This window comes from Ammospiza caudacuta, chromosome 16, assembly GCF_027887145.1.
Source record: "Ammospiza caudacuta isolate bAmmCau1 chromosome 16, bAmmCau1.pri, whole genome shotgun sequence".
Lineage (NCBI taxonomy): Eukaryota > Metazoa > Chordata > Aves > Passeriformes > Passerellidae > Ammospiza > Ammospiza caudacuta.
In genome coordinates this window covers 12,540,874-12,612,466 of record NC_080608.1, presented here as the reverse complement: position 1 = coordinate 12,612,466, position 71,593 = coordinate 12,540,874, and the positions used below count along the sequence as shown (strand labels likewise).

The 71,593-nt window shown below is 45.0% G+C and overlaps 2 protein-coding genes and 1 long non-coding RNA gene across 5 annotated transcripts in view; 1 reads left to right on the top strand and 2 right to left on the bottom strand.

Moving 5' to 3' along the window:
- Positions 1–20,350: 20,350 nt before the first annotated feature.
- GLRA1 (glycine receptor alpha 1) lies at positions 20,351–57,376 on the top strand. Of its 2 annotated transcripts, XM_058815277.1 has the most exons (9): positions 20,351–20,406; positions 35,203–35,333; positions 39,338–39,405; positions 48,136–48,359; positions 51,375–51,457; positions 52,100–52,237; positions 52,946–53,160; positions 53,746–53,892; positions 57,062–57,376. In XM_058815277.1, exons 1-9 carry the CDS (start codon positions 20,351–20,353, stop codon positions 57,374–57,376), a joined length of 1,377 nt encoding a protein of 458 aa, XP_058671260.1. The 2 variants fall into 2 exon arrangements, with proteins under 2 accessions (XP_058671260.1, XP_058671261.1); XM_058815278.1 differs by lacking the exon at positions 20,351–20,406 and having other exon boundaries at positions 35,207–35,333; positions 57,086–57,376.
- On the bottom strand, positions 36,608–43,618 carry LOC131564722 (uncharacterized). Its single transcript, XR_009275404.1, has 3 exons — positions 43,520–43,618; positions 43,324–43,392; positions 36,608–37,048 (listed from the first exon to the last, which is right to left on the bottom strand). It is a non-coding gene; the product is annotated as an uncharacterized LOC131564722 (long non-coding RNA).
- Positions 57,377–71,199: 13,823 nt separating the features above from the next.
- The window catches only part of G3BP1 (G3BP stress granule assembly factor 1), an 18,493-nt gene continuing 18,099 nt past the window's right edge, over positions 71,200–71,593 (bottom strand). For both annotated transcript variants that reach the window (XM_058815028.1, XM_058815027.1), the window contains exon 12: positions 71,200–71,593. This exon is cut by the window's right edge and continues 682 nt beyond it. The gene's annotated coding sequence lies outside the window, so the exon portion shown is untranslated.

Here is a 71,593-nt window from a genome sequence, read left to right as displayed (position 1 = left end):
GAATCAGAAAAGAGAAAATCCAGTTCTTTAAGTGGATTTTCTGATGCCTGCAGCCAGACACACAGATAGTTTATTCCATTCTGCCTCTATAGCTGGAACGGATTTGGTATTAAAACTGCCTAACAGGTTTTTTAAGTATAGGGAAAATGTCTTTTAAACCTAAATTATTTCATTTCCAGCAGTGAAGGCACATCTACTGAGCTGAGAACTAGGTGACATCAATGGGAAGAGATTTGACTGTAGGATCTACAGAGAGCAAATTGTGGCATAATTATTCTGAATTAACTTACAACAGTAATGTCAAGAGAGTTTGAATAGAGAGCCTCAAACTAAACTGGTATCAAACAGAGTAGTTCCACATCACTGCCATCACAGACACTATTTTCCATGCACATCTTCCTGCGTGTACTCCTTGCACATAAAACCTTGTATAAAGGGATCTCTGCAGAGTATCAGAGATATAAGGCATATTTGTCCTTCCATTCCCTGTTTTTTGATAACTAAATTCCTTTAGAGGAGAGAAAACATCACCTGCAGAAGAAGGAAAAGTAGAAATCTCATCATGCAATCAGTGAAAAAAGTTTGGGTCAATGCAGCAGAGCCCTAACAATTTCACAGAGTTAAATACTGCTCAGCATCTCAGCAAGAACTACATTTATTGGATGAGCATTTAATTAAAAAAGAATTAATGAAAGACAAGAGCTAACACAACAGTTAGGCATGGCTTAGCAGGTTATCAGTGATTTGAGCCACATCCTTTAGGTAGGCACAGAAACCCACAAACATCAGACAATAACAGCAAGGTTTTCTTTCATGCCCTGTGCTGCACTGGGATTCAATTCGCCCTTCTACCTAATGGCAGAATTTACATTTCAATTTACAATTTGAATCTGCATTTCTAGAGACCTCTCAAGCCACCAAATAAGCCACAATTCCCCAGGGTTCTTGCCCACCAGATGTGGAATTTTGGCTGCTCAGAAGATGCAGGACTGCTCGACATTTGGGTGAGGAGATGTTCTTTCCCTTGCTGAATATTGAATTACACATAAAGTACAACTACTGAAGCAGGAGTTCTGCCTTCATGCACACACACAAACCCCTGCCTACAACTTTATTACCAGATAAACGTTCTGTGAAACAATTAAAGCAGGTTTGAACCCAGTCAGACAGGGGAAAGGATTAAACTTAAGTCACTCAAAACATGGGGAGGAGGGAATTAACAGAAAACTGCTTTTTAAAGTCATCTCCTACAACCATGAAGATAAATCCTCACGTAATTACATAATGATGAAAGGTGCATCTCATTTTTTTACCCTTTTCTTACAATGGCAGTGAATAAAAAAGGATTTTTGTCAAAAGGGAAATTTTGTAAATTTGCATAAGCCTGAAGAGTACACAGCTCTTTGAGCACAAGGATTTGGCATTTGCTTCTACAGAACAGATGAAAGCTAGCTATGTCTGTATTCCCTTCCATGCACTTTATTTTCATTGTTTGCTGCTGATCAAAGGCAATTCCCCCATGACCTGCAGATTGTGTCTCTATGAGCATTTGGATGTTTGCAGCCCAGCAGCAAACAGGACAGGCTGGGAAATGCCAGGGAAGGGAGATTCACTCCAGCTGGGAGATGGATATCTCAGCCCATGATCCTGCCACACGATGGCCAGGTGCTTTCTGCTGCTCACCTTACTCGGGCTGGGAGCCCACAAAGGAGCTGAGCCAGTTTTAAGTCTCAGTAAACAACACAAAATGGGATTTTGAGAGGTACAAAGTGCATCTGTGGCTGCTCTGTTTGAATGCAGGGTACCTACACCCTTCATTTCCACCGTGACAGAGAGGGAAATGGAGTTCCTCCCTCCTTTACATGGGGAAATATAAAGCAGAAAATTACAGTTATTACAACTGCCTCTTGTTTGAAACAAAGTTCAAAGGCTTGTCTTCTTTAATCAATCTCCCAGCAGAATAACAGGGCTGCAAATTTCACTTTCATGGAGCTAAAGCACCCGGCCTGAATCAGTTTTTCCCCTTTGTTCCTCTTTCCCCAAGCAGAGCAGGAATGAAGGAGCTCAGATGGGGAAGTTGACTGAGCTGCCACAGCAGCCACACCACGTTCTCTGAGCAAAGCAAAAGGCAAGAAGGCAATAAAACATCCTGGCTCCAGCAGCATGTGCTGGCAAAGCACTTTGGGCAGTCAGATATAATGAATATTCAGCAATCTCTGGCTATTGTGGTATAGCAAAGTGTCTCTGTCGGGGGAGCCATTTCTGTGGCTGAGGTGAGAAAATAATAGATGTCCACTTGTCAGCTCAGAGCCCACAGATCTCCCTGGGTAGGTCTGGCTGGTGATTATGAATAAGTCCATTAATGAGCCTGTTTCCAGTGCAACACAATGGGGAGGGAGCTTTTAGCAAGTAACCCTTGAAATTAAGGTCTCAAGCAAAAAAAAAAGAAAAAAAATTTAAAAAGGAAGATAAAAAGGAAAGGAACTTTCACAAAAATCTGAGTGAGAGGAGATATCCAAATATATTGTGCTATTGAACAGCATCCACAAGCAGGCACAGAAATGCCTTTTGTCCCCCCAAAGATGCAGTCACAGACTCCAAAGAGCTGACAAATGCACAAACAAAAAGACAGATTCAGAAGCATTGCTGGAATGAAGGCATCAAAAATGTATCATTTCCTTCACCATCCTCACAATAGTCCAGACATAATTTAGGCTGGATTTCTTCCAGTTCAGATTCATTAATGATACCATGGACTTTAAATGACCCCTCAAACATCAAGAATAATGGATAGCACGAGACCCAGTCAAAAGGAACAGTTTGAAAACTGTGTCACATTTAAGGGCATGTTTATAATAATCTTGGTCATTTGCTGAAGTTTAAGAAATCACACAAGTGTAACAAAACACTAACAAAACCAAACACCTCCACAAATGTTAAGAACCAAATTTATTATTTTGGTTGTCATTATTTAATCCTCCACACTTATTTTATCCCTATTTTTATTAGATATACAAGTGCCACCCCACACACACCCAAAAAAAGTACTTTTGTAGCTGTGAATGCCCCAAAGCACACAGTGATGGCTCATACATGGATGGAGACTGAAGAGAATCTGTTTATCTGTCTCTGATGGGCTGCAGTAGGAACTTGATTAGAAAATTACAACTGACACAGCATTTGGCAAAAGTTTCTAGCTCAGGGTCGTGTCTCTAGCAGCCAAAGCAGACAAGATATATCTAATTCTACAGAAAATCAAAATGTTTAGAGCTCAGCCACCTTCTCCCCCTCTACACAATCACATCATCCATGCAGATTTCCTGTCTTCTCCCCCTGTCCCTGATTCCTTTGCATGGTCACCCCATGGCAGCCCTGCCTGTGCCACTGCAAGGCTCCTGGTGTTGGATCACCCTTTCTCATTTCTGGATTCCTGTCCTTGCGGGGGAAGGGTAGATATAAGTCCAATTGTGTCAGGAACCCACGTCTTAAAAAAGGAACCCACTTGCCGCGGCAAAACGTCCAAATATGGACAACATTGGAACCAGACCAGTGAAGAGATTTTTGCTTTTATTTCCAGCACATCAGTCTCAAAACAATCAAGACATGATGTTAACAGCTCACTGATCTACACAAAATGTCTCTCTAGGGTAGGGTGATACAGAAAGACATAAAATCATCTCAGTCTAGATTTCAGCCAATCATACACAGAAAACCACATATTGACAAGCATTCCATCCAATCCCACAAAGCACACGCAATGATAGTTAAAACAAAGACTAGTTCATAGGAGACAAAGAACAGAGTTCTATTCATGCTAACCTTCTAAAGATATACATTAAATAACCTTGTTGCCATCCTAAAGCCAATTCTACAGAGGCCTATTGTTATTTGTCACGTCTACTGCTTGGGAAACTTTTCTGCTTGCTTGGGAAACTTTTCTGCTGTAACAGAACTTCAGCCTGAGGCCTACATACTTTTTTTTAACCATTTTAACCATTTCCCAAAAACCCTCTAACTTTATGGGTTCCAACAGTCCTGAGCTACAAAACCTGTGTTTTCCAGAGGCTGACAAGCCCATTTGCTATGTGACATATCCTCTCTGGATGCTTGGCCCAGTAGGTGCAAGAAGAAAAATGAAAGTTGTCTGATAACATTCATTTCTACTGAAGTCCAGCACCCAATTTCTCTTCTAGTTTGTGAAACCATCTCATAACAGGAGAGTTTCTGCCTTGCTTGTTTTGCACTGAGGTTTTATTCTTGCTTTTCCTTTCTTTCTGTATAAATCAGCTCTTAACCCTGTTTTCCCTGAAGGAAATGTGAGAAAGCACCGAGTCATGCTGTGCTTTCCTAGAGAAAGACATTTTCTGCATTATTCTCCTGTCAGTTTTCAAGCTTTGCACAGGAACTGGACCAATATAAACGCTTCTTTCATCAGCTCAGGGCCATCCCCAGAGGCTGGGCTATTTGTAGAGTTAAAGATAGCTATTATCAATAAGAAACTAGCCTCCCTTCCCCCTCGCTGTGCTCTCAGAGCAGATCTGGAAACAGCTCAGTGCTGCAGAGAGACATGACTGAGAGTCAACTGACTCGAAGCAAAAGGAGTTTTGTGTTAAATCAGGACTGGAGAGGAGGGAAAGGGAGAGGGTGGAGGCAGCTCTGGGATTCTCCTGGGACCACACAGAGGGACATCTGAGCTGGTGCTGCACCCAGGCTGCAGCTGTGCCTCTGCAGAGTGCCAGGTGAGCTCCAGCATGCAGCAACCCACCCTGCCCAGCCCAGCAGCAGCTCCCCGGGGCACAGATGGCCTCAGACACAAAGATGTGTCCGCCACACACAAAGAGGCTCCCAGCAAGTCCTTCCCATGTTAAGTGGCTGAGACAGAAAGCTTTGGTTTGCTTTTACATTTGCTGAGCTGTGAGATATGCTGAGAAATGAGGACTGAATTGCCAGCCCAAGGTGCTGGACTAACACCAGTCCAACAATGCACTATGGAAGGAGGCCGGTCACAGACATATTTTCTGAAAAACTCCTTTTGCTAGGATTTTTTCTCCTGAGAAGCTGAGAAGCCTCAGAGGAAAAGAAAAACAATAACTCAAGAAGACTTAAGCTAACTATGATTATACTCTGATTAATAACTTATTTAAAAAAAATAAAAAGGTCACTTTTAAAGCCAGCTGTGGATCTCCACAGAGATGCTTACACTTTTGTGATGAAAGCATTTTGAGTTTGTGTTGTTTCCAAAGTCCAGGCCACATCCTGGCACGGAGAAGCCTCAAATCTCTGTGATGTTTCCTCTCTGCTCAGGGAGTTTGGGATTGCCAGCCCTGCAAACACGCTGCTCCGAGTGGAGCTGACCACCTGCAACTCCAGCACACATCTCCTGCCGCTTGAAAGCAGCGCACCAAAAAGCCTCTTTCAAAGAAACCCCTCAGGCTGCTGTGTTTGAAGAGGCAGAGACAAAAGCTTTTGCAACTAGTGCCTGCAGAGCCTCTCCTGGGCAGGCACTAAGCGGCAGATTTTCCTGGGGAAACCCTTTTTATTCCCCTTGTGCACCAATTTCTGCCATGGACAGCTCTGCTGGCAGCTCAGCCGGGGCAGGTGAAGCTGGAGCTCCTGTTCCCTGCCATGGGAGGCTCTGCCCCTCTCTTTGCTGCCAGAGCAGTCACTGCAGGGCACTGAGAACTCAAATCCAGCAGAGAAAATCTTCCCTGGAAAGCTTTGTGAGATCCAACAGCAGCTGTGAGGCTTGGGGTGGGGTGGTCACTTCCATACAAGGCTCTTTTTCCCTGAGGATGCCCAGCTCTGACCTCTGCCAGCCTGTGAATGGTGCCCAGAGCTACTGGGTCCATACTATCCAAGACAAATCTCCAATCCAAGACAAATATCCACTTCCCCAGGTGCAACCCTAAATACCAGTATACAAATGTGTCCAGGCATCCTGCCTCTCATCTGTCTCAGAGAAATCCCTTTAAACCATCTCCCTCACAGTGTTTCTGGTCTGCAGACAGCCTGCAAGCACAGCACAGCCTCCTCATGTGAGGAAATACCATTGTGATCTTATTCTCTCCTCGGTGTAAATGTCACAACTCGACTTGAGTAATTACAAATAATTGGCTTTGAACAGGCCGCATTTCCTCTCTCAGTCCCTGCTTGTACCACACTCCATCCTGTTTTGGCCCTAATTACAGAGAATAATAAATCCAGCTAGACAGTGCTTTTCTGAAGAGCAATTTGGTCTGCCTTGTCCCAGCACTAATGAGTTTGTTAATAGAGGGATTTTCCCTCTCCCTCCCCTGTTCTAATCTGTTCTAATCTAATCCCCTGGCACAGCAGGTGATGCCTCTGCCTGACCCACATTCTCCTCTGCTCCAAGGCAAAGAGGAGCTGAGCGTTGCACCTCCCAACCTTTTTCCTCTTTCAAAGGAGGCACAAAGCAAGCACAATTAATAACTGTTTGTTAAAGAGCATCAGGAGGATCACCCATTTCACAATGCTGGTCAGAAGCAGCACTGTGGCCTGGAAAACAGCTGGGAGCTGGAGAATCAGTTTAGCTGGTGGCCCAAATGGGGAAAAAACACAAAATCTGATCAAAATGTAACTTTTTTTTGTTCACCAAAATAACACTTTAAAGGATCTCATTTATGTGTCCAAATGGAACCTCTGAAGTGCCCTACAGGAAATATATTCTACATCAGTCTCTCCTGAGAGAAGCAAAGGACAGGAAGGGGTAGATGTTCTCAGAAGATCAACAGCTTCTGCCTGTTCTTCTTCAATAAAAGCCCTGCTAGAAAAGGGAAATGCAGATTTACTTTTCCCTCTATCTGGAGATAACGAGAGTTTATCTTCACTCCTAAGCAAACATTTCCTAACAAAAAGGACTTTGTCAGTGACTTTTTAGAAAATCTCATCCCCAGTTTTTGTCCTCAGCAAATTTAAACAGCATTTGCAGGGGCAGATGCCAAAGTTCAGTTCCTATTAATCCAAACCTAAGAAAAATCCCATTTCATGTATTGAAGGGAGATGTCTGCATGGGAGGCTTTGCCTACACCATCTCTGCAAAGTGAATACCAGACCCTGGAATTCCAAAACCCATTTTCTATCAAAGAAAAGGTACTTTGTATTTTTTATCTTACAGTTGGAAGTCTTGTCAGAAACAATTCCCTTAGTTCAACCCAAATTCATAGACAGTTCCAGTTCCCCTCAACACAGAACATTCCTAGAGTATTTTCATTCCTCCTCTGGATCTGGAGATGTGTCATAGTTCTGTAGGTGTTTCTGTTCTTGGATCATTTACAGTGTGAATTTAACCTAAAGCAGCAAGTCTGACACAAGGAGAGAAGGTCCCTGATTTGATGTGAGGGGTACAGAGAGGGACCAATGATTCTGAAGATTCCAGTTCTGACTTCAAGCTCTGCATTTTTCCCCCCCTAAATCCCTTATTTGACAAAACTATTTTCTCATATCTCTCTGCAGCCCATTTATTATCCTCTCTATTAATAAACCCTCCTTCCCTGATGAATCACTGCAATTTATCATTAAATTAGAAGATGAAATGGCTCTTTTGTCTTTAAACAAGGAGATTAACTACTATCAACAGGCTATTTCTCCATTATAAAACTCCATCTTCCTCACCAAATGCAGGAGTATCTTTGTTTGCAGCAGCCCTAAAGGTGATGCAAGGAGGGAGGTTCAATCAGAGGTGACATCCTGCAATATAAATATATAAATCAACCTAAAAATGGCTGTGGAAGACAATACATGATATTATGACTATGATTCACTGTGGAGTTTTCTAAAAGCACCGTGAAAAAAATGAAAACTATGAAAAAAATACCCAAAAATGTTTCACTTGGATGTAGATGAGACTGCCAGGAACTGATATGACAAAGCACAGTCTAGACAACAAAACCCATCAGTGCATGCATAGCCCAGGGATTAATCACACTCCAAAAGGTCACTCAGGAGAAGAATTCAGCTAAACATGAAGGAACCTTCTGCTGGGAGCCCATGCCTGCCTCTCACATCCTCTCTGTACCATGCAGCTCCTGGGAGCTGTCCCTCCCCAAACCGCTGAGGTTCAGAACCATCACAAACACAGAACAACCCCCAGCTCCCCTGGGGCCAGGAAAGCAGCTTTGAGTCTCCTGAGCTTCCCTGCATCATTTCACCCCCAGACACATCTATCTGTGAGATTTAAACTCCATTCACTGGGGTGGTTTGGGTGTGGACAGCTCTGTGAGGGGAGTGGCAAAGCCTGGGTGTTTGCTGAGGTCTCTTTCTGTCCCACAAGGGGCAGACCAAGATGTGAGAGGGATGGAGGCCCAGAACCCTCCAGGAAACCTTCACTGCAAGAGCTGCCCCTGGCTGCTGGCTTTGGCTGCTAAAGTCAGCCTTGGGAAGGTGTAACAAAAGTCACTCAGCACTAGGCACCACAGAAAACAAAAAAATCTAGTACCATTCCCTAACAATCCCCAGATCCAGCCCCTTCACACACCGAGTAATTTGATTTCTATCTCCAGAACTACAGAAGCTCTTTTCTTTTATTCTTAGATGCTAAGGACATAACCTGTCTCCTGCCCCCACAGGTCTGGCAGATGAGAGGAAATGGATTTAGGATTTTATGCCACTGTCACCATTTGTAATGAACTTTCTCCTATAAGGAACACAGCCTTATCAAGGCAGAGACAGCCCTGCCAGGCACCTCCCCCTGTGTCAGAGTGCTCCTCTCTCCAGATGTGATCTCTTCTGGAACAGCACTCTCTGCCTGGGCTATTCACAGGCCCCTGTCAGCTTCCTGCAGCAAAGGAATCTATTAATTCCAAGTGGGAGCTCATTCTCAAAGGAGCTGCTGATGAAATTGAACTGATAAAATGGAGGTAATTTAAAGGTCAGATGAAATCCAGCTCATGTTCATCCTGCTTGTAATGGAACATCACCAAGATGCTTCATCAGCAAAGGGACATTTATATGGGTTTTTTTTTTTTTTTGAGACATTGCTTGTCCGTAACAGAGACACATCTGATAAGGAAAACTTCCCACATTAATCTAACCAACAGCTGGCATCCTGCTGCCTGCCTGGGTGTCCCTTTTTGGAAATTAAATCTCCTATCATCTTTTTATCACACTTTGGAGGGAAGGAACGGGTGCCAAATGCAGAGCTGAGATGAGCAGCAGAAGCAGGAGCTGACACTGATAGGGCTGCATTAATTCAGGGTTGCAAGGCAAGTCCCTGCTGCCCTCAGGACATTCCTCCCCTTTGCTCTCTGCCCACAACACCCAGTTAGAAATTTTGGAGGTGGGCTCCTCAGAGAGGGGAAGGTCCCCTTCCTTGGCCAGGTTGAGGTGCTCCAGAGCCCAGGTGAGGAGGGATTTCTGTGCAATGAAATCCACTCCACACAATTTTCCTCATCTTACACAGACCCTGCCTGAGCTCAGCAATGTCCACTGAGTGCATTGGGGCACACAGAGGAGCAGGGTCTGTCTGCAGCACCTGAAACTTCTCTGCTGGGAGCAGAATCGAGCTGGATTGCTGCAGATAAAATTTCCTTCACTTCACTGATAGGAAAAACAGAGTTCATCTGGCTGCTCTGTTTCCTGGTAAAGCAAAAAGCTCTTGCAATGGGATCTCTCCTTCCCTCCAGTTTATTCTCTGCCTCCATCCTTCATGTGCTCCTCCCCCAGTCCCTATAATTAATATTAAACGTTACAGTTTTGTCCTATTAACACAAATTGGCCTTTCCAGAGGCAGATTAAAGAGTTTCCACTGGGGATTTCTTCCCTCCTTTACAATTTGCCTTCTCTGATCAGTGCTGTCTATGTCTCTCACTAGGCTCCTAAGGGGAAAGGAGGGGGAGGAAAAGAGAAGACAAACACTTATTAGCAACTCCTTTGAAGAGCTGGAGATTGTGAATTAAACTGATTATTAACTCCCATCATACCAAGTTCCCCTTTTCTCCCTCCTTCTGCTCCTCCTCTGGGAATGGTAATTGGTAACCACACAAGTCATGTGCATGAAGTTTCACCTAAATCATTCACAGGGCAGCATAAACCAACTCTCTCAATTTCTTTGGGGAAAGGGTGTTTTTGTTGCTCATGAATGCACATAAAATAGACATGGGCATGTAGACTTACATAGACATGCAAGTATGAGGTGTTGGCACATTCCCAGCTGCATGACCCTTCCAGTTTGGTGCTTGGAACAGGAAAGAAACTCATGTGTTGGCCCTGAGGCAGCTCTAGCTCCCTTCCCAAATGGGTCCTCAGTGATATTTTAGTCCTGAATCCTTCAGGGGCACATAGGGACAGACCTGACTCATCAGACACGTGTCACTTGCACTCACCATCACCAGGGCTGGCACAAGTACCACACTCACAGCCCACACACAAACCCAGCCACCAGCACAGCCAAAATTCTCCAGACCCTCCCTCTGACTCCTCATGAGCACAAGTCCAAGAGAGGAAGAGGTTTTCAAAATCTTTGGGCACCTACAAATTTGGTAAACTGTCAAATCCACTCCACACCCACACCTCTCATGCCTTTCCCAGAGATTCTTCCTCCTCAGAGCCCCATGGGACAGTCTGGCCAGCTGATGCCACTGAGGGCTTTGGACATGAAATAAAACATCTTTGAGCCAAGTGAAAAGGAGCATGAATGTTATCTGGCTTATTAAAACATTTCATAAGTAAATGCCTGTTTCTGGGGCTGTGGTGGTAAATGGATAACTGAATTTAGTCACAACAGCAGCAGGAAAGCCTGGCCAATGACAATTCACTGTGACAGCTCACCCTACTAATTAAGAAACAGTATGAGAACAGCATAATGAGATGTACAATCTATTAAATAAGATGTGTGTTTACAGTGAGTAAGCTATTTATAATCAAGTTGCATTTATTTAGTGTACAGCAAACCTCTTATAAAACCTGAATTAAATGCAGAACTACCTGTAGACGCGTGGCATTTATTTAAAATGTTTCAGGATGCAGTAGCTTTTTCCGCAAAGAGAACTTAATCAGTCCCTGGAGCTTTCCCTTCCTGGGCTAGGACAAGGCAAGAGCAGCTGTATTGATTTCTAGCATCCAGCACTGCCACGTGAGCCAGTCTATTGGGCCAACAAACTTTAGCAGACAAGGTCTCAGAGGTCCCAGGTTTTATCCAGTATAGGAACACCCTCTATGGATAGCTGGTGCAATGCTAAGTGGAATTTATCAGACAATAAATACATCACATCACCCAGTGCCAGGAGCAGTGTCAGACTGCCCAAAGTCCACGGTAACCCCCATTTTATTCAGAACTTTCTCCACCTTTTGTTATGGCAATTTCATGCTGGATTCCTCCACAGCCTTCCACCAAAACAGTGCAGACTTTTTGAGGAAAAGATGGTATTTTACCAATTAAAAAAGCAAAGTTTAAAAAGCATTTTGTGTATAATTTATACAGGCACTAACCTGCAGTCAGGTGATCGTCTTCAAAGTTCTGCCTAATGTCGAATTAAACTGCTTCAAACCAAGGCTACTCCCTCCTTTTCTCTCCCAGTCACAAACCACAATGTCAAACAAAATTCCCTACCAGTTGAAGGGAGTGATTTTCCCATGGATAAGTCACCTGGAAGGAGAACGGAAGATTTGTTTCCATAAGAAGTCTCTCCTAGACCATGATAACACGGCATGAAGAGTTAAAAAGCTGAGGTGTATTTACACTTCCACGTGCAAGCAGAATTGTGCAGGGACAGGCTTTGGTGTTAGACAACCAGCCAAAGGAGAAGATGGCACCCTCCTGTCCCCTCTGAAAGCTGCCCATTGCTTTGATTTACTGCTTTTTGTTTCCAGACAGCAGCTCCATGGACTCGGTAATCAGGCAGCAAATGCAAAGAGAGGCCAGCCTCTCTCATGGGCTGGGGATTTAATGAGAGCATTGTGATTCCCATCTCTCACGCAAGCTGTTTCTCACCCCGGGTGTTTCCATGTCTTCCCTGAAATCTAACAAAGCCTTTTCTCTTTGCACAGACTACATAAATCACTTCTGTTCAGTTCAATTGCCTTGGCAGAGAACTATTTTCATGGGAAGGGAAAGCTATAGAAGACAAAAAGGCCAATGTGGTGCAACATTATGAACAGGCTGGAGGTTTCTTTTCTCTGATTTGTCCAAAGGAAAAATTCATGGTAACACTCTGATTTTTTACTACAAATAATTGTATTGATGCTTGGGAAAAAAAAAAAAAACCCAGAGCTAGTGTATTTTTACAAAAAAAAAAAATATTCTGTTTACACCCTGAATTTTTTGCATTCATTCCTTCTAATAAATACAGGCCACTGATGCTTGCAGGGATTTGCAAAAGTTTTGGAATGTTGGGCTTTCCAGCACAGAGCATGTAAAAGCAGCAACAGAGCAATGCTGCACAACTTGCAAGCAGTAGCACTTTGGTTTCATGTCTGAACTGTGGACACAGCAGCTGCCTGCCTGGAGAGTTGGTAGAACCCATGGAGATTTTAATATTAATATATTAATATAATTTAATACATGAAGAGGGAAGAAAATTTTGATTCTGGCAGAAAAAGCAATCTTGCATTTAGGGCAAAAAGAATTGAGATCTAAGATTCTCTAACATGCACCTGTCAGAATATTCACTGTGCAAGAGGAAGTTAATTATTAGTATCTTAGGAAAATCAAGGAATTCCATTCATTAATGGTGGCAGTCATTTAGAGGAGGAGCTTTATCACGTGCTATGATCAAGCAGATCTTGTCCACAGAGGAACACTCACTCGAATCATATTTGGCAGAGGATAAGTCATTGTTGAGAGCTGCCAAATTCCCTTTGCTGAACCCCAGGAGTGGCCCATGCAAATCCCCTTCTCCAGCTGGTGAACCATCAGTTGTGTCAGACCAAATGTTGGAATCAGAGCTCACTGAACAAACTTTGCACACCCTAGGGGTGGCAGGAGGGGAATTTTGTCCAAGCCCTGGGCAAACACTGAGCTGAGGGAGGGCATGAAAAAGGCCTTGTACCTGTCACAGGGTTTAGCTCAGCAAGCTGCAAAGAAATACATAGCCCAAGGCAATAACGAGCAACTTAGCAAATGTGGTAAATTCTCTGTTCTCTCTCTTTCACCTGAGGCACAGATAATACACCTGAGGCAAGGATTTTAGGTGAGGTAAGCATCTCAACTCACCCAGCCCAGCTGAGATTTTCAAATGGCATCTTTTACCTCCCTCTGGGACTTACAGAAACAGTTATCAGTAAATTTGGTGCTGAGGTGTCCTTACTAACCCAGCCCTACATCAGCCCTCTCTGCCTGGAACACAGGGGCAGAAACAAGAGGCTTTTGTGAACACCAAACAAATCACCCATATCAACGATGCTGAGGGAAACCCCTGCAAGTCCACGGTTTTAAACAATAAAATAAAGCTAGGTAATAAATCCTTTGCCTAATGACCTCTCAAAATCCCTGCTCAGCCCACTAGGGATGGCAGGATTGCTTTGGATGGCTATGGAACAGCCAAAGCTGCCGCTCCCAGGTGGCTAAAATAACTAAGTGGGACAGGTCAAGAGGACTGTGACACTGAAGGAGGAATCACATCCTACCAGAGGGAAGTCCCTGCTGATAGTGAAACCTCAGTTGTGTCATCAAGGCTGGAGGCACCTCAGATGGGTGAAAAGCCCTTTTTTTGCTAGTGCAATGTGAATCCCAGCCTATCAATCATCAACACTTTCAGCAACTGAGATCCTGAACAAGAGCAGCTCCACGCTTCTCCCTCAAAGCTAAAAGGCTTCATTAAAATGGATGGAAGATCAACCCCTTCACAATGTTTAAAAGAAGAAGAATGCTACAAGGATTTTTTTTTTTATCATTTAGATGTCTGACATGCAAATATTTCTGTTGCCAAAGGCTTTTAAAAAATAACAATAATACAAAAATGCAGATTATTTTTTTCACTCCAGAAGATAAATTTTGCTGCTTGGTCCTGTGAGTGAATTGGGGCATGTAAGAGGATGCTCCTGTATCCAAGCATTTGGACACTGAGGGACCACTTCAGCATCACTGGTTGTTTCTCAATTTCCTTTCCAAGTCTGTTGTTTCCAGTCAAACTTTTCCTCTAAAGGATTCCACTCTTGGTATTTCCCACACACAGTGGGAATTGAAATCACAAGACAAGTGAAGCAATGAAAGTGTTCAATGTATTTGTTTCCATTTATTTCCCTCTTTATCCTCGTATACCTTTTTAGTTTGGGGATTTTTTTTTTTTTTTTTTTTTTTTTTTTTTTTTTTTTTTTTTTTTTGTTGACAGGTGTGGGGTTTTTTAATTGAGCGATTATTGTTTTTCTTGTTTTTATTCCAGGACAACAGAAATGAAGAGGGTAATGTGAATAACTCTAGATCTTCCCTGAATCCTTCTGTACCTCTGCAAAACCTGGTGCCTGCTCACAACAAAATAAATAGAGGGTTTCTTTCATTTAAAAGCAAGATAAAGGGTAGAAAAGTTCAATTTCCCACAGCACTTGAGGGCAGCTAGGGCAGGAGCAATGGGCTTCACAACACTAAAAGGTATGAGAATGTTTCCTACCACTGCAGAATATTTCCAACAACTTCCAACAAGTTCTGACAAGACTGGATGTAAAAGTAGCTTTGGCTTCTTTTCATTCACATAGTAATGTAACCAAAAAAATATTTGGTCAAAATTTTTGAAAGAAATGATACTTCAGGATTGTTGGGAATGGCCTGGTAATTGTTCTGTACAGGTCAGAAACAATTAACCTAAATACTGCAGGTTTCTAGAGGGAGTGTAATTTTCTTTTAGGATTGCACTGCAATTCTAGCAGTGTGATTTCTGTAGGGCTATGAGGTCCTTGCTGCTTTCTAACTGCAAGACACTACATAAATTGTAACCATGACAAGCCTGTGATGCTCAGCAAGACTATTCACAGCTCAAGTGTCATTTTGTGACACATGAGACATGGAAATTTATTAATAACTCAGCACTCCTCGGGGAAAACAACCGTCCATTCTTTTTTATTTCCTCTTCCTCAGGGATTACTGCCTTAACCTGGACATGGGAGGACAAACACACATTCAAATCATGTTGCACAAAGTGAGATCTTTGCTTGGCCTCCTGCCTGACACTGCAAAGTGTGTCACAAAGTCATCCCAGCCCAGGGCTCCACTGCCCTTCCAGAGTTTGTGATCACAGCTTGGATGTCACCAGGCTCATGGGACCCACGTTTCCCATGATGAAAACTCAGTTCCTACTCGTCAGAAAATAAAGTGCCCAGGAGTGGGAAGGTCAAGCACAATCCATGGAACTTCTCTGTCTGCAGCGGAAATTGTAGGGCTGAACTTCAAATATAATCAGATTTGTAATTTTAAAAACATGCGGGATAATAGGCTGTCAAAGTGATATTTGTTCTGAATTTCAGTCAAAAATATCAATCACCTACACCACAAACCCCTCACCTTCATCCCTTGTTGCCTTCCAGTCTTGGGCTGCTGAATTTCTATACAAGACACCAGTGATTGTTTTCCAAAGAGCCAATGCATATCTAAAGAGATTTTACAAAACTTTTCATCAGTGTTCAATTCTAAAAATATTTTTAGATTATGGATATTTCCAAAAGTAGTGGAAGATGGACCTTTACATTAGTTCCAGTGAATTCTTTCATCTGTACATCTTTTAAGTAAAGAATCTTTTTCTGCACTTTATTGAAGAAACACTTTATGGTGTTATTTTACCAGCAATTACTTTCTTAAAAAAAAAAAAAAAAAAGAATTCCAGGTTCTCAAGTTTCTAAGAAAATTGTATTTACTTGAACCCTCTTGCATAGAAATAGCTTACTCGACATGGAAATTAGCTGAATAGGAAATTACTTTATAGAACCTTGTAAAATTCTGTGAACTTAACTCTAATTTAAAATTTGTTTTTCATTTGCTCAGTGTCAAAAAGGCAAGTAGTGCTGCTGTAGCAATTTGAATCTCTGCCTTGGGAAGCGGAATCCAAGTTCTTGGGGCACTGTTTCCTCATTAGCCATTCTCCAAAGAACAAACTGACAATAATGGATTTTGTATTCCCAAGATAATGCTGAGTGTACTTTACTGCTGTGCTGGCCACCTCTTCACCAAAAATTCTATCATTTATCTGAGGAAGGAAGGCAGTGCATGGTCAACTTGAAGGAGTTTATCACCAGGATGAATTTATTATCAGATTTTGAATTCTAAAAAGCAAGAAGAGTCTAAAATAAGTCTACCTGCTGTAAAAGCTAGAGATGGAAAACAGATCAGGAATGAAATCAACTTGCAGTTGTGAATTAATCTTTAGGTTAATTCTCAGCAGTGATTTCCACGCCCTTCTGTGTTCTCCTTGTCTTTAAGCAATTCTATCAACTATCAAAACCAGAATGAAGCCACAGTCTACCAGGAAGAATAATTTTCTTCACAGAGAAGAATTCTCAAAGGGAAAGGATCAGGGAGGAGCCACATAAAGGAAAAACTGATATTCCCTGGCTTTTATCAGTCCTCATGCACACCCTTCCCAGCAGATGTCCCCAAGTTTTAGTTCAGTGCTGAAAAACAAATAAAAACCATTATCTTTGTGGTGTCTTACATTGAAGAGAATCCATCACTCACAGCCCAGAGAGAAGATGACAAAGAATCTTCCCAGACAATTTCACCTACAAGAGAGTTTTACAAGACTCACCTACTTTGAAACTAAAAACAAGATGAACATGCAGGAGGTAATTCTAATTTTTAGAGCCTCATTTGACATAATGATAAGTTATCTTCAACTCTGAATTTGTGCAAGTGCCACCAGAGAAAGACTAATGCCTTTCAAAGCCATTTGGACTTTGCTTGAAAAGGAGCAGACCTGTCAAGTGAACCCTTCTCCTAAAAAAATAAATCACAAACCACTGCAGCAAAACCAAGCATAAAGCTAAAACCTGGTCTAAGAGGGAGCCAGGACAGACCCAGGGAGAGAAGTACCTGATGACAAGGGTGACTTAAAGTAGCAGTGATAAAATTGATTGCAGACATTATTCGATTTCCAGTTTATCTGCCCTTAACTTCTGGGAGAACAGAAGACAATCTAAATATCTGACATGGTACAGAACAAATGTGGGAAACTTCATCAGAGATATCTACAGATGAAACAACATCAGGAACTACAGAACACAGAAAGTACGGATGGCTATCAGTGAGGCTGTTTCTGGAATCCATAGGGTTAAATCAGAGGATGTGAATTCCAAGGATCTGAAATCATCCTGGCCAAGGCCTGACATGTTCACATAGCACAGTACAGGGCACTGTACCAAGGCAAGCAGGAAGGGGTGAGATAGTACAGCACAGGCAAAAATGTAAAGCAGAATGTGTGGGTACCTTTGGTGCCATCGCATTAAGACATGCAAAAAATGCAAAACTTATATCCCTAAATTCACATTTATTTTTTACTTTCTGGTCTAAATTACTCAGTGCCTAGACCTACTCCAAATCTCTGTTGCAACTTTTTTTTCCTCCATTTCTCCAAATGTCAAAGCAAATAATGCTCCAGTTTCTCTCCAGTAGGAAGAAATATTTGAATATCAGCTGAAGAGTCCTTGGGCCCCCTGGTCACCATCACCACCAGGAGAGAGGACAGCAAAGCAGAGAAGTTCTTTCCCTGGGAAAAGCAGTTTTGAGACCCTTCAACACTAACAGCCAAGAAGACTCTTTATCCTATATAAATACAGATTTATCTGCTTTTTGATCTTAAGCACAAACCCCCTGCTCTCCTGACCCAAGAGAGTGCAAGGACAGCAAGTGGGGACAAGAGGAGACAAGCCCACATTCCTTTGGTATAAAGATCAAACTTGCAAGCAAGGGAAATATCACATGAGACATTCCTATCTCCTACAGAGCCCATTTCCATTTCTAAGAGAACAAGAAGGCTGACAGCCTCTACAATTAACCCACAGATGCCAAGAGATGATTCTGCTTCCTGCTCTTTGTACTGCTTCCCAGTAAAAAAAAAAAAAAAAAAAAAAAAAAAAAACCAAACAAAAACAAAACAGAGAAAGACAATTTCTTTTCTGCTGCATGGGTCCTGTTAACACTCTCGGTCTGGAGCTCCTCCTCTGGTCTGTCAGCACACAGGGAGCTGGAAAATACAGCAACAGAGGCTCATCCATGTGGGGACAAATGTCAGGAGAGAAGGGACAGCGAGGAGCCAGCCAGCAGCAGGCAGGGAGTGCTGCATGGAATCACGTCCCCAGGAATCTCCATGAGGTGAAATCAGAGCCTGTTATTAATCTATCCAGACACTGAGACCCAGGAGCTGGAGTAAATCCGATTAAATTCCCACTGTACCAGTGGCTAGAAGCCAAGCAGGTCTTTCTTTTCTTTTGAATGGTGACCCAAAGGATATTTCTGTCTGCTTCACTACATAGACACACTGCTTTAAAACAAAACAAAATTAAAACAAAATGAACCAAAACAAAAAAATAAAAATAAATCAGAAGATCAAAAACATTGGGTGAATTCTAGTATGGCAATAAGGTCCTTTGAGATGCAACTCAAAAGGAGAAGAAAAACGTAGTTATTTCCCAGTCTGGAGGGGCTGCAATAGTGGTGAAGAAAGCAGCCATCCTCCACCCTTTAATGTGGGATAAGAAGAGTCCTTGAACAGATTAATGACAGCTAAACAGGGGTTAAACCAAACCTTTGCCGTGGGGAGTTTTGCAAAGCACAGGACAAGTAAACAAAACAGAACTTAAAGAAGAATAATCCCAATACAGTGGGACAATAGAGAAGAAAAGGAAATTAATGCTGGATTATTTAAGAGAGCTAAGTTTCAATTCTCAGAAGTTGATGAGAAGCAGCAGAGTGACACTGACAAAGTGACCAAGGACCCCAATCCTCCCCGCACTGACCAGCAGCTCAGCACCCTGCGAGCACAGCTGGAGCTGTGATCAGAAACTACTGAAAGCTCCTTACCTGCCCTGGCCTTGATGGCTCTGGTGTTTGCCAAAGCTCTTTGAAAACCAAATGCAAAAGACCAAAAACAACCAATCAAATAAAACAAAGAGAAAAAGGAAAAAAATACTAAATCAAAGCTAAACAACAAAAGAAACACAACACAGAGATGTTCCTTAAAACCCAACAGCAACACACATCAGCTGCCAGCCAAGCAGATCTTCCACGAGATGGAGATTTAAGGCACGTTTTGCTTGCCCTGTCAAGGGAGACGATTTCAGAGACTTCTTAAAAAGGCAGCAATTCGGGTTAAAAAAATTGAAATAAACCAAAACATATCAGCGCTTTAACGGTTAACAGCCTCTGCTGAACAACATGCGTTTATCCAACCACGTCCTAGAGTAGTTTTTTCAGCCCCGAGACCAATGAGCACAGCTAAGAGGAGGGCCTTGGGATGGTGGAGAGGCTGAGTTACCCCCTCCCCTCTGCCTTCCCTCTCTCCACCTCCCCCTCCTTTTATTCCTTCTTTTCTTTTTTTTTTTTTTTTTTTTAGTTTAGTAAATTAATGCAGCAAGAAACTCCCAAGATCTGGCGAGTCCTAGCAGGGGAGAGAGGGCAGAGGGGAGATGACATGCATTAGAAGGACACTGAGCCACTTTCTTTCCGAGCACAATGGAAGTGCTTCCCAAGAAACTTCCCCTTCGCTCCCCTCCGCTCTAGCCCTGAGCGATGGGACACCTTCCCTACAGCAGCAATAACTTATTCGGGAGGAAAACAGCCCAGGAAGCAGGAATCAACAGCAGCCAAACGGCGGGCAGGAAAGCGCCACAAGCGGGACTGCAGCACGGCTCCACACTGACAAATTCCTGTGGATGTAATTACGAGGACACTCCGGCCAGCAGCGGAGATTAAACCCTGGGTTCTTGAGGGTCGTCGTGTCCCCCCACCCTCTCCCACCTCACCGCCAGCACCCTGATGGCAAACCTACACCAGCTGCGGCCGCCCCTGTCGCCAGCCTGATGTCCGGAGCGACATCCCGCTGAAGGGAGGGGTCCGTGCGGGCAGCCCCGGCCCCGAGCGGCGCTGCAGCGGCGGTGGCGGGGGCTCCGGCGGAGGAGGGCCGAGCCCAGGCGGGAGCGGCGCCGCTGTCCGCGGTGCTGAGCGGGCGCGCACCGGGCGCTGTCCGCGGTGCTGAGCCCGCCCGCCGCTGTCCGCGGTGCTGAGCCGGCCTGCCGCTGTCCGCGGTGCTGAGCCCGCCCGTGCCGGGGCTCCGCCGCTCTCCCCACCGCTTCTCCCCAAGTGCCCGGTTACTTTATTGGCCAACCCCACCGGCCCACCCTTCACGGAGTACAAAAAAAAAAAAAAAAAAAAAAAAAAAAAAAAAAAAGAGACAAGACAACAGTGAGAGCTGGAAAAATGTGCAACGTCAACGCGCTCGGAGTCTACGTGTGGGAGACGATCGTTTTCTTCAGGTAAGGCTCGGCTTTACGCGAGGAGCGCAGCCGGGCTGGGCACGGCACTCAGCCCAGCTCGGGGCACAGCCGAGGGCAGCACCCCTGCCCCCAGCTGCCCTCTGCCTCCCCTCGGTAACCCCCGGGCTCGCTGTCGCCCAGCCCCGGGCTCGGGACATTCAGCGGCTCGGGGAGTTACTCCGTTTAATTAGCACCGCAATCTCGCTAACCGCAGTGCTGAAAACATCGAGCCCCGCTGCTTGCAAAGTGACAGCTAGTGGCGGCTGGCAATGCTGCACTTGAATTTGCCCGGGTAAATATTCCCAACTCGCCCCCTCCCCATGCTCAGATTGCAGGTGAGTTCCGTGGGATGCTTCCACTGCCTGCCTCTGAGGGATCACCCTCTGTCCTTTGCTGGCTGTGTTTAAAATCGCCAAAAGCAAAGAATAATCTCCTTCCTTCCCAACTTATTTTTTTCTCTTTCATGCTGTTTTGACTATTCTATCTGTGCAGAATCTAAATAAAAGCCAAAGGGGGTGGGGGGAGCTTTTTCCAATTATGCCTATTATCCCCCAGCTGTATTTTGACTCTGGTTTAGATGTGTTCAGTTTCTCATTAAGGCTAAGACAGAAGGAACAGCTTTAGTCTTAAAGAATTACTTCTTGTCCATCTATCCTTGCAGTGCTTTAATTAAATAGAAAAAAAAATGGACAGTAGAAGCTTCTATATTTCAATGAAAAATGCAACCTGCTGTAGCAAGTGAGAAACACCAATATAGGCAATTGTAGAAAAAAAAAAAAAACCTGTTTCATGATCTAAACTTGCTCATCAGTCTCAGCCTTCCATTCAGTTGCATGGCTCTTACTTCTGTGTTCTGCCAAAGTCTCATCTTGTAGTTTAATGTGAAAACACAGGCATTATTTGCTTAAAATCACTGGCATAATACTTATTATTTTATGAATCACAGCACCAACCAGTACTAGCCAGACTTTGAGCTAGCATCCTCTTTCCTTTTGAACACAAAAGTCTTTCTAGATATAAAAACAATGGAACATCCCCACTTGTTCCTGTAATTCCACAGAAATTCAGAGACAGCAAGATTGTCTCATGAACTCAAAGCAGTAATTGTTTATGTTAGGTAAAACAAGAGTTCTAGAAATAACTAAAATCACCAATCTTTGAGAAGCAGTGCTCAATAACCAACACTTTAGAGCCATCCTTTCTCATCTTAGTCACAAGTGTATTGCAGCCCTGCAGGACACAGTGGGACAGGCTGACAGGGAGCAAATGAATGTGCAATAAACTCTTAGTTCAACACTGGGGAAGAGTGGGTTAAAAAACAAACAAAACAAACAAGACTAAGCAACACAAACACCAGAAAGCAAGAAGAAAATCGCATAACTGAAAAAAAAACAGTATTTCCAGGCTTGCATTTGCTATGTCCCTGGTACTGAAGCCTCTGAAGTGCCAGAACAGTGAAATTGATGCACACTTGTCCTGCAGATCCTGCTCACACTTGTGCTCCATCACACCACATGTGTAAGCACTGACAGGTCCCCAGCACATCCATCCCAGCCGTGAGAAATTCAAACCCCTGGTAAACCCGTCACTTCAGATTCCAATGCAAAGGTTCATAATGTTATAGACTATACATAGAGATATGTGGTATTACATCATATTGCATCCAAAAGGTATTTTTGTAACTTTAATTTCCTCAAAATCACCATTTAAGAATATTTGAAAATGCTTTAAGACAATTACAGGGAAAGGATGAAATCAGATTGGTTTCTATACTGCAATAATGTTTTAAATACATTAAAAAAAATACAAAAACAAAAAACTAATCAGTACTTCCTGCTCAGAACTGACTCTACGCAATGTTTTTCTTTTTTTCTCTCCTGCTTTGTGGTATGTGTTCAATTTATTACAGGCCAAAAATCTACCAGCCTCTCTAGTCCAGGAATAGCTTTGCTATTTCAGTTTCAGTAAGAGAAGTTTATTAATAAAGAGTCATTCATAAATTATGTGTGCCAATTACTCCTACTCAAACTCAGTCATACATGATGCTTAACAAACCCAAAGCTGATAATCCAATAATCCATAAGAGAAGTATGCATTAATTTAAATTACAAAGTGCACCACGCTTTATTGTCAGCCTGTCAAAGAGAATCCATTGTATGTTAGCATATATACCACACAAATATATATATCCAAAAAAAAGAAAAATAAAAAGAAAATCTAATGTTCCAAGGAAAATTATATAAAGCTAATATAGAAAAATAAGCCAATATAGAAAATAAGGCTAGATTTGTTGCTTAACAGAAATGTCCTCCACCAGCCATTTAAAAAACAAGACCCCATGGGAAAGAGTAACAGCTGGTGTGTGAATGCAAACATTATGGTACTGCCAATATAATATTTGTTTCTGTTCCAGTTGGGGTGTTTCAGAAGGAATTTGTGATATGTGGCTTATTCTGACATGCCTTTCTTTATGGAAGATCACTTCCCATCCTGCTACCTGCCTCCTCAGACTGCAGTCACTTAGCTGTGACTCAGGCTTTTCCTGGGAACCTGGGCAGGGATGGGAACTGGGCTGGGATGGGAGATTAAGACAGCTTGTTTGGCCAAGCTTTCCTTACAGGTATCTAGGTAAAGCAAAGTGCTAGTTCTTTAAAATAGATTGGACAGTTTGGGGCAAAATTGGACACAGGGATTTCCAGATGTCCTACTTATATCCATGGAGACATTTACAATCAATCATTCTCCCAAAGTCTAACTACACACCCTGAGTGTTCAGCTGTGAATTCCTTCATGCAGAACAAAATGCTCCCTTATCCTGGATTTTCTGTGGTACCATTGAATTTTCATAGCTGCAATGGTCCAGAAACACCACTGCATAAGCTAGAGGTAGGAATGCACCTTGTCAAAATTAGGAGAGAAAAGATGCCCTAGAACTGACCCCTTACCCAAATGGACACCGTCCTGTGAGGCTTCGAAAACCTCTGGGCCTGATTTTGGTCCTAATATCAGGAATCAACAGCACAACCTTCGTGACTCAAGATCAGGGTTGGCCCCTTCTGAACAACAATCTGTCAGCTTGCAGGAGTGATTCCAGGCAACTGCTCCAAGTGAGTCACAGGCTAAAATTTGCTGCCAGCCTCAGTCCCTACTGGATTGCTCCACCTGGCCTGTTTATATTCCCTCCTGTCATAACAGAGTTCTTCATTGCCAGTTGATAAACAATAAGAAAGTGCCACTGAGAACATGAAGCCTCAACTTTGCAGGGAGGAAAAAAAAAACCATGAACAAACCATCTCCTAAAACAGTCTTGGCAAGTAAAGGGGATGATTGGAGAGCTGCTGGCTTCATCTCCTTGAAAATACCAAGAATAAGAATAACCTGCACCATATCTCTTAGGTTCCTGCTATAGCTCTGCAGGGAGAGGTAACATTACACAGTGAAGATCCAGCCTGCGACTTCCAGAGCCACAAGATAAATGATGTAGCAGATGTTGTCAATAGTGACAGAATATTTTCCATTCTAACTAAAATCCACTAGAAGTTGTGCCTTATGACCTGTTGTGCCTCTGGAGTGTACCTCATCTCCATGAAATAAAAGTGATTTAGCAAGTCTTGGACCAGATGGTTCTAAGGATACTCTTTAGCTGCCTTGGTCTGCAACCTTTAATAGCCCCATTAGAGACCCTGCTAAAAGGGTTACAGAGCCAAGGTTTGAAAATGTGACCATGTAGACAATTCTAGAAATCTTTATAAATCATTCTGTAAAGAAAGATTAATTTGGCGTCATTGCAGTAAAAGCACAAAATGTCTGGGACCCTGCCTTCTGCAGGGACTTTGATCCATCCATCCTGACTCTTGCATTTAAGACAAATCAACATAAACTACATAAAACATTTTCTGACAGCCTAGTCTTAACCTTCTTCTTAGCCAGACAGCTGCCTGAAACAACTCCAGACCTGCTCTGTGGATGGTTCAGAGCAGAAGACAGGCTCCACCAATGTCTGTGGAAAAAAACCCATTCTTTCCCCCCCTACCTTAGGTTGGGTACAAAGAGAAGGAAAACCCTAAATAACCAACTTGTTTATCAAAACCATTACAAGGAATGTTGCCGTTTCACAATGGGCTAATAAAATACCCTTGGTGCCTGAGGCAGTGGTGCTGTGCAGATTTTAGGTAATGCAGCCTGGCTGTCCACCTTGGCTCACTCTGAACATTACCCCACACTGCAGCAAGTCCCACTGGCAGAACAGAGATTTACTGTTCAAATACCTGAGAGCTGCTGCTTCTGAAAAGAGATGGAGATTGGAGGGAATGGTCAGACTCTGCCATTACATGCAAAGGCACAACAGAGACTTCCTTCAAAAACAACAATGAAGGCATGGGAATTCTTATTCTCCTTCTCCCGTAAGAGGAGTTGGAGTCCCTTAGGTGTGAAGCAGGTCAGCAGCCCTGACTGAGTGTCCCAGATTTAACAGCACAAGAAAAGGCTCAGGAAGTTCACTCTGCTGCTGACCAAGTGATTCCAGCCAGAAAGGAAAGCTCTCATAAGCAACAGCACAGGGCATCTCCCCTGGTCCTGGGCAAACAACATCCCTTGTGGGCTGAAGAAATTCATCTCACCAAACCCTCATGAGCTGACCTGGATAGAAAAGGATCTCAACATCTGAATTAAGAAGTTAATCAATGTCCAAAATTAAATTACTTTATTATCCCAGCACTGAGCAGCAATCATTCATCTGCAATAGGAAAGCAGCAGATAGGCCTGGTTCTCATTTCATCCCAGCATGCAGCTTAAAAGGACTCTCCAAATTCCAGTGTCAAAACAAGGTGTCAGACCGCCTAATGAATAGAATTTCTATTTAGGTACTGATGAAAGACAAGAGTCTTATAAAAATAAATCATGTTTTAAAAATCACAGTAACTCACAGCATTTAATTATGTAAAATTACATCACCCATTCTCACTTGCTTATTTTCTATAACCTGGAGCTTTTCTGAGATCCCAAAGTGATCAATGCTAAGACAACAGATAGGCTGTTTACAAGTTATGACTTCCATCTGGTTTATTTGCCTGTATCAGCTCTCACTGTTGTGGCACATTAAATTAGGTTTTCACTATTTCCAGTAAATTACCCTTTTGCTCTCATTACCTGGCATGTTTCTACTGACCTTCATCTATCATCTAGGGCACAAATTATTGGGTTTTTCATGAACTACTGTTACACCTGTGCATCTCACATTCCAAGAGAAAGGTTTCATCATAAGATTTCAAAAGCTGAAAATGTCATTCCAGCACACCCTTCCCACCACAGTTTTATTCAATTTTTTGAGGGACAAAAAAAGTAATTCCAAGAACTTTTGATAACTTTAGTTTGGGGGAAAAAAACTGACAAAATGACAAAAACCCAAATCAAACCAACAACACACCAAAATCCAACATCAGCTTGGGATACATGAAACAAAAAGGAAGGAGGGAAAGAAGCAGGAATTCCTGCTGCAAGACACTGGAAGGATCAGCAGCACCATGCCCAGAAAACTCAACACCAGTCTGACTGCTGCCTTCCAGACCTACTTGCACAGCCCAGGAAAGGGCATTTTTGCATTGTATCAGCACAATAAACTATTGCTAATTCAACAGGTCAGTACCCTTTACAGAGACAAAAAATTCACCTATTTCTTTTCTCTCACCCTTTCCCCCAAGTATCCATACAATTTACATTTGTGTTTACAAAGGCAGACAGAACAGGAACCATTTCCCTCCAAAGGAGGTGGTTTGCATTGGGATTTCTTAGCCAAGATTGGTGCAAAATGTAACAGCTCCCTTCCCCTCTGGGGAAAGTGCTGATACAGTCCAGCTGATCTGGTGCTATCGATCCCATACACACCTCCAAGCTGCTCTTAAATCTCTCTGATGCTTCAAGAAACTAATGCACCAAAACTGAAAAAATCCAGAAATAGAATATTTGTCCTCCCCTCAGCAAGGCCAGAGCCCAGAGGGGGCCTGCAGAGAACAGAAATAGATGGAGGCAGGTGCACCCATTGTTCACAGGAGCTGAGCTTTGCCCACTGTGCAGACAATTAGTTCATCCATACAGTGATGCTGATTTGGGGACTGCACCACATCTGCCTGGTGCATGGGCACCATTGGCATCCTGTACATACATCTCTGCTGGGTATGAGTGCCAGCAAAAAGAGCAGCAGAAATCTTAATTTACCAAGCCTCACGAAATTAAGATTTTGAGAGAGAGGTCAAAACATAAGAAAATACTTCAGCGCCTCTGCTTTCCTTTTGATTTCTCCCTCTTTGCTCTTCCATTGAGGCTCACAGCCTGCTAGAAATAAAACAAAATAAAAGGAAAAAAAAAGGACAAAACACCCAAGTGCCTTAGGAGCCAGCCAGGGAAGCCTCTTGTGTTTATCAGTGCCTCACTGTGGGTGGGTGAAGAGGGAACAGAGCACCGGCGGCTGCCAGCCCCGGAGTGTCGCATGGCTGGAGCAGCAGGGCTTGCAGTGCCATCAATCAGCCCGGGCTGCCTTCAGAGCAGAGCTGCTGCCAGCAGCTCCCCAGCCCTGCCCGCGACCACTCGCCCAGAATGCAAATCCTGCACCCAGCCCCGGCAGGGCCGGAGCGAACACAAATCAATTAAACGGCAGCGCAAGGGGGATCAGGGCGGGATCAGTCGGGCTCAGCAGCAAAACGCAGCTGAGCTAGGAATGCTGCAGGAAATCCAAACAAAACCATGCTTTTCTCGCCTTTATGTGATTTCTTCCAATTTTGTTGGTTTTATTCTTTTGTTTCGGCTGATGCCTGTAAAAAGATGCATTGTGTAAAGCCTCGAGCAGAGACCCCTCCTCCTCTCTTTTATGGGGGAGTTACAAAACCTGAAAGCTTGCAAGGGCCAGCTCTTATCAGCACCCTTTAAAAAAGTCTTAATTCCAAATGTCCCTGCTGGTGGCTGTGCAATGTTGGTTCAGTCCCCCATTACAGCAGGATATGTTCACACAGGTATTATTACCTCAGTGAGGAGTGGAGAACCTCTGGCTTGCTGGGTGAGGGAACCTTTCCTTATAACAATTTTGTCCACAGCCTGTTTCCACAAAGTGACTTTCTGAGGGGTATGTTTACAATCCTGTCTGTTTGCTCCCCGTGCTTGCACCCTCTGGAAGCAATGCTGACCAGGGCAATAGTTGCTGGCACACCCACACAACAACACAGAATTCTTTCCTGCACCAGCTCTCCCAAGATCTCATTTACAACCCAAAATGCGTGTATCCCACCTCTCCTGCCACCCCACGGGCCTGGGAATTGTAAGCATTGTCCAGCTTCCAGTCCCATCCATCACACCCTGACACAGAGCTGCGGACTTTGAAATCATCTCCCAGCAGTGAGGCTGACAAAGCAGCAACCTCATCAAACACAACTTGCTCTCCTGCACCAGGGCTGAAAAAATGGAGTTTGGTTTGTTCAGTTCCCCAACCAAACAAAGAGTGAGGATGAGAAAATCCCTCCTGGGCAGGGGACCCAGGGCTTGGCCATTCCTTGCAGAAGTTACACTTCATTATTACTCATTAATAAACTGATGAATTACACCAGGAATCACAGATGGCACAGAGGGAACACTCAGGTCCAGCAGGGTATTTGTGTTGCAATTACAATGATCAATTCCATCAGAACATATCAACATGAGTGCTCTCATCACACAACTCATTTTACATAGCACAGACTTCATCAGAGAACCCCAGTTTTACCACAGGATCCCCAGTTTTGCAGGTAGGTTACATAGGTTAGCTCAGGAGACCTCTTGAAAGGATCCACAGCAAAAAGTTCAGATTCAGAAGATAAAATCCACCAGCACTCTGAACTACGTGTCATATCCCTTAAAAGAATTCTATTCATACCACTTCTGATTTCACAAAAAAAAAGTTACAATATCCTTACACCACCTTAACAAGCAGCATAAATCCTTAAAGCAAAACTAATTTTTAAAAAGCTGCTGTAGGGAGCTATTTGAACTGATGGGAGTGACTGCAGAGCTATAGATAGAAGAGCACCCACGACTTCTCGGAATTCTCTGACACTTGTCTGGTCTGTGATCTAAAACCCTCTGACGTCAATTGAGGTTCCCATTGCAGCTCTCCATCCAAACACCCAATCAGGAGCACATCAGCAAAGAGAATATTCTTACCTAGATGATGAAGTTTCACCTTGTTAAGACGTTTTCCCCCTTTATTTAGTGCCTTCAGGAGGGCTGTTTATGCGCGACTTTGAATATCTGACTTAGCCCTCCTGACTTTAAAAGGAATATGCAGTGTGTGTGTGAAGCTACAGACACATGCTTTTGTCTTTGCAAGGATGTCTTCCCCTTTGTTTTTCCACAAAAGACAAAAAGCAATTATAACTTTGTGGTTTTTGTAAGCCTCTCAGTATAGGCACAGGTGAGAGTCAGTGCTGGTGTTTGCTGGGTTTATCTCACAAGTGCTTAAAACCTGAGCTTTGACTTGTGCTTCTCTGTTGTTCGAACTGTTTTCAGACCTGTCTCAAAGGCTTAGGATCATACATCTCCAAAAAGTCACTGCATGGACTCCAAGAGCCATAGACGCTTCTGGAAGAGGGAATAGTTGAGAAAGTCACTAGAGATAATGCCTGTGGCTCAAAAATTAATTTAACAAACACTTTTTAGTATGCGATAAGCAAGAGTAACCTCACAGTCCTTGTGAGGAGCAGACTTAGCACAAAACTGAGCATTATTCCCATACAATTCATTGGTCTCCCTGTGTCATTCCCAACTATATACAACATGCAGATTTCTCCTCCCCCCAGCCAATTGTCTAGTCATTTATTATTTTCTTACTGCTCTGTCCAGGCAGCATCAGCAAATGTTCCAAGTGCTGGTGTCTTTCCATAGAGTTAATCAGTGTAATTGGGATGGTTTATAGCTCTGGACAGAGTGTTTTGCCATATGGCATAGGAGCCATGAGCTGCAGGAACGTGGCAGTGGAGCACAGACACCAGTCTGTGCTGCAGTCTGAAGAGATTTTTCTCACCCCAGTGAAGTTGTTACAGCTCTCCATGGATGGGAATGACCGCAGAGGGTTAATTCCCTGAGGTTCAGGAACAAGTGCCTCCCAGCTCCTCTCCTCAGGTACAGCCACAGGAGCCAGTGACAATAGGGGGGGTGAAGGACCTTTGAGAGTGTTTTGGGATCCTTTGGGTTAAAACTTTAACCGATTACATCCTGTGACTACTGCAATGCAGTTACTTCTGGTGCAAGAGCTAGAACCGGTTTAAAGAGCTCTCAGCAGCAGCGCACAGCCATCCAGGACAGAAACATTTAACAAGCCTACTCTTCCTTTCCTGTCCCCATCCTCCTTCCACTAATGGAGACAAATAATAGCTCATTGCCCATTTCTTTCTCCGAGTGAAATCTCTCCCCAGGTTCTCAATTTCCATATTTCCCCAGCCTCACTGTACACATCCACTCTCCCATCCTGTTCCTGTATTCAGGCCTGCTCCCTGCCTGAACACTCAACTGGATTAAGAAAACAACCATGTCCAAATTCCCTTCCCACCTGTGAGAATTAACTTTAAAATTGCCCCCTGAGTACACCCTCCACCAGGGGCTGTAAAACACCAGCAGCTGAGCACGACCAAGGGATTGAGATCACCACTGTGCAGGCAGCACATCTGTAACACTCTCAGCTCCTTCTACTCAGCACCAGGATAGGCCAAAAATTCAGTATTGGGACTCTCTTCTCCCACTCACCTCCACTATTCCATCTCCTTTCCACCTCTAATGCTGCGGGCCAGAAATTGGAACAAGGTGATGGAGAAAAACAGGCAGGCAATGAGTTTCATCCTATTTAATTGAATTGCATATCAATATTGATTGTGCTATTAATTTTGATAGTAAATCTAATCATTAAAATAAAAAGTCTGCTTGCAGTCTCTGCCAAGCCTTCCCAGCAAGCATCTGGCAGCATTCCCCTCTAGATAACATGTTGCTGTGCAGTCAGAAATAAATGTCCAGGTGCAGAGTTTAGGGCTGCCCCTCTTTCTTTTCAGGATGATCTGTCCTTCCTGCTGCAGAGGAGGAGAGAGAGACAGGCAGCTCCAGCATCCTCTGAGCTCTGCTGAGCTCCAGGATCTGCTCTGTGCCTGGGGAGGGTTCAGGAGGAGGAAGAAGAGGCTGCACTGTTAATCATGGCCAGCACAATGCTCTGATGTGCAGCTGCCCCTCTCAGAGCCTGCTGGAGTCAATAAAACAAAGCTGATGTGTTCTCCCACATCCCCCAGCCCCAGCCTGGCTTTGGAGGTAAGGGGGGAAGCAGTTATTCTGCACACCTCAGCCTGCCTCAGACCTGATGGGTATTTCCCTCCCCTGGGATATTTCTTAAAGAACACATCACATCTGAAGGACAAACGTGTGAAGCAGCTCACCTGAACGCAACTCCCAACACATCCCTGCCAAGGTTTCTGGCTTGCTGTGTTTCAAAAATAATAAAAACCCCAAACCAACCACTTCAGAAACCTCTGCTGAGCAGCACAGAACGAGGGTAGGGGTGAAGCATCTTCTATATCTCCCCAGCCTGCAGAGATCCCACTTCTCTGGAGCCACTGATGTGGCATCACTTTACCTTCACAGGAACCTGAGCCCTCCACACTTTGCAGAGAGATATTTCCTTTGCAAACACTTGTTTGGCAACAGTTTGTTTCTGCTGCCAGACATGATTTTTTTACACTCAGAATTAATGATTAACAATTAAATTATTTGACAAGGGAATTGAGGCCCTGTGCTAATTAAATTCCTTCATCACTCCTCTTTGAAAAGAAAAAAAAAAAGAGAAAAATTTATTTCTCAGTATCAGCATTCAGCCAGAACAGGGCATTTTGTCATGTTGGACTTAATTAGATGGACAACGATGGCCACAGCCAAAAAAGAGAATAAAAGGACAAAAATATTGCTCAAGGATCATGCAAATGGGAGGAGGAAGAGAAGGAAACAGCCAACTGGAGAGCCAGGAATCAAGTGAACAGACACATCCAGACTGCAGAAGAGCCACATTCTAAACCAAATAATTGTTTATAAGAATATATAATCTGTTTAGCTGAAACAAAATGATACAGACAGAGTAAACAGTGCCTGTATAGGCTGGGAAAAACCAGCAATAGGTGTCCTGCAAAGCTCTGTTTTAAGGGATTCAATCCTGCTCATCTCCACCACTCTCACATCCTGCTCCTGGCTGGAGCTCCCGGGGGCTTGCTGGTGCCTGCTTACACACCAGCATTAATATCACAAAAGATTATGCTAGTTCATCGACCCTTTGAAGAGATCCTTCCCATTGTAGCTGCTGTGATGATTGCCTGATGGCACTTTCTCAGCCAGATCCACTAGGGATTACAGCAGCATAAATAAGATAAGCCTCTGTCTGACTGCTATTAAAATGCTCAGCTCAGACAACTCTTACACCACTGCAAACTCCATCCTCGGTGGGTTTGTTACAGCCTTTGCCTCCCTTTGTTTATTCACAGAATAAATCTTCTCTCTGAGCAACACAACCCCCACTAAATTTCCAATTCTCTTCCAGTGCCAATAATTTTGGAATAATTCTCCAATTCCCTCTCTTTGTCTCTGTGAGCCAGGAGACAAACAGTCCTGTGGGACTTTTGAGGGTGTTCTGGAAGGACTGAGGGATGGAGAAAACCCCAGAAAGCTCCCAAGACAGCACATAAAGCACTAGCCCAGACAGACCTGGAAGACAGAGGAAGCTGACAGAAGTTTTGGGTGCTATCTGAGCTAAGCTGCCATTCCAAAGCTCAGCTGTCACAAGCAGAGTAAAGATTTTGGGGCTCTGTTAGACAGAACCCATCCACCTCAGCGGATCAGCCTCTGTAGCTCCCAGTGGTGCTTTCTGCCATTATTTCTAAGACAGAAAGTAGATTTAGCTACCTGCTTCTAGAAAAGCTGCTCCCTCTGCACTGCTTTCTTGTAAATCCAGGGGGAATCTCGTTTTAGGAAAGCATCTAGTAACCAAACAAACTGGGGGAACTCAGAACTCACCATTCCCAGGTAAAGAAACACAGCAGCCAGACAGATTTTAAACCATGCATCAAGCCACTGAAGCCTTGTGTGAGAGTTTCAGCACATCCCCAGGGGTGCTCCCAGGGAGAGGTGACAGGGATGGGCAGGAAGCTGCAGAAAACAGTGGGGCTTGTGAGAGGGTGGTCCTCTCCCAGAGCATTCTGAGCTTCAGTTATCCAAATATTTATTTCCATGTGGGAAGTGAGCCCATGAAATTAATTTATTTGCAGCTTTGATGCAGAAAGGATCAGAAAATGGCACCCAAGAAACACAGATTCACTCACTGGAAGTGGGGTGTATATATTGAGTAGAGACTTTCACACTGAATTTAGGGGAAAGATGAGCACTGATTTCTTTTCTTTTTTCTACCTCATTTTCAAAACAAATGCCAGGGGAATTGCAGTTTCTAATTATCTTTTTCCACTTAAAGATTATTAGATGCTTATTAGGTTTGTATTGCCTCTCCCCTCCCACACACATTTTCCATTTCCATATACTTCATCCAGTCTACAGTTAATGAGAAGGAATCAGTGTATTGCACTGTCTGGCATCTTGCTGAAATGGCAGAAGTCTTTGGTTACCAAGTCATTTGCTGCTTAATTGAAATCTTTTCTCTGGACTCATTGCCATGCAGACACTCCATTGGAATGCAGCAGTCAAGCCCAGTATTGATTGTCCTCCTACTCCCAGCTTTCTTCTGCGTTTGCAAATCAATTGCACCCTGTTGCTTTCCTTCTAAAAACAAATTAAATTAAAAACCATCACCCATTTCACAACCCCATTTACCCCTGAAACACATTGGTTCTGCTTTGCAGTATTTCCTTGGGGCAGAGATGGGGACAAGACAAGAAAGGGGACATGGTTGTAGCAAGAGCAAGATGCACACCTGGTCAGAGAGAAGGAAGTGCAGCAGCCTGTTCAGAAATGCTCCAGTGGGGGAGTGGATTGGGAGTACATAATGGAGTGAATAAAGTCCTAGTTTTAGGCTCTCACTGGAATTAATCTCCCCTCTTCACTGCAAATTAAAATGGTTTTAACAGTTAAAAACCCAGCAATCAGAGAACTCTGTTGCAACTTGCAAAAGGAGCCAGACTGCAGTTGTGAGTTTGCAGGACTGAAAACCAAGGCTTGGCAAACCATTGCTGCTGACACCAGAAAAGAAACTCAAAGCAATGCAGTTAACCAGATTCCTGATTTTGAAATTAGGCACCCAAGCACTGTAGAATCCCATCTGAATTTTTAAACTTCTGAGGAATCAAATTGTTCAAACGCTCTTATCAAGGCTTTGTCAAGATAATGTCATTCTTTGGGGTTTCAGCTCAAACTTGCATTGGAAGAGCCCATCTTTGGGAGCAGCATCACATTAATACCATGCATAGTTTCAGTCCCAAATTCTTCCCAAGAGATCTTGTGTCAGTACTTAGCACTAGAAACTTCCCAAGGTGAGGACTCTGGTGTCACTTGTGAGGACATGTGTAGCCAAATGACTTGTGCCTGTTGTAAACTCCCTTAGACTTCCCAGCTGCTCTGTCAGGGGCTCCTCATCATTCCCATAGCATTTATACTTTAAAAAAATCAGTTTTGCAGAGTGTAAAGCACTCAATTCCTTCTGAACAGCTTCCTTTGGCTCACTGTACATTTGCATTGCAATGCTGCCTGCAGGCTTTACTCAGCATCAGGCACCTGAACCCACAGGCTCATCCTAACCACGTTGCATAGGTGATTTATGGGGTTTTTTGGATCATCTAGGCAGTTTTACTCAACACTTTCAGCCTGGGAAGAGACTGACATCCAAATAGAAACCATAAAACCAGAGGGAAGGTACTGAATGGTGTCTGCTCCTGTCTAGGAAGTCAAACCTTCCTGCAAAGCTGAGAATGAGCAGCTAATACCAAGGGTTACTTGCTCCTCTGTAGATGGCAACAACAGATTTCCTAAGCCCAAATTATCACCCTGCAGATCTTGCAGACTCCCATGGAGTCAGAAGGCAAATTACCAACCATTGGTTTTTGTCTTCTACAGAAAGAGTGAAATCACAAATTTATCTGCCCCAGAGTACACACAGGTCCCAGAAAAATTCTATTTCCTTTCATCTTCAACCCAACATGAGAAAAAATTCAGGATCACACTCCAGACACTCCAGTTCTGTGTTGAGCTCAGACCCTGCATTGCAGGTACCAGTGGCAGAGACTGGGCTGATCAGCAGAACCACCCCTGTCCCCTCCAGCCCCACAGGCTCTGCATTAGCTGTGCCACCACAGGATGCTCATTTAAACCTCAAACTCCAGATTTCTCTGATCCTACTTGCCTTTTGGAAAATCATACTGCCAGAGTACTGCATATGCTCCCTGCTATTTGCCCTGTAATTAAGCAGTAATTGCTGCCCAAGGCTAATCTCAGAGTGTATTTTACCTGTGGAGCTCAGCGCCAGAGTTCACATTTGTAATTTAGTGGCACACCAAGGAGCTGTACCTAAACTCACAAAAGGATTTTCACTGCTCATCATCTCTCTTCTACTTTGGTGGCAGCTGGGATTCTGTATTTGGAGATGTTTGGGCTGGGCAAACAAATTAGCTGAGACCAGCCTCATTAGGAATTCACATGGGTACCCATCCTGCCTCAGCAGGAATAAGATGCTGACTGCTCTGTTTCTGGACCCCAAGCCCTCCCCAATATGGGATACACGCTGAAATCTCCTCTTTATCTCTACTTGCACAGCCTGGCAGCCTCCAAGGAAGCTGAAGCAGCAGCTCGATCTGCCCCCAAACCCATGTCTCCTTCTGACTTCTTGGACAAGCTGATGGGGAGAACTTCAGGATACGATGCCAGGATCAGACCAAATTTTAAAGGTATGAAAAAAAAAAACAGCTTTTTCTCATTTTGGGACTGAAAACTGCATCCAACCCTCATTAATATCTTCCTAATGCTGTATGAAATATGAATATTTATGTTCTTACCAAGTATGTATTATAAGGCTATTTGGTACATGGATCCCTGTAGATTTCTGGAAAGACATCAACAAATGTCTGCTCAGAGTGGAAACAACCTTGTAAGAACTTCATATACTGTAAATATAGGACCCCCCAATCCCTGCTTGGATCAGGGAATCTCAGTGCATCAATCTCAATACAGAGATCAAGGATCCTGTCAAACCAAGCAGTGACTGGAGCTGAACTTCTTTAGAGGTAAAGATAAAATGCCCAACTTTGCTTTCCCCTGGAGTCACTGCCCACAGCACCCACCAATGGCAGGCAATGCTCCCCCCTTGGAGCCACTGCAGCCTCTCCCATCAGCTCCAGAGAAACCCCACAAGATGCCAGGGCAGCCCAAACCCACCCCTGTCCCCACATTAAAGGGGATTTTCAGCCCAGCACTGCTCTGTGCTCCCCACCCACATTTCCAGCCTGCCCCATATTCCATGGCAGCCAAGCAGCACTGATTAATCAAGCCCTGGCAGAGGCAACAGAACATCTTTTCTCCTCAAAACACCTCTTCTAGCAAGTGTGGGGTTTCTGGATGGCTTTTTCTAGCTGGTATGTCCCTGCACATGGTAGAGAGGATGGAGCTGGAGGGGCTTTAAGGGCTCTTCCAATTCAAACCAGTCTATGTTTTTTGTTTTCCTTTCTTTTTAACTGAGCTCGCTTTCCCAGGGGCTCCTTAGCCCCAGATCACACCCAGAGATAAAGCAGGACCTGCTCCTGTCAGCCACTGCCCATCTCCAAAGCTCATTTTAGTCACTTCTTTTGTTTCCTGCAACCAGTTCCCTCTCCCCTGGAGGCACTGGCAGGGCTGACAGGATTCCCAGGACCCATTAATCACTGGTGACACCACCTGGCACCCAGCTTTGAGCAATAAACTCTGTGCTGGGCTTTTAAACCCAAAGAAAGATGGGAACCTTGTGTCCCAGTAACCAACCAGGCAGCAGAGGACACTGCTGTTCTTATCCAAATGACAAGGAGCTAAAATACCACCCTGTAAACCTGCCTACCTCTAAATTATGCACACACACAAATTAAACTTTAATATTTAATGAAATGTATACATTCACTTCCTGCTGAAGGCAGCTGTATTGTATTTTTATTTGAGATAATTTAATTTCAGTTTTATTCCAATGAACTACACCTTCCCCTCAGGGTAGTTTTGCTGGCTTAGCCTCCCACACATAAATCAGGCTCCAATTTATATGGGAGGCATAGGAGGTGTTTTACAGAGCTTGGGGTTGTAGCTCTCAAAGCACATCATTTAAATTAACTGCAGTAACTCATAAGGACATTTTAATTGCTTAGATCTAAATGAAAATAATGCTGAAGATCCATATCAGATTGATTTTTGGGGAGGGGAAGATTAACAAAAAGAAGATTGCAGGTTTTCTGTAAATGCTGTAAAGTCTGGACTTAGCTGTGGATTCACATTCTGAGAACAAATAAGCAGTATTTGGGTTTTCAGGTGGAGGATGAAGTCAGGAGCTCCAGCAGGGACAGAGAGGAGCCTGGCAGGGACCTCTAACCCAGGCTGTGCCCTCATCCCCACTGCTGGAAAACTCCATTCCTCCACAGCTGCATCCCTGCAGAGAGGAGGAATATTTCAGTGGCAGGCAGGGAATTTTCTAGAGCCTCTCACAAGCTAAAAGATCCCCAAAATCACCAAATCCTGCAGGGAGCTCATGGCTCACCTTGGACATCCTGAGAAGAGCTCAGTGCCTCAAGAAGAGCTGGGCTGCCCCAAAAAGCCTTCACATGCACCCACCCCACCCTCAGCTTCATGTCAGCACTGGATCAGGAGCAGGGGGACCAAAATATCCCAGACCTGTCAGAGTCAGGAGCATGTGCACTCATCCAGGGATCAGCTCAGTGTTCTCCTTGTACTGTGCCCTTTGGGAGGGGAATCACCTGCTCAAGGACCTTTTATGTGGTTTGTGAATGAGTCCAGAGCAGAAAAACATCACCCCTGAGCTCAACAGAAGGGATGAAACAAGTACTAAAGTAATAATTGTGTGCTTTCAGCATATGGATAAACTTCTGGATAAGAGGGGTTGGCGAAAGTAGGGGAAAAAAACATTTAATTGTGTCTGATTGCTCAAGCCATGCCAGTGTTTAACAGCCTGGAGAAAGCTGCACAGACTGAGCAGTGTGAGATGCTGCTGAGCTGGCAGTGCCTGTCTGGGGGCTGGCTGGGCACAGCCTGCTCACATTGCCTGGGACTCACACCAAGAAAACCCCAGCAGAGAGCATCACTGCAGGGAACAGGCACAAACTTTCAGAGGAGGCCAAGGCAGGAGAGGAGAAAACAAAGCTCCAAATGTTCCTCAGCAATCAAGAAAATGTATTAATTTCCACACATTTGCAGTGAATAGAGGCACCAGGCTCTCATTAAAGCCATTCCTCCCCCCAGTATTTCATGCTGCAGCAACTGCCAGACTGCAGATGTGACCTTAACAGGAACATCACTCCCCCAGCAGGCTGAGCCACCAGGCAATGCAGACACCATCCCTGATTCCATAAAAAACGGGGGAATAATCTGAAAATCCACACTCTCTACTGGCACAGATCTTATCTGCCCAGAAGCATCTGTCAGAGGGATGATATGGGATTAACTCCAGTGTAAAAGGGGACCTTGGTCCCTGGGGCTGTGCCTCTGCTCTCTGCCTTTCCCCACCACATCCTGGGCAGTGCCCACAGCAGCCTTTGGCTCCACAGCTCCCAGAGCAGAGGCCCCTTTTGCTTCAACCCTCTACAAAAAATAATTTCATTATGTGTGAGATATCATTATGTGTGAATTATCCAAGTCACAGGTTTGCCAGGCTCCAGGTATGCCCTGGCTCCAAAATATTCCCCAGCATTTTGCTTTGTGTTGAACTGCAGCTCTCAGCATCTCCCTCTGTGTAAGTGCAGCATTTCCACCTCAGATTTCCCAGGCAATGCTATGAAACATTTCCAGCCACTCCTTTGGGCATCAGTACTACACAAACAGACTGACTCCCATGGCCTCAAACCACAATATTTTCATCCCTTAGCCCCCACCCCTTTCTTTTTGTGACCACTTGACCTCTCCAGTACAAGCAGGGTAAGCACAGTTTTGGTCTGAAAGCAAATCCAGCCCAGATACCAGGATTACCTCCTGCCCAAACACGACAGCCAGAGAATTCCTGCTGGCAGAGCCCTGAATGCTCCTACCCAGCTGAGAGGCCTGGATCAGGATCACCACCTGGGGTTTGGGGTTTATGGGCAGTTCTGCTTGGGAACACCAACAGCAACACAAGAAACAGGTACTGGAGCAGCTGAAAAGGAGATCTCAGGACACTGGAAAGGCCTTTGGGATTTGTAACCTGGGTTTTACCCTGCTGAGCAGCCTGTCCCTCCCTGCTGTTCGAGGGTGCAGAGGGTCACCATCATCATGTGGGGTATTGCTGCTTTGCCAGCCTGATCCCTACAGCCCACCCTGTTGCACTGGCTTTGAGGGAAGCACATAATCCTAGTTCAGGAACAGTGATTATTTCATAAGTATAGATCTAAATAAAAGTGAATTATCTCTCAGCTCCTTTCTGGGATACTTTGCTATCACATTCAAGGTGAAATTACCACTCATATAGCCAGGTCAAGACACCTAGAAACTGTCCTGGCTGGCTCTGATCCATTCCTGTTCATCTGAGCAGAGATCTGTAAACACTGCCAAAGAGGGGAACAGAGGCAGAGCCTGAGCCCAGCCTGGTGTCAAATGGGCATCAGAGCCCACACTGGGTCACCCAGGCCTTCCTCCCCTGCTCATCCATTCCCACAGCAGGTTTTAACTGCAGACTGGAAATCCTTTGTTCCACAAGCTCTGAGCTGCTGTTCAATCTGTGTTTGTCATGCAGGCCCTCCAGTGAACGTCAGCTGCAACATTTTCATCAACAGCTTTGGTTCGATTGCAGAAACAACCATGGTAAGTAAAAATCACAGCACAGCTGCTCAGCTGCTGCCTCTGCCTCACTGCACTCCCAGGAAATGCAGCATCACCCTCCTCCTCCTCAGAGGGACCATGGAAAAACACCCAGTGCTCCCAAGCTTGCTCAAAGTTTGAGTAAATTAATGGTCAACAAGACTCATTTCATGTAGCTGAAGATCAGAGTCTCCATCTGCATTTTATAAAAACACCCCATGAGCAAAGGACAAGGGTCAGAAAGGAAAACAAATAATCTTTTTCTGAAGGTTTGCCTGAGGCTCCAAGCTCAGCCACAGTTACAGATACTTTGTGTTTAAGTGGGCATAAATCCAAAATTAATCTGGAATCAAAGAGAAGGGAAATCAGCTGAACTCAAATTCAGCTTGCACCAGGATTTCAGATTCCCAAAGACTAAAAGAATTATTAAAGGTTACAATGATTGTTTTCTTGGAGACATTTATGGTAGACAATGATGTTTAGTAGAAAATCAAAACCAATATTTCTGAGTTAAGGCTCACTTCATACAAAATTAGTGAGCATGGCTAAAGGCTGTATCTAATTGGCAAGGCACTAGGAGCAGAGGATCACTAGAACAGGAGATAATTGCTCCATCTGAAAACTATTAGAGATTGGTTGTGACATAACCAGTGAACAGCAAAGGAAAACTCTGGAGGTACTGTGCCTTACTGCGGCGCTAATTAAAGATAATCCAGAAATATGGTGTTTAATTACCCTCTGGTAATTCTTTTTCTAGAAAAATGCTGAATGAAGAATGCCAAGCTCCAGCTTCAGGCATTCTGTGCATTCAGGCAGGAAGTTTTAGGCTTTGCATAGAGATCACACCCCTTGAATTGAACAAATTACTTGGCATGCACAGACTGTCAAAGGAGAGCCACAGCTCAGGTTTTGAGTCTCTTCTGACACTGCATCATTCTGCTGGAAATATTTGGGTTGGGATGGTTCAGTTGTGTTAGTGGAGGAGAAAACAAAAGCTGTTATTCTGTCCAAGCACGAGGAAATAGATTTCCTACCTGACTGCAGAATTTGTCAGGGCTCACAGGTGGGGAGCGTAGTGTGGATTCATTTGTATAGAAAGGAAAAGAGGAAGAGCTGCCACTGAAATGCACATCTGTTCCTAATTTACTCTTTATTGGTTACCTCCTTTGGCCTTACAGGCAATAAATGCTGTTCCTGCACACCAACCCAGAGTGCAAGGGAGCAGGACAAGCCCACGAAGGACCTGTGCAATGCTCAGAGCACATTCCACTGAAGCATTTTTCAGTGCATCTGTCCCACACTGAGAGATGCACTGGAGCAGCCAAAGATGCCACATGATCCCTGTGAGCAGGATGCTCCATAAAATTAGCACAGACTGGCACAAGGGAGACGCAGTTCACCTCCAAGACACGCTGCAGGGACTCACTATCATCTCCAGATGCCACTCATTTCATAGGCAATCTTCCATGGAAAAAAAAATCCCCATGGGAGCCCGAGAACACCCTGTGGGCACATTGCCTTGTCTGGAAATATCCAAAGCAGCTCTGACAAGGCAGCCCAGATGTCAGGCTGACACAGCAGCACAGCCTGAGCTAATGCTCTCGTGTGGGAGCAGCAGCTCTGCTTGTAAACACCAACAGCAACACAAGGAACACAGGTACTGGAGCAGCTGAAAAGGAGATCTCAGCAAGCTGGAGAGGTCCTGGGGATTTGGAACCTGGGGTTTGCTCTGCAGAGCTGCCAGTCCCTCCCTGCTGTCTGAGGGTGCAGCAGGACAAACAGGCAGGGTCAGCTCCCCAGCAGCTCCTGGGAATAACAGACTGTCCTGTCTTGAAACCATTTTGAATTCAAACAAGTGGTCAAACATCAGAGGAAGGGGGGGCGGCTTGAAAATGGAGAGGGGCAAATCAGTGTTTTACCAGAAAGAAAGCCACAGCCTATCACTGACCCCTGGGACTGATGATGGCAAAACTCCCCCAGCTGCTTCACTGGCCAAAAGGAGGCAGAAAATTATGTTTTAAACACCCATCATTAGGTACTTTAAGCCTGGTCAGGTTCAGGTCTGAGTGCTCCATCACCTTATATTTCATTATTATTACACTATTACCTGCAGGAGAAATCACAAGTTCTATGGGTACCCCACACGTACTTAGAGAAGGCTTTAAAATATCTCCATAGTGGGCTGATACTTCCTATAGAATATACCACTGCTCCCTTCTAAGTTCACATTGCCTGAATATCACAAATCAGTGTAGACCATGAGCTCACCACACAGTGGATTAGAGACATTAGAGAGTGCTCACTTATGGCTTGAGGCCTCATGGGAGGTAGAGGAAGAGGAGAAAATACAGAAAAATAGAAAAAAAACAGGTATTTTATGTAGACAGCTGGGACTACAAACCCCAGAAGGAAAGAAAATGAGCTGCAGCCAAGAGAAGGACAAACTGCCCAGAGTGGGCAGAAAGCTGCTGCCTGCCCCACAAAGGCTCAAAATGAACAAGGCAATAAATGGAGATCTGAAAACTGCTGCAGGGTTAGGGGGAATTTAACAAAAATTAAGAGGCAAAGTCATCCACCAAATCGCATTCCTAAGGCACAGCTGATTTAGAGCAAGGGAAGTGAAGTAACTCCTTTAAGCATCCTGCAGAGCTGGAGACCCAACATAAAAACCCCTAGAGTGGTGCACATAATTGATGGGACGTTTATGTTGGATTGCAGCTCAGAGCTGGTACCCAGCCCCACTTGCCTGGAGCTCTGGGGACAAGGAGGGGTTACACTGGGAACACATCCCCGGTTGTGCTCCAGAGGGAGGGAGAGTTCTAATCCCAACAGCCAGACCCTCCTGTCCCAAAGCATCGCTGCAGCTGTGCATCCAACAGAGGGGACTCCCAAGGACAAGTGCAAGGTGCAGCCACTCTCTGCAATTATTATAATTATATAACAACAAACAACTCCTAAACACAAGCTCTTAAATCCCTTTTTGCTGTTCAAAAGCATAAACAACTCCCCGGCCATACCAGACTATGAAACCTATAGCAAATGGAGAAATCCCTCATTCCAAATAAACAGAAGTGAAGCACCTTGGGAACAGGTCTTGGGTTTTAAGTGAATAAACTGCACCATCTTTGGCTTTTCTTTGAGGCATGAGGCAACTGATGGGATTATCTGAGCATTTCATTAACAAATTCCCTGCTATAACAGCACACTTGGAATTAAGTGATGCCCTTGCTCACTCTTCCAGTGGAAGCTGCAGTTTTGTGGCCTTCCACTGGCTTTTTATACATTTTTATATCATCACTTAGCAATGCTAGCAGCTGGACTCAGGATGAGCTTTCCTAGACTCTCCTTTTAAAAAGGACCCACACATAGCAAAGAGACCAAAAAAGAAAGAAAAATCACAGAAGAGCCAGCACAGCCTCCCTCAGACACAGTGTAAATATGCAAATTCATTTTTGCTGCTTTCATGCCATAGTTATCTCATCTGAAAAGAGCAAAGCAAATGTGACCTTCCAGCCAGCTGCAGCACAGCCACAACTGAGCTCCCAGCATCTCCTGGGGACAGGAGGAGCTGGAGGCTGCAACTGTCCAAATGCTAAATGCTTGCTCAGAGACATCTGCACATGAGATTCCCAACAAGAAAACAAAGCAAAGCAGACCAAGAAATTCAATCAAGACTCACAAACCCCAGTACAGCAGAGATTCTGATGAAGAACTTGGGTCCCACATTTAATACTGGTCCCACTCACTCCAAAATCAGCAAAATATATGAGTTTCAATGCACAAAGACCATAGCAAAAGTTAGGTTTTGAGCAAAACGTCCTGCAGTCAGTCATTCTTAAACCCAACCATCAGTCCCACAGAGATGATAAGCACCTAACAAGCCACAAAACACAAAATGAAAAGGTTTTCACAGCTACTCACAGTCTGCTGCCATCTCAGTGTTTAGACCTGCAGTGTTCCAGCTGTCCATGATTGGAGTTTGTCTGTGCACTAATGGAGAAAGGAGGGGGAAAAGAAAAAAACAAAAAGAAGCCATGAAATAGGACTGTGCAATTCAAATACAAGGACACAAAACTTCCTCAAGCTGAAAAACAAAACTTCAGTACTAAATACCTACATTTGCAATCCTGGACGTTGGTTACAGCTCATATCCCAGCAGTTCTGCTGGCTCAGAGAGACATAATCCCCACTTTTTGGAGGAAGACACAGAAAAACCTTCCTTGTGTAGGTTCCAGCATAAAAATGCCCACACTTATTGAGCACCAGGGTACTGCTCCCACCCCTCCCCAGGTGCCTGCCCTTCCCTGGTACAGACTCCTCCTCCCTTACCCAGGTGTGGCTTCACACTGGTTTCAAATTGGCTGCTTGGCTATTAAACCTTCCTAGGGCTGCTTCTTGGTGTTCTTGCAGTCTGTTGTAGTGCTCCTTGACAAGGCAGGCTGCTTTCAAAGGGTTTGTTCATTCCCATTCTAGAGAATTAACTCAATGCTAACAAAGCCCCTCATGCTCTGGTGGGGTCCCAGAATCCCCTTCTGAAGGAGATCAGTCTCTACCCTGATTTTTCTACCAGCAAAATGTAAATTTATCAAAGGGGAAATCTCTCCCCAGAACTGTTCAGTGCAGAGGCTGCTCTGACAGGGCCCCTGAGTCAGGAGGGAAAACCAAAGGAGTGTTCTGAGGGGCTCCATCCCTCCTGCCCAGCTCTGCCTGCAGCCTCCTCTGCTTTCAGCAGAGATGTCAAGGCCCTGGGATCTGGCAAGGGAAGGTCTCAAACGATCTTCTGTTTCCTTGTCTCCTTGCGAGGTCACCAAGCAGAATTTCATTTCAGCATTATCAAATTGAACTACTCTGATCACTCCAGTTATTCTCTTCCTGCCTTGTGTCATTTCCCTCTTGGGAGTGAAATGCCTTTGTGCCAAATTGCAAAGCTCCTGAATGCCTTCCCTGCACAGAGCTGCTGCTCCCCTCTCCCCAGCCAGCCAGAGGAGCAGGCTGCACAAGATAATCAATGCCTGGATGTGATGGGCACACAAATGAGCAATGTGAGGGATAAGAAGGATATGGAGAAAGAAATTTTTACTTCTATTTTTTTTGCCAAGTTTGCAGCCCCAGTCAAACATCTTTCTTTGCTTGAAAGTTCACATCAGAAATTGGCCAGTGCTGTCTATCACTTAGGAATAACTGTGAACTTGTTAGAGATGCTAATTAAGATGTCCTATACAGCATGCAGGAGAAATGCTGTGTCTCTCCAGGTAGCCAAGGAATGAGTGTTGCTTGGCTCATCACCCCTCAGCCTGACTGCAATGCTGAGGACAGACAGAGGATGCTCAGCTGGTGCAGAGCACTGTAACCCTTCTGTTAGCCTGTGTCACAGCACAGACATGCCCTGACTGCTCTCCATGCCTCCTGCTGGCTCCCCAGGCAGTGCCATGTCCAGTTTGCAGTCACAGAGCTTGGTTTTACAGCAATGTTCAAATGAGGCTCGACACAAGGAACCTAAAAGGCTGCTCAGAGCCTTCAACGCTGCAGTGCAATGACATGAGGGCAAAGACATCTGGGAGAAAACCACGCTCTCAGTGAGCAGCCCAGGACTGTGGAGTAAACTCCCTGAGTAGGAAGATCTGCATAAATGCACACACAGATAAAATATTCATGCCCTGAAATGGCAAAGCCAGAGAATTACATTCAGTGCATGTTTCGTGTTTCTTCGTCCTTGCCCTTTTTATATCACAACGTAAATGCCTTGTTTTCTGTATTCCAAAACAAAAAATACCCACAGCCAACACTTGTCTCCAAAGGAGGAACACAAAGTAAAACAATGCAGAGTTACTCCCCACACTGCTGCACATCCCTGGGGTGGACATGGTGCAGTTTCTCCCTCCACACATTCACAAGGTGCCCCTGCACTGTTCCCAGCAGGACCTGAGGACAGGACACTGTCACTCTAGAGGTGAATTAGGAGGGGCCTTCTCACACCCACCCACTGTGAGAGTTAATTTTCATTTGGCCCACAACTGTTTAATTAAAGTGGCTCCTCATGGTTACAAAGACTGTGGATATCATTCTGCCTGTGGTCTGTTGCTGTGGTGGCAGCACAAACCACCCAGCACTTTCTGTCTCACCCTTTCCTATTCTTTTAGCAAGTTTTGGAGCTGAAGCAGGGAATTTGCTCCATCAACAAAGCTTACCCGCAGTAACTCAGGCTGTCAGAGAGAATTTGGCTCCATTCCCTCCCCCTTTCTACCTCTCCATCAGGCTGAGCACACTTCTGGGCAGCTACCACTGAAGTTTCTTCCAAACATGAGTTTAATTTGTGTTGTACATGACAGAAGTCCCAAACTGGAGCTGACCTGCTAGCATCCAGCTTATTTGTAGCTGAATAAGCAAAACAACCTTTTGCTTTCTACCTATTAGGTCAGTGACATTGATTTCCCCTGACTGTAATGGCTGCAGATCTTGATGCACAGAAAAGAGAGAATTGAAAATATACAGGTAGCTCTGGAAGCTTCTGCCTGCTGTGGAAAGTGGGAATTCATGGCTCCTTTCCTTCTCCAGGCTTGTGCTGAGACCCTGGTCCCCAGCTGTCCCCAGCTATTCACATTTCCTCCAGACACATTATCCAGGGTCGACAGAGATGAATAATTAAGTCAGAAGGATGCACTAGGACTCGTGAAGGTGACACTTGGAATATCAGCAGAAGGGAAGAGTGTTGCAACTCTTTTTTGTGTTCAGAGGTCTGCTCCTTTTAGCGTCAAGTCCCTGGTTCATTTGCTGTTGTCACAATCATTAATGTCATTAGCAGCTCCTGTGCTCTGAGGGTGCAAATGGCACCAAGTGGCCTGAAACAGACTCCAGACCATGTGCTTGGCTAGAAGTGCCTTGTCCAAAACACAGAGCACCCCACACAATCCTCTTATGGGAATAAACCACATGGGACTCCATTTTCTTCCTGTGGAAAAAGGCTATTCTTTATTGAATAACTCCTTTTTGTACAGTTTTGCAGACAGTGTGGAACTCCAATTGGTCAGGAGCTTTCTTGCCAATTACTTTTATTGGTTAGTAACAAGTTGTTATCCTGTATTGATTGGTCACTCAAACTCAGTGTGCACATGCAGGGAAAGTTGTTCATAAGAGATAGTTTTCATTTTTCTATCTAAAGGTGTACAAACAGTTTATACAGGTTGTTTTTACCCAGGAATAGATTATGTTAACAAACTGCTCCCAGGATTGCTTTCACATGAGAACTTGCAAAGTGCTGGTTTTGACAAGGCCAGCCACTGATTCCAGGAGAGCAGGCTTGATTTTATGAAACCTTTCTTGATGATTTTTCTACCTTGCTGCAACATCCTCTCCCAACCCTCCAGTGCCCTGGACACCACAAGAGTTGTGTCCTTGTTGACAAGAGGTTGTAGGTTCACGGTCAAGTGAGCTCTTGAGGCAGCAGCATGAGAAAATCTCTGCTATGCAGGCAGCTCTCCTATACAGGCACCCTTCAACTGCAGAGCTCTGTGTTCTCCAGCTGGAAAGAACAGAGCTGGTGGCAGAGGGAGGGGAGCCTCTCACCGGGTGCCTGCAGCAGGTATCAGACACCAGCAAGCACATCAGACACCCTCCATTAACTGTGTCCTAATAAAAGTCTTCAAAGTACATTTATATTAGAAAGGCAGCAAATAAACCCTTAATCATGAGAAGGACTATTCATTTGGGCCTGGGCAGTGGAATTGGTTTATTATATGCTGCTCTTCAGACGCAGTCTGCCTCTATACTTAGAAAATGTCAATTAATTTATGGTTGCGGAGCTTTCGCCCCTCTCCTGATAGCTGGCACATCCTCTACCCATTTCAATTTGTTGGCTCACTTTCTTATGTGAAAGTCAGAAGAAAAGGAGCATGGGAAGCTGTTGGTCAGACAGGGAGAAGAGAAACTGCCCCTAATTTTCCAGTAGTGTCTGAACTCAGCCTCTGCAGCTAACCTTGACCTGGGAACTTAGGGGAGCTGTCAGACTTGTGGTTATGGAGCAAGTATAATTTTGCATAGTGCTGAGGGACTACCTTCAATTAAGGAAGATGGTCACCCTATAAAATCTGTTGCCTTTATGGCATTTTGACATTAGAGGGGGGAAACCCAGAACACTCAGGATTAGGAGAGCAGACTTCATGCAAATCCCTCTCCTGCTCATAAACTCTAACCAGAGGCAGGTGCTCCCATCAGCTCATCTGAGTTATCCTTGCATTAGCAGACACACAGGGAAATTTTCTTTCATGGACAATATCTCTCATTGTGCCTTCTCCTTTCCCAGTGCTGGGTGAACTACAGATAGTCACGATATGGGACAGTTCAGCACTGAAAGGAAGCTGGTCTCAGTTTCTTTCCCTACTTACTCCCCTGGAACATCCTCCTGCTGACAGTGGCCATTCTGCTCTCTGCAACTGCTCCTGTTCTCTGCAGCCCCAGGGTCCAGACAGAGAGGTGCTGGCCCTTCCCACACAGCTGACAATTGCTGTAGCAGAGGGATGCAGGGACAGGCAGCTGCTCATGCTATGCCATAGCTGTAAGCTACAAAGCTAGAAATTAATAACAGTTGCTTGAGGAATAATACCAAAACCACTTGGCATAGCTTGGGAGCCATAGGCCTGGACGTGGTCTGGCTCATTTTAGGATGGTTTTAGTGTGTGCTCCCCATCTGCCAGCACCCTGAGGCTGCCCTGAGCCCTGCTGTGTGTCTGTGTGCAGGATTACAGGGTGAACATCTTCCTGCGGCAGCAGTGGAACGACCCCCGGCTGGCCTACAACGAGTACCCCGACGACTCCCTGGACCTGGACCCCTCCATGCTGGACTCCATCTGGAAGCCTGACCTGTTCTTTGCCAACGAGAAAGGGGCCCATTTCCATGAGATCACCACGGACAACAAGCTGCTGAGGATCTCCCGGAACGGCAACGTCCTCTACAGCATCAGGTGAGCTGACTCCACCAAGGTCACCCAAGCCTTTGGGCATGCTGGTGGAAAAGAGAAATTTAGGGGGTTTTAAGGTGAGAGATCATTCAATTAGCAGTGATGAAGCAATGTGGTTAAAAGGGACCTCTGCTGAAGCATATTGAGACAGAGGATTGGTCTGGGATGGACTCATTCAGTTCAAGGACTTCTGCTTGGAGTAGATTCCTTAACATCCCTAATGTAAAATTACTTCAGATATCTTCTGTTAGTGCAAGCCTAAAACCAGCTGTGCTGTGTGAAAACCAGTAGAAGCTCATGAACACTCTGTTTTCAAAGCTGCAGCATTTCCTGACCAAAAAAAAGTGAAAATCATGGAAAATGCTAAGTACAGCCCCATGGCTTTGTCTCAGCCTGGTTGTTCCCAGTTATCCCTTTATTGCTAGATCCAAGAATCCATCAGAAAATTGAACTAATTGCACTGAATTTCCCACAGGAAATCAACCTTAGCCCCCACCTTCACTTCCAACTTCATTCATTCGAACTTTATTTTAAATCAATGAAATTAAGATCAAACTTCATGGGCTTAGACTGGGAAAGTTTAACTCTGTATTGAAGACTTTTCCACCTCATGTATAATGTAAATTTGCCCATGGGACACACACCCCATCTCACACTGCAGCTCCCAGTGGCAGCAATGGGAAGGAAAAGCAGTGTGGAGCTGTAAAATGGGAAATAAGCAGCTTAATGCTGCAAAGTAGATGGTCTCCATCAAACACCAAGGTGGTTCCAGCCCAAAGACCCAATCCCTGATGGCCAACACAACAAGAGAATTGCCGTGTGTGTTGGCTGAATGAGGAAATCTCACAGTTCTTCGTGTTAAAAACCAGGCAGGGAGCAAAACCAACAGCAGCAGCTTGGCAGTGAGCAGGACACAGAGTCCTGTTCCTGCAGGGGCGCAGAGGGGCACAGGGTGCCCCAGCCCTGGGGCTGCTCTGCCAACAGAGCAATGACTCAGCATGGAAAAATCACCATTTTCAAGGCAAAAACCTGAAAATATTTCAGTTCTTGTTTAAAAGAACAACTTTCCTATCTCACTCATCTCTGAATGAAAATATAGGTTTCTTTATAAGCACATTTTCCTGTGAAAATTAAAAAGAAACTGTAAATTAAAATTAAAGAGCACACTGTAAATTCAAAGAGTTTCCAGAAGGAGAAATAGTCTTTCTTGTGCCATTTTCTAACAGGTTTTTGCTACTACTAGCAATAATCAAACTCCAGGCAAGGCATTTACAAGGTGGACTTTGTCACATCTTCTGTCCCAACATGTCTCCAAACTCAAGCTGAGAATTTCTGACAACATAAGATTTTAAATTAAAGTATCTTTCCATCCTGATACGTTTCTTGTAGGTCTGATGATAGAAAAATTCAATTTCTGTCCCCTGGGTAACTCTGATATTTCTACATCAAGGCAAAAAGCTGAAAACCCTAAACACTTCAGGGAACAGCATTTTCAACATTATCAAACCAAATAACTCAAGTCTAACTATCTGGAGCAAATCATTTAGTATCAGCTTGTTGAACCAACCAAACATTTTAAGCACAGAACACGGTACAGAGCAGCACAGCAATATAACACAGAAAATGCAGCCTGCACCTAGTGGAAAATGGAGACAGAAATAGAGATCTCAAGGGCTCTGCAGGAATTCAGGAAGGTGCAGGAGTTCATATTGGCTTAGCACAAGGCATTTTCCCTGCAGAAAATCCCACTGAAGTATTTCTTTCCCCACACACACAAACATATGACATGAGTGGCCAAATACTGGAATCATCTACCAAGGGAGGTGGTGGAGTCACCATCTCTCGAAGAGTTTAAAAAAAGACTGGATGAGGCACTTGGTGCCATGATCTAGTTGAGGTGCTAGAACATGGGTTGGACTCGATGATCTTAAAGGTCTCTTCCAACCTAGAATTTCTGTGATTCTGTGATTCTGTGATATGATCTTGATCAAACTTCTTTTTGGTGTTTTTTTTATCACACACAAATGTTCTGTTCAGAGATTTACAAACAGTGCCAGTCTCTAGAAATGCCTCTGGGGGTTCCAGAGAGTGGGCTTGGGCTTTCTGCTTACCCAGCCTGTTGTGAGCCTGAGGCAGAACAGGAAAAGCAGCAGAGCAGTTTGTGAGGGAGCTCTGCAATGAAACGAGAATGGGAATGGGGTCACAGATCCAAATGTTCAGCATTTCTGATGCTGTCCGGCACCAGAGTGAGAGCACAGGCAGGAAGAGATGCATGATCTGTCATTCCCCCAGCTCAGCCCCCCGTCAGAACTCAGTGCATCCCTCTGGGTGTCCAGAGTTGCTGGGACCCTGCCAGGGGGCTCAGAGACCCTGGCACACAGCCCAGAACACCTGTGGGCTTGATTGTGACCCATGGAGCAAATCACCTGCTTTGTATGAGGACCTGAAAGCCACAGAAGTTTAAGTAGCGTAATAATAAAATTATCACTAGGTGGAAAAGTAGATTTTGGGGTTTTTAGAATCAGGGTTTTGGGGACAAGGTGGAGGGACTTGGGTGTGTCCAGCCTTTCTTCTTCTTCTTCTTCTTCTTCTTCTTCTTCTTCTTCTTCTTCTTCTTCTTCTTCTTCTTCTTCTTCTTCTCTACCTCCATCTTCTGCTGTGATGGTGGCACTTTTGGATTGGTTTAGAGTAGAAGATCACTGTCTGACATAGGTGATAGGTATTGGAAAGTAACTGTAAACATTGTACACGTAGTTTTTAGTATAAAGACATAACACCGCCCCAGGGGCAGGCAGAGTGCCTGGAACTGTCCTGCTGGATGGACCTCGGCAGGGCAGGAGAAAAATTTTTATAGATAAGATACAATAAACAACTCTGAGACTGAGAAATTAAGAACTCCGACTCATTCTTTGAAACAGAGATTTTTTACATGTCTCAGGGCTGCAATAAACTGCAACCTTCCAAGAGCCCCCAGCAGTGCCACCATTTGCCATGCCCTGTGCTCTCCTCTCTCCTCAGGATCACGCTGACTCTGGCCTGCCCCATGGACCTCAAGAACTTCCCCATGGACGTCCAGACGTGCATCATGCAGCTGGAGAGCTGTGAGTGCTGTGCACATTTCAGAGAGGAGACAGCCTCCTTTCCCTGCTGCTCTCCCTGCCCTCTCCTTTCCCAGCTGCAGCCCATCCCCAGCCCAGCCTTCACTGGAGCCTTGCTGGACAACCTCCTGCTTGGGATTTGCCATTCATTCAGCCCATGTGACGTTTGCTAGAGAAGCCAAACCTCACAAGATCCCATGTGAGGAGCCCTGGCTCGCTCGTGTTTACATTGGCCTTTCACTCTGCAGGAGAGGTGAAAGTGCTTTCAGCTGCAAGTGGGATTTTTTCTCTCTGGATGAACATCTGCCACTTGTACATGTTGCTTGTCCCAGAGGAGGGAAAGATGATGAGCTCCTTCCAGAGAAAGCAGACGAGTTGGAAACAGTAGAAAACAGTTCAGCAAGCCAAATTGAAGAAAAAAATGTTATTTATTGCAGAAAATCCATTGCAGCTCCAGTGGAGGTGGCTGCCCTGGCTCTTCCCACATGAACAAGCAGTTTTGCCTCAACCCAAATCCCATTCATGACAGCACTGTCAGGGAAGGCCAGGATGCGCCCTGCCTCCAAGCTGTCTTCTGCAACACTGCCCCTTTCCAGATCAGTATTTAATGTGATTCATGCCACATTTGTCCCTTCCTCTCAACAGTTGGCTACACAATGAATGATCTCATATTTGAGTGGCAAGAAAAAGGAGCAGTGCAAGTTGCTGATGGGCTGACACTGCCTCAGTTTATCCTCAAAGAAGAAAAGGACTTGAGATACTGCACGAAGCACTACAACACAGGTCAGTGCTGTTAACCCTTAACTGAGGGGCTCAGTGGAGAGGAATTCAGGATTATGCATTTACCAGAGTCTTGCTCTGTCTGGTGGCACTCTGGCCTTGTCCTACACTTACAGAGATAAGAGACATGTGGAAACACATGCAGCAAATGAAAGGCTAATGGACATAAATGTGCAAAATCCTCTTGTCACTGATAACAACTGCATCAATTCAAGGGTGTTTGGTGTGGATCTTCTCTCCTAAATCCTTCTTTAGTCTTTGACATTTAAGTGACATAGGACATACCACAAAAGGGCTTCCTTTGCTATGTTAATGTTCATAGAATCCTAGAATGGTTTGGCTTAGAAGGGACCTTAAAGACCATATTGCTCCAACACCCTGCCATGGGTAGGGACGCTTTTCACTATCCCAGGTTGCTCCAAGCCCTGTCCAACGTGGCCTTGAACACTTCCAGGGATTGGGCAGTGACAACTTGTCTGAGCAACCTGTGCCAGGGCTTCCTCACCCTCACAGGGAAGAATTTCTTCCTAATGTCTAATCTAAACCTTCTCTCTTTCAGTTTGAAGCCAAACCCCAGCTGTTCATTTCCTCCCCTAACAAGACCCTGGTTTAGGCAACACAAGGAAAAGGAAAATCCCCAGACAATGGCTGAGAACAGGAGGCTCACTGTGCCTTCCCAATAACCTCCCCTGTATCTCCCATCCTCCTCAGGCAAGTTCACCTGTATAGAAGCTCGTTTCCACCTGGAGAGGCAGATGGGCTATTACCTGATCCAGATGTACATCCCCAGCCTTCTCATTGTCATTCTGTCCTGGATCTCCTTCTGGATCAACATGGATGCTGCTCCTGCTCGTGTGGGGCTGGGGATCACCACCGTGCTCACCATGACCACGCAGAGCTCTGGCTCCCGAGCATCACTGCCCAAGGTAGGGGACCCCTTGGGACACCAGGGAAATCGTGCCCCTTCTGGGGACAGCACTTAAGGAAATCCCTACACAGATCCTCCTGCTGCCTTTGCACAATTCCTGTGTAAGGACAAACAGCAAATTCCAGTCACATCATGAAAAAAATTTAAATTCTCTATGACTTGCAGCAAAACTTCCCCTAAGATTCAGCACTCACCACAACTCCCAATAACCAGGAGCTCTGTATCTTACAAACCCCTGCAACAACCACACATGGATGTGCACTCTACATTTTAACTTTTTAGTCACTTGACCATCCTACTTTTATACCAGTACTGATTTTACCTTTATGAAGGGTTTCTGGTATGGTGGATTACTGTTTTCATTGCATATAAACAATCACAATCAAGGCCTGAACAAATTAAAAGCTGTGGAATTGTTGCTACTTAAGGGCCCGTGAGGGGTTTCAGTGACATGATAACACATTGACATTAAATGAGTGTGATTCTGGTATCCAAGAACAGATGTCAGCCATGTAAAACACCAAGTAAAAATGCATTTGGGTACGGAAGCCACCCCATTTCCGTCTCTTTTTCTGACTCACAGGTGTCCTATGTGAAGGCCATAGACATCTGGATGGCTGTGTGCTTGCTGTTTGTGTTCTCTGCCCTTCTGGAATACGCCGCTGTCAACTTCGTGTCCCGGCAGCACAAAGAGCTGCTCAGGTTCAGGAGGAAGAGGAGGCATCATAAGGTAATACATAAAGCATGGAGGACACAGTGAAATCTGTCCCAGCAGAACACCATGGTCAACTGAACCAAGCCTCTAGCCCCCAGGGAGGTCCCCAGTGTCTGGTCAGATGTTAAGGAGGCTCACACACCACAAAGCAGAGCTGCCTCAATGGATTGTGCCTCTTCTAACAGCCTGCTGAGCCCTGGAGTCCAGCAAGCTGGGTTTTGCTAGCCAAAAGGGGTGTTCTCAACAGGACAAGTGTCACACAGCAATGTTCTGGGGTGAGTTCTCCTGCCCAGCAGCTGCAGCCAGGGCTGGGGGAGGCAGGCAGGGTGGTGTGAGGGGTGTCTGTCTGTCTGTCAGAGAGCAGCACCCCCAACACAACAGCCTGCAGCAGCCCAGAGGTAAGTGACACCTCTTTTGTCTCTGCCATCTCCGTGTTCAAAAGCATCTGCTTCTCAGACTGACTGCAAATTCCTTCTGGAAAGAAAGAGCTTTATTCTGAGCCTTAGCCTGCTCCATGCTTACCTGCCGTGGCTGATCCCAACCCCAATCTGAGCATGCACGCAGCTCCCACAGCTCCCCAGCCTGGGCTCCAACAGCAAACACTTCACCTCACATCAGAAAGAAACATAAAGGTGGCTGTGATTACAAGGCCAAAGGCACTTGAGAATTGTCCCTATAAAACTGGTAGAACCAGGAAAGGGGTTAGCAAAATTTCAGCACCAGGCCTGAGAGGCTGCCCTCAGGAGAGCATTAGAATCCAGTACATTTTCTAGGAGAGAAAAACAAAAACAATTTTGCTGATGCAAATCTCAAGCAAGCCCATAGGTGACCACCAAGGTCTGCCTTAAATATTCCTCATAGGTATTTGTCTACTTTCCAGGATCTGTCCCACCCAGAAACCTTCTCCCATTCCATTGTTTCACTGTCCCAGCTATGAAAATTCTTTCCCAGGGTCCAACCCGTCCTGCAGCAGTTCACAGTGTACGCTTGCAGAACTGCTACCATTCCAGGAGAAAGTGGGGTTTGAGGAGCAGGAATCCCTGTATTTTTCTAGATTTGTCTCTCTCTGCTTCAGTCATCCTATCTGCAAAACAGGAGATCATTGTTCATTTGTGCTCAACCCAGTCAGGACCAGGGATGAAAAGTGTTGGACAAATGCAAAGGAAAAGAAATAACAGATGAGACCCTCAGCACCCACTGATTGTGTTTAACCAGAACAGGGTCTGCCATCCCAAAATCAACAAAGCTTTGGTTCAGAAGATGCAGCTGAACAGAGGCAGAGCTAAAGCCACCCACATGGGTGTCTCCATAGTGCATTTATCTCTTCATCTAGATTCAGGCATCCTGTCTCTGGATCTGTGCTGTTGTATGCAGATCAGTCTGTTGATAAAACAGTAAGAAGGAAAATAAAGCCACTAATACAGAGACTCGTTTAAGAGATATTTGGAGAGCTGTTCCATTCAACACAAGGCTGTTAGCACAGTCCCTGCTCAATCTCACAGCTACTTAATTGGAGCAAAGCATCAACAAAAACACTTGCAAAAGCTAAATGAACAAGGTTTGCAGGCTCATCAGAAAACTAAGCTGACTGCTAATATGTAAATGGGCTAATGCAGCTGCCAAAGGCACTAATTGCTCTGTCCTGATGTCCTGACTTGTCTGGGTAGCTCTGACTGGTTTAGGCATGACACACCAGGCAAAAACACAGTGAGATGTTGCAGTGATATGGACCAGTCTGGTTAACATGACACCATCATCAGACCCACATGGAGTGCATTTGGAAACATTTCCCAGCATGGCTGGTGATCTTTGCTTTTATCCTTTGACATGGCACCTTGAAAAATGCACTATTGTCTTCTCTAACCCTGGTATGCCACTCACCAAAACAAAGCCATGGTGGCCAAAACAAAGTCACAACCAGTGGGCCCTCAGCAATGAAAATATTTAAAAATTCAGTAAATTAAGGATCAAGAGGTTTAGGTTAAGCCAGACATGGGCGAGTGTTTATTTGTGCAATGGGAAAAGAGCAGAGGCAGTTTTACCCTGCATTACAGACATGATGAGAAGGTTCATAAGTTCTGAGTATCACAGAAAACCAGATGTTGATTTTATTTGGGTAACTTTGCTTTGCTCAGATATGGCAGTATCCTCTGTGTCCTGCTCCTCATCCCATGCAGCTGCCCACGGGATGCAGGGGCCATCCAGAAAAGACTCTTCAAAGGACAGGGCAAGGGGCAGCAGGGCACAGTGGGCAGGCAACTACAAGGGAGGGGACTGTTAGGTCAGTGTTGGGGGACACAGCATGGATCAGCCTCTGTTAATGATTAATTAAGGCTGTTGCTCTACAATTAGCCTCGGTGACCTGAAGTCAAGAGACTTGAGATTCTAACTCTGCCTCTGCAAATCACTGATTGAATTACTTGGACCAAACTTAGTTTTCCCTGTCATTACATCCCTGTGCTCAATAAAATAGGGCTAAATCATTCTGGGATTCCAGCAAAGCTTTCACCAAAAAAAAACCCAAACAGCAACACCGTTTGCCTTTATTAGAACACAAATTATATTTTTTGTCAATAATTGGCATTACCACAAGCAGCCATGTCTTCCCATTGACCCACAGAAGGGCACTTCAGTTCCTCACCTGAAATTTGGCTCCTGGGCATGGCTGTGGGGTGCCGTGGGCAGGCGAGTGAGGGCTGGTTGCACGCTGCCTGCAGAGCTCTTTCCTGGACAGCTCCTGGCTCCTGCACATCCATGTAACTCTGTAGGAAGCAGCTGCAGCTTTGGCTACGTGAGTTACATGGAGCCCACTCCTTCTGGGCAAGCTGAAACTGCACAGGCCAAGCAAAGAAGGTGCTGATAGGAGGTGGGAGGGGGTAGGGAGAGGCAGAAGCAAAACAGGGGATGCAATTGGAAAAATGAAAGCAGTGCCACAAACCATCCAATAGGTCAAAGACTTCCACGGGGTGGAAGTCAGCGCTGTTCTCCACGGGGTGCCTGGATCCCCTGATTTGCATCTGTGCATCACACAGCTGGCACCCCTCTATAAGGCTGATCTCCCAAGAGCAGGGGTTTGCCCAAGGGTGCCGGGGCTCGGTTGGAACATCTTTCCTGTGTAGAGCAGGACGCTGTCAGCGGAGAGCCTTATAGCAAGGGTGCGCTGTCTATATCTCATTTTAAGTAGAGTCCCATGCTCAATCTGTTCCAGGAGGACGAAGCTGGTGAAGGCAGGTTCAACTTCACTGCCTACGGGATGGGGCCAGCTTGCCTGCAAGCCAAGGACGGCATCTCTGTCAAGGGAGCCAACAACAACAACACGGCCAACCCGGTGCCGCCGCCGTCGCGCTCGCCGGAGGAGATGAGGAAGCTCTTCATCCAGAGAGCCAAGAAAATTGACAAGATCTCCCGCATCGGCTTCCCCATGGCCTTCCTCATCTTCAACATCTTCTACTGGATCATCTACAAGATAGTCCGCAGAGAGGACGTGCACAACCAGTGAGGGGAGGGGAGCAGCCGGGAGGGAGCGAGCAATCCTTTATATATGTGCAATAGCAATGCAGCAATGCATGAATTTAAGAATGCGGCAATATCTACTTTAAAAAAAAAAAAAAAATGGGGGAGGGGGGCTGGGAGGGAGTTTTAATCATGTGAACTGAGGGCGTCTGGCACAGGGAGGAGAAAAGAAGCTCTTGATCTGGGGAGCGCAGGGTGGGAGTTAGTTTTACAGCATAGAAAGATGTGGATTGCTCCAGCAATCCAAGCAGTGTAATATAGTAATATATACTCATGCTTAATTATAATGCAAAAAGAAAACAAAACAAAAAAAAAGACCAACAAACACAAATCCTTTTTTTAGCCTATTAACAGCTTAGATTCTCAAGTCACTGGAATGATTCATGATTCCACGTGCAGAAACTACTGCAATTACGCTTTATCTGACTTTTGCTATAGAAAGGCCATTCCAGTCAAGCACGCAGGGGGAAAAACACCTCAAGAAAATAATTCTGTGCTTCTCTAGGTTTTGCACTTTGAAAACTGGATAGATGGGGAAACTTAAGAAAGAGGCTGTGGATTGCTGTTTATTTTATATATTTACTTTTTTTAGTCACGGGTTTGCCGATCAAACACTTTGTGACTTTTGCATAGAGGAAAGCAAATACATTATCTCTCTCATCCCCACCAGAGAGCATCCAAAGGAAACCCGAGAAGGACATCAGAGCCTTCATCAGAAATCACAGGTACCTTCTGTCCTTTTAAACAACATGGCAGGATTCAAGTCCCAGGAGGCAGAAATATTATTCAGAGCACTAGAAATGATGAAGGATTTTTAAAAAAGCTTTGTTTGTTTGTTCTGTTTTGTTTTTCCAAACCCCTTTCTGCCATGTTTGTTTACAATGGGGGGATGGAAGCAATTGTATTTAAAATGTAGAGAAAACAGGCATCTTGATGCCTTGTTTTGACAGGACCGGGCGTGTGGCAATACTGTCAGTGAGGGGGGTGGGGGGCAGGTGTGTATAGAGAGAGCAGCTTTTATTTTCTGACATTTCATAGCAGTTATATTAATAGCGAAGCTGGGCCAACGGACCCAAAATTCTATTTTTGTATCAATTTTGGTGCTGCATTTTACCTTGAACACGGATGGGAAGATGGAGCAGGCTGCTTTGCCCCTCTCTGCTGCCTGGCAGAGAGAGGGGGCAGGCTGGCACAGCTTGGTGGGGATGGGGACAGGGGGGAGGGAGGTGGGAAGGGGTGAGCAAAGGGGTTTCTCTTTGCCCAAGAGGTAGCACAGGTTGGCATCGGTGTTTGGGGTGGGGAGAAATGTGCCAAGCACCTCTAGGGTGTTACTTGAAAGCCTGGCTTGGGGCCTGTGGGCAAGCCAAGGGCTTGATGTCCCACTTGTCCCTCTGGGCCCCTGGGTGTGAGCTGGCTGCAGCACCCAGGGTGACTCCGTTGTGTTCGTTTGCACTTTAGGGAGAGAGGTGAAAGAGAGCACCAAGGAAGAGACAATCAGTCTGCACTGAAGCACTTGGGGTCAGCTCTGGGTTAGGCACCAAAAGAAGGCAGAGAGAAAAGTGGCACCCATGGGGTGCATCCACTGTCCTCCCTCTTCTGCTCAGGATGGGAGCAGGGCTGGGGATCTGCTGTGAGAGCACACAGCTCCCTCCTGCACAGGCTGGAATAGCTCACAGCAAAGTGCCCTGGGGCACTGCCAGGTCCAGCCTGGCCCAGTCAGCAGCACCCAAGCCTGTGATGGGAGTTGAAGTCATGCTTAGCCATGGGTGTCCCAACCAGCACAGAAAGAAGCAGGTGAGAGGACAAGGGAACCTGGGATCTGTCCTGCACAGGGATGATGCCAGGAGGAGAAACACCAGAGAGAACAGCAGGGCTTGCTGGGGCTGAGTAGAGGGACATCCATCTCCAAGGCTGCCATTCAGCACCTTTCACCAGCACTAAAATCACTTTAGTTTAAGAGGAAAAAATTTAAAAAAAAAAAGGAAAGAAAGAAAGGAGGAAAGGACAAAAATAGAAAGAGGGGAAAAGGAGAAAAAAAAGATAAAAACCACAGCAGTCTCTGTGTGGACTAGGGCCAATGTTTTGGCAAAGGCCACCCAGTTTTCTGAGTCCCTTTGTACTGCTGAGACAGGCACAGGTCACCAGGTCACACAATGGGAGCACGAGCCAGCACATCAGCCCTTTCCCTGCACTGGAGCACAGAAATCCTGTGGGCTGAGGATTCCTCCTTCCCCTGGCAGACGGTGCTTTCCCAGGCAGGGAGATCTCAGGCAGAGGCGTTGTTTGATGCTGGGGCAGCGTCCCGAGCCTTGGCTGGAGCCCAAGTCTGCTGCTGGCTCTGGGTTTGTGCTGAATTATTGAACTCTCCCCGCGTGCGCAGGGCCGGCTGTGCCAGCTGCGGTTTGTGATTGCTTCAAACGCCGCCATGTCCTTGTCTGAGATGAAAGGCAAACCCAGGGAATTTCCTTCCTGCCCGGCAGCACAGCAGAGGCTTGGCAGCCCACATACCACAGCTCCTTCCTCATGCAGGTGAATGACCTCAAATTGCTGTCATTTGGGTAAAAGTGTCCTGGTTCCTCGCTGCCTGGACCTTGCACTTTGGAGTGGGGCAACCTGGCCTGGCTCACACACCTTCTGTCCCCACAGGGTACCTGGGCTGGCTCTCCAGGGCTGCAGGGCTCCTTCCTAAAGGAGCTGCCTGTAGGTGAACAAATCCCGTGCCCCATCTTCCCACCTAGCTGAGCTTTGGTCCTACATCAAACCCAAACACAGAGGGCAGGAACAGAGCAAGGAGGAGGAGAACATTTCCACCCCACTTCATTCTGCTCCAGCTGTACATGGGAGAATCCCAAGCTCATCCTGGACCTCCTGGGTGCAGATGCAGTTATGTCACAGCTGCTGCTTCACTGGAGCTCCAGTGCCACTTCCTGGCACAGAATAAGGCATGTAGGGACTGAAAATCATCAGAGAGATGCTCTTTCTTGCCAGTACTTCAGCTGCCAGTGGAGCCCAGGGAAGTTTAGGGACTGAAATAAGAATCACACCCTTACCAGCCTGCCTTGGCTTCCAGTTCAGCTTTGCCAAGCTCTGGGCACATCTGATGCTCACCATAAGCAGTGTTGTTCTCCTCAAGCTGCCAGTTTCCATTTGGGCCATCAGGTGACAGTGAGCAAGTCACACCCCACCAGGATACACACGGGAATCCTGGTGAAGGTGTGACAGTGCTGAGATAACTGTCCCAGGGATATCCTGCCAGAGAGTTTCACCACCTAGACAAGACTTTAGACTGTCCCATGACCCCCTGGCAGGTCTGGGTGGTTTTCAAAATCAAAGACTTTCCTCCATCTGTGCCAGGTTGTGTTTACTCTCTGTATTGCAAAAGAACTCGTTTTGATAACTTATCTCATCTTTAAAGTAGGCTGCTTTAATGGTGCCAGCAATTATGCTCATTAGTAAGAATGCACAGGGTTTGATATTGCAGGGTAACTTCCCAGCATATTGATGGAATTTAACTCCATAATTTTTATCTTTCCTTAAGAATGAGGCTCAGCAGCAAAACCTCTGAATAAAACAGCAGTTTTCTGGCAGTAAAGAGAGAAAATTGGGTCCTAATTCACTTGGCTTCTTTGGAAAAAGAGAACTTTATCCCAAATATTATTTCCAGATGTTGCTGGAGACGTAATGCTTTGTGAGCAGGAATTCTTTTTCCTTACACATAAATATAATTGTCCAGAGTAAAAAAACACCAGCTTACTATATTTTGATCAGGTAGCAGATTTCTTCCCACCTTAATACTTGATCCACCTGGGATCCCAGTGCCGTGGAAGCCAGAGAGGTGCTGAAGAGGGTCCAGGACAGAGCAGTGAGCACATGGGCTGCTGCAATCTGCAGAGCTCAGCCTTGGCCTTGGCCAAGCACCAGCTGCCTGGGAACACTCAGGTCATTCCCTCCATGGCTCTGGTGGTGCCCTAATTCTCCTGTCCTAGAAGACTTTGCTTGTCAGGCCTGGGGGACTTTGCTTCTAAAACTATCAAACAATTTCAAATGCTGAATAATCTCATATCCTCCAAACAGGAACTTCTTTTTGGCTTTGTTTTCCTCAGACTTTTCTGGAAGCTTTTTCTTATTCTTCTGAAGATCTTTCATTTTGCAAAGCAAAGATAATTCAAATTACACTGTTGGCTGCCCTTTATCTTGACTGTGATTTAAAGACTTCATTTCCCAATGCTGGTAGAAAAACGGTTAGAAGCATTTACAATGTATATTTATGAAAAGAAAGGAGCATATGAAAGGAGAAAAGGCTGCTTTCAGTGGTGCCATATTTTTCAAGGGTTGCATACAATCATATTTTCGTACTGTACTACCATTACTTAATAAAACATAGTTCTTATCCATGTGCCAAAGACAGATGATCTCTTTCAATATCCTATCCCTTATTCCAAAACCTTGATACTGGTAGCAGTGGACAGCACAATGTGGACCCCAGTACCTGAAACCCCAATCCTGCTGCAGCATCCCACAGACTCCAGCTCAGCAAAGGAATTATTTGGTCCATTCCCAGCTTGGAGGCACCCACAAATTCCTGTCTTCTTCTCCAAAGGAGGTGGATGGAAGGGGCATCTTGTGCTGCATCAATGGTTTTTCATTATGTGCATGGAGAGAGTGCACTGGTTAAGTAGAAAATTGAGATACTTGATTGTTTTTCAGGGTGCTAGGATGAGCACCAAAGCAGAAGTTCATAGTCATTAACTTTAGTATCTTAAATTACTTCAGGTTCTTTAAGTCTTCCCATTCCCTTCTTTCTTCCTCCTTAACAATTATTTCTTAAGGGCAGTTGCACATCTCTTGCTCAAATGAACGTGTACAAGTATCTCACTTCATTCAAGTCTAATGCACTTCTCTGTGTTCATGTCCCCTTTTTCCATTCCTGTGGGGCTCAGTTCCTCAGCACTGCAAGCTTTGAAGGGCCTGGGATCAGTGTCTTGGCAAAACATGTCACTAAAACCATTCCCCCGGGCAGGCACAGTGACAGGTCCCAGGGAAGTGCTCTCATGGCCAGCCAGGCATGGACAGACTCCTGGGGAATGCCAAGGTGGCCACTGAGAGCTTTCTGTGAAAGAAAGCAGGGTCAGTGAGAGGGAATTCAGTCTCTGGCTGTCATTCTGGCTGCTGGAACATTGGAAAGGACCCAAACCACAGAGCAGGAAACAAGAGGGATGATTTCAGCCCCCAGCAGAGGAAATTACTGGTTAAATTGTCAAATGAGGATCCTGGCAAAGAGTGGCAGAGAACAGGAAGAGGAAGGAAAAGCACTAGGAGAGGTTTAGTTTGCATGCCACATCACTCCTGCCATCCAAGGCCAACGAGCATGGTGCAAGGCAGCAGGAATTATATGATTGTATTAAAATATGGCCGTCAAGTCTGGCAAACCTAAGCTGCAGTCCTTGTGCCAGGTTTCTGAGCAGAAATGACAAGGGAGTGTTATGTTTGTGATATTCCTGCTCCTGGGTCTGTTGCAGACAGTGCTGAAGCCCATCCTGGGATAGGACTGGGTCCCAGCAGTGCTGGGGCTGGGCGAGCTGTGGTTTGACCCAGACCACGCACGGGGAGAGGGAACAGATGGAACAGATTCAGCACAAGCTGATGTTGCCACTCTGGGGAAAGGCAGGGGATTGCTGTGTGTGGGTTTAACAATCCCTGCAGCACTCAGAGCCTCAAAAAGCACAAGGGAGAGGGAGCAGCTGCTCCCAGCCAGGAGAGGGGACACAAACCCTGTCCCCAGATCGAGGGTCAAGTATGTCAGTACAAAATCATCCATGTTTTCCTGGGCAGAGGATGATACCAGCATAAATAAGCCATCAGCACAGCTTGAATTTAGCTTTTATTTACAGATTTTCCACTTGAATTGCGTAAGTAGCTTAAGTCAAACAAGGACATCCTCCTCACCTATCCAGGAAACTGGGGCATGAGGTATCAGCAGTAACCACATGCCCAGGCTGTGATCATGTCACTGCTGTGGCACATGAGTCAGGTTTGGCACAAGCAGGGGCAGGTAGAGCTGCCAGGTCTGAGGCACACAGGTAGTTTTTGCTGCTGAGGCTTTTGGGAAGGTGGGCCCAGGACTGTTAGCACTGTAGCAAGCCAAAATCCCCTTCCCCAGAGGGTCTGTGGGAGGACATCTGCCTTATCCAGGCATTTGATGACTCTGCAGCACTGCTGGGTTACCTGTCTGACAAAAACATGAATCAGGCTTTAGGGTGCAACCAGCTGAGCCAGATGGCCTGGGTTAAACACACCACAGGATTTGGGCACTAAATTACTGCTCCAGGTTCAAGCCTGAACCACCTTTGCAGTGATGACACCATTGCAGTCACAATTACAGTGGAGGCCTGGTAACCGCTTAAAGCAGCAAGGCTCTGGCAGAGCCCTGCACACATCAGCAGGGCAGGGCCTGCAATGGGAACAGAACTGGGGCCTGGGCTCCAGAGTTTCTTGCTTGGCACCTAATCCCAAAACACTGACCTTTCCTGAATGAAAACTATGCAATATTGAAGACTGTGCCACAGGTGGTACTTTAGCCACCTCCCCTGGGTATGCACTCACACATTCTCAGAAGTGTCCTCACCACGTTACTCGGGCTGGGGGGAAGAACCAAGGAGTTCCTGAGGAGCAGGGCCAGCTCTGGAACTTGTGATGTGCCACAAGCCTGTTGTGACCTCAGCCAGGTCTGCTCTGCTGAGGCTGCACTGTTAGAAAGTAGAAGAGTCCTGAGAGTTCAGCTCCCCAGCCAAGAGTAGAGTGAAGGCAGGGATCTGAAAAGAGAAAGGAAGAGCAGATTAAGGATTGTGTAAGGGAGAGGAACGTGTAGTATTCACTCCTTGCTGTAGTCAAGTGCAGTCACTGCAACAATATGGTCTTACTGGGAGTCAAGGCTTTAAATACTGCTGCTTATTCCTTGAGGGGCTGGAAAGAGAATTCAGGAGGCTGGACTTGTCCCATGGAGGAGGAGACATGGGACAGCATGGACAGTGTCACCTCTAAAAACAGGGCTTGAGAGACCAGCAAGGAAAGGAAGTGGAGAGGGGACAGCCCCTGTTACCTGAGAATGGTGCTGGGATCACACCTTGCTGTGCTGGGATCACACCTTGCTGCAGGCCAAGGTGTGGGACACAGGTACATCCTTCACAGGCAGGAGTGTGACCATCCTGGCAAGTCCTTGGACAGATGCATGCCTCCACTTCCCATCAATCCCACTTGTGATCAGGAAAACTAGAATAATTTAAAATAACCACTAATGACTTAGGCTATTGTTACATCCTCTCCTTACCATTTTGAGGGGCTGTGGCCAGTCCCTTGGTCACAGCAGTAGAGCTCAGCTGTACAAGAGATGCTCAGCTAGAGGCTGACCCAACAAAATCTTAGCAAAGGGAGCAGAAGTTCCTTTGCCTTGTGCTTATCTAGGCCAAGGAAACAACTGAACCAGGGCTTTTAAACACTCTGCCTACGTTGAATCTGTACTTTCCTTTCCATTCCAATCTTACCACATCTGGTATGCTTTTGTCCTGAATACTGTCATTCTTCCAATTCTAGGGTTAGATCAGAAGAGAAAATAAGCTCAGAAACAGCATGGGCCAAGCTGACAAATCCCCAAGTTAACCTGCCCAGAGTGGAGAACTGTGAAAACAGGACCTCCACATCCAGATGTCCCACCCCACCCCATTCACAGCCCTCCAGCCCTGACCAGTGCCACTTAACTTGACAGGGCACTTAAAAGCCACACACACATTTCAGAACAATAATTGATCCATAATCCTTACATCAGGTCACAACAGCAGGGTAATCTGGGGATCTGTCAGCTTTGGGAGTGTTCAAATTGTAATTTTGGAGAAACAAACATTAAGATCCAAACAGTGATGTAATGTGAGAATTTGAGAGGCACGTAAGCAGTTAACCTTCCCCTCAATGGGAAGAGTGACCTGCTGTGCTTGAATTCTGCCTCTGAGCTCCTTCTCACTGTACAACCAGCCTGGTGCTCCCTGTGACCAGGGCAGGGAGTCAGGGAACGCCAGCAGCTCCAGAGGTACCTGAGGCACAAAGGCCAAGGGACTAACCTCACCACATGCATGTGGAATGAATGATCCTGAAAAATGCACTGCCTGGAGCATCTTAAGCCTACTGTGAAATGGAATTCCTACACAAACGGAGAAGTTTGTGTGGTTCCCAAGTCTGGCCATGACACACTGACAGCTCTAATCATGGCCAGAGCTCACCTCTTCTTTCGTGGACTTACCGAGCTGCAGCAAAGGTTTGACTGTTTCTAAAGAACTGAAATGGGAGGTAACTGTGCTAAAAGCCATTCATACTTGTGTGTGTGTGTGAGATACAGCAACACTTCAGTGGATTAAGAGACTGAGAAAAGTAGAGACAAAGCAACACGCAGAGGACTTCACCTAAGAATGGCCTGACACGCAAAGGTCACTGCACTCCATCGCAGTTTGCCATCCTGCAGCACTGGTGACACCACTCTGGAAGCAGCCTTGGAACCCTGAAGATGCACAAGCCTGTCCCAGTTTGTCACCACCCACCTGAGATCAAACCACAGCCATGAGCAGGCTAAACATCGTGGACAGTGACATTTTATGGGCTGTGCTGTCTCTCACCTTCCACCACAGTGTACAGCATATCATGCTTGTTAAATTACAGCTAAGGAGTAATGAAAAACTTACACTTAAGTGACATAAAAAAGGGGGGGGAGGACCCACAAATTTCTCCCATACAACTATAAACGCACATCCATTTACATTGTTTTGTAAATGAATTTAGAAGAAAAATAAAAATATTAAGATAGTTCTCTTCAGGACAACCATTGCACATTTGGTTTTGCTTTGGAGGGGAGATACAAACACACACAGCAGGAATACTTTCCAATTGAAAATATGCAAAACAAATAGAAGAGGGAACAGTTCAGCACCTAGACAGCATTTTCCTTCTGTCCTTGATAAACATTATCTCAGTTTCCCACAGCATTTATTTCACTAGTCAAACCCTCAAAATCTGGTGTCTAGGAAGAACACCTCTCAAAAACTTCAGAAAAAAAAGCCTATTAAGCAGTGGCATTCTACTGCCCCATTTTCTGTATCTCTCCCATCTGCAAGCCATTTGTATGAAGAAAATCTTTGTTTCCAAAACTTGGCTTACTAAAGCTCATTTGTTCCCAAACACAACAGCGCCTTGGTGCTGTTTACAGAGGCTGGGCTGGTTCAGCAGCAGCAGTGGGGATGTTCCAGGGTGTCCCATCCCTCTGCCAGCACTCCCTGTCCCCAGGGAGGGCAATGCCAGCCACCCTCCCTCAGGGTTAGAATGTGGGGTTGAACACAGACCCAAACCTTGGCTGAAGGACAGAGCCTCTTGACACACAGGTCCAACACAGCCCTTATATCAGTGTTCTTTTGTAAGTACTGAATCCAGATTGGAGCTATTTATGTGGAGTTTCATGTGCTTGCTAAAAAAAAACAAAACAAAAAGGATGTTTACCCAACATTGTTTATCAACAGGAAAGGATGGCAACAAGGTCAGAGTGTTTTCTTTCTCCAATCTCATCAAGATCTCAGAAGCAGTGACTTTAAAGTGACCCAGTCTGATCAACTTTTCAGCATAGGAAAAAGGAGCAGTTGCTCTTAACAGGACAAAACTCATCTCCCTTTAACTTCACATGACCATCTTTACAATAATGAAAGAGCTGCATATGCAGCTGTTTTCACTTTCTTCTTTGCAAGGTGGGTGCTGAAATATCCACACCTCACAGGAGATAATCAGAAAAATATTCAGAGTAAGAATCCCTGGAGTTAAAGTAAGAAGGAAGAAAGAAGTGGGCAATGCAAGTGCTCTCTGAGTACCTCTACTGGTTCATTTAGACAAGCTGAAAAAAGAATGGAAAAGTCAGTGCTTTTCAATTTTCACGCTGCTCTCCTCTCAAGAACAAAGGAGGCAGGTGAGAAATACAAAATATAAAGTGCAGTTGTGTTTAAAATGTAAGACACAAAATTTTTCAAAATGAATAAATCAGCTTAATCATTAAGTACTTACATATCTCTCCCTACCCCCCTTAAAAAGGGATGTCCCTGTATTTTCTGTATGAATTTACTATATATACATATGTATAAATCTATACATACACAAAGTGGGTATGGCCTTACACTCCATTTAAGGATATTTTGCTACATGGGTCAGAGTGCAAAGCAATTGCTTCCTTCAAATCAGTATTTTTACATCAAGACATAAACCTGTAACTTAGACAATTTGCATGACCACACAGCCACAGTGGCAAATTATTTTTCTGGCTTGTAAAAAAAATTTTAAAACAGAAGTTCTATTTCAGCAGTTTGAAGATGGAATGTAAAGTTTCTGCTGTTAAATGTATATAAAATATATTTATTGAATCATACATTCATGCTGATTCCAATAAAAAAAAAATTAAAGATTTTTCTGAAATTTCTCTCCATGGATTTTGTACTGCTGGTTGTTCCACACAGCAGCTGGAAACACAAAGAAAAATCTATTTCTTGTACTATTTTGCAAGCTAGGACATTATTTATATATAGCTTTAAAATTCTTAGGTGGATGGAGTGACCTTGGTTCAAACACCCAAAACGACATTTCAGAATGCAGGACTCGCACTGAATCACAAAGATGGTCACAATAAAGTGTTTTTCCTTCCACTGTCAGGTGCTTTGTCAAGTTTGAAATATCACCAGTGGAACAGCAGGTCCCTCTCAGCTTGGCAAATGGCGTTTTGTGACAGGAAATAGAAAGGCAGGATCCTGCCCTTCAAATTTATTCTGAGAATGTGCCATTACTCTAAAAACTATAAGTGATGATGGAATTTAAAAGAATTTTCTTCAGTGTCATGTGTCATAACCAAAAGTTTTTAATGGACCAACTTTCCTCATTCTTCCTATATAACACGCAAATAAGGATAATGATCTTAGTGTTGGGAAACAAAATCAGTGAGGGAATTCCTTCTTCCCACAGCACACACAGCTTACAACTTTACAGTGCGTGCTCCTATCCCAAAAAAAAACCTTGTAACAGAGCAAAAACAGTTCAAAAATATGCCCTTCTAAGATATGCAGAATAAGCAGCTGCAGAGATCAACTCTGGATCCTCATACCTGCATCCAGAATCACCCTTTTCACCATGCACAGTGAATTCCCAGGTCTCAAGGGCATCTCTGCCCTGTGGCACCAGAGAAAAAGTTGCTCAGATTGAAGTCAGAGCTCACTGTTACCACACAGGCTGTTATCTACCTCCAGAGTAAATCCTCTCTGCCAAGCTCACCACTTCCACACTCACCTGTAGGGTGGGCACCCAGCAACACCAGAGCTTCAGTCTGAGCAAATTTAAAGAAAAATAAGAAAAAAAAAAAAGGGGCCTGCAGAGCAAGGAAGTGATCCCAGTCTGAATCCTGAAATGCAGAACCAACATCTGCATGCCCAAACACACAGATCTCAGTTCAGCTTTACAAAACAGCCCCACACAAGTCTGCTGGTGCATCCCAGTACTGCAGATGTGCTCAAGGGGTAACCTAAATTCTTAATTGTGCAATCCTCTTGAAGGAAGGCAGCAAGGGCAGTTCATGGCTTCCAGTTCTGGTCTGGGTGCCATGAAACACCCCTGCAAGTGAAACGTCCTCATTTCTACTTGTCTTAACCTATTAAGATCAGGCAGAAGAGGCCAGATCATACCAGTCATACATGAAACACTCTCTGTATTCTCAGAAGGGCAGATCAAGGTATCTTGACCATGAAGGTTATTCCAGATCTGTCCATGAGGCTGTGATGGGTGCAGAAGTCTTATGGCTCTAGACAGCTTTTCTTCAGTTGCCAACTCCCTGCAGAGCACTGGGACACCAAGAGCTCTTCAGTGCCACCACCTCCTTGTCTTGACTGGAGGTACTAGAAAGGAGACACCAACAGTCTGATGCATTTCAGACTGCAGTATTTGGTTCCTAGAAAGAGCTGGACTACCTTGGTTATTATTAGCCTCCTTGGAGCTCATGCAGCCCACTGCAGCCAGCTGAGGCAAATCAAATCGTGGCTTCTTCATAGTCATCCTCAAGAATGTACAGAAAGGACTGGAGGCCTTAGACAAGAGATACTGAGGTTTTAACAGTACAGCAAGGCAGAAAGCAGAAGGGCTGGAGGCTACATAAAGCCTAAACATCAAAATCAACGTGCAACATCTTATAGCAAGTCTCTTCAGAGGACTTTGTTATTAGTGAGTACCAGAGCCACCAAAATGCAAATACCAAGAGCCATTCTGTAACATAACTTTCTTTTTGAAAGTGTTTCTTTACAAGACATTCCCACAGAATTTTATGTAAATACTTTATTTGCCTGTCATCTTGGGACAAGAACATGACTTTCTGGGTCAACATATTGAGTATGATTCATATGAGAACAAGCACACACTTCACCCTTTAAAATTCTTTACTGACACTCTTCTTTCAAATCAGACAGCAATGAGCCAGAACTGTCCAGCTCCCACTACAGAAATGGGGGTTCAAGCTTATGGATGCTTTTGCAGATTTGGTTAAGAGCTATAAAAGCTTCTGTTAAAAGCACTTTGATAAGTCTGAAGTGCAACCTGTTACTGCAGTCTTCGGATTCAACGTCAAGAACAGTAGAAACCCAACAAAGGGGAAAAAAAACATCACAAACAACAAGGACAGGGTTCAGTAAAAGATCTCCATTGCATACTTTCACCTCACAGGCATTCCTGATAGGAAAAATGCAGACAGCTTTTGTTTTTTTAAAAAAATACCAGTTACCACCACAAGAGGAAGCAGCAGAATTTCCCCAAATGCTGGCTGTGAGAGCACAGCACAGCTCACACTCCCCCAGCTCACTAAGGTATCACATCTCCAGGTACAGATGGTAGGCAGGCCAATCTGACACAGGTGTAAGGAGGGAAGGGACAAACAGTGTAACAAATGCAAAGAGAAAAATAAAACAGAAACCAACACTTCAGCAACATTTAGTACAACCAGCTTCAACCAATAAATCTGGCAGAGGAAAAGGCAAAACATGACTGTTGGGGACAGGTAATACTGAGGGCAGCTCTGCTCCAGAGCTTACAGCAAGCACAGGTCAAGAGATGATACACTGCATATGCACAGTCATTATAGTCATAAACCAAGAAACATGGAAACACTGACACCTGACACAGATTAGCCAACTTCCTACACAGCTCTACTGTGCTACCAAGAGACCTGGAGGTCCAGTGGAAACACAAATCCACCATTTTTATCCAAATGTTTAACACCAGCCATTACAGAAATACTGCTTTGTGCAGCACCATCTTACAGGATCTCTTGGTCTGAAATTACCCAGTTTTGTATTTTCAGTTTCATCTTCTTCCAGAGGCAGTGGAGAGTGTTCAACATCTTAACACCAGGACAGACAAGCACCTGCCATACTTCTGACAAAAATTCCTTCTTATCCACTTCAGGTCTGAAGCAAGGAATGAAGTACTGCAAAAATAATTATTACTTACAGCAGTTGGAAAGGTAAAGGATGTGACAGAGGTATTTCTGCTTTGCTTGTAATTTTGCAATAGTTACAACAGGACCTGCCCAGCTTCAAGTTCAAATTATTAACTTCTGCATCCAAGAAGTATTTGTTTTCAATAATTTAAATGCAAAGTGATGCACAGAAGGTATTAAGACCTTTAGCTACAACCACCTCTACCATGTAAACCTAGTGACTGAAGAGCCTCTTCCCCTTGGACAAACTCCAAAATACTCTTGACTTGATAAAGCAAATCTAGACCTTTTTTATTTTATTTTTTTTAAACAATTTGCCAAAACTGGAATGAGAGATAAATAGAAGGCACAACAATTTTGCTTTTTTTTATACAAATACAAACTAAACATGAAAAAAACTCCCTATTTCAATAAAAAATTTCACAAGTTCAGGAAAAGTGTTTGAAGAGTCAAGTTCTAGACATTTAAAACCTATCCCACAATCCAAAATTTCAAAGTGGTAAAACAGTAGTTCGAATTCCTTGCTGTGATCATGTATCAAAAGGAAAAAAGATTCTACGGATACCCATTATTCCACTTTTACAGCGCCACAGAAAGGTGAAAGTCAATTTTTTCAAGTGGCAATGTCTCCAGACGGGAGGATGTTCATATGACCCTCAA

Excerpts from the sequence above, each read along its gene's own strand:
- GLRA1 (XM_058815277.1), top strand. The coding sequence starts at position 20,351 with ATGTGCAACGTCAACGCGCTCGGAGTCTACGTGTGGGAGACGATCGTT. Across the intron at positions 48,360-51,374 it reads AACGTCCTCTACAGCATCAG|GATCACGCTGACTCTGGCCT; the intron begins GTGAGCTGACTC and ends CTCTCTCCTCAG. Across the intron at positions 53,161-53,745 it reads CCCGAGCATCACTGCCCAAG|GTGTCCTATGTGAAGGCCAT; the intron begins GTAGGGGACCCC and ends TCTGACTCACAG.